The following is a 72,089-nucleotide window of genomic DNA, read 5'->3' on the forward strand; positions in this document are numbered from 1 at the left end:
TACACAGATTTTAGATGTTTACTTTGACAAATGTTGACAAGCATAAATGTAACAATTACTGAAACCAAGACATAGAATGTTCCTATCATCCAGAACCTCCTTTTCCTTTTCCAACCGGTTCCTGCCCACCCGTCCTGTTCCTGCCTTCTGATTTCTAGCGCCATAGCTCATTCCTCTTTTGTTGCTGAGTAGTATTCTCTTATGTGGATACCACAACTTATTTGATCTTTTGTTGGTAGACATTTGGATTGTTTTCTGTGGAAATTGTGAATAAAGCTTCTATAAATGTTCTTGCAGAGGTCTTTTTGTGAACTTATGTTTGTATCTCTCTCAGGTAAATACTTATAATTGAAATTGCTGGATTGTAGAGTAAATGTATAAGAAACTGCCAAATTGTTTTTCAAGTGGTACCATTTTAGACTTCCCTACCATTGTGTCTTTTCCTACACTCGGTATTGTTAGTTGTTTTTTTTTTTTTAATCTCAGGGATTCCAGTGGATATTATTGAAAAGTCTCAAGTGGGGGAATGACTTGGGCTTAAAAAAAACTCACTCTGACTACAATATAGAGAGGGGTGAGTGGATGTGATCAGACTGCCGGGTGGTGATGGCAATAGTCCAGGTGAGAGATGATGGTCCAGGTGGATTGGTTATGGTGCTGATGGTGGAGGTGGATTTGAGAGAGATTTAGAAGGTAAAATTAATGGGAATTGGTTGCTAGTTGGGGACATTAGTAAAGGCTCAACTTGTTCTATTTTGTTTGTTTGATTTTGGGGAATGGAGACCACTTGGCTAGGTTTTGGATATATATTTGTGGTGTCTTAATCTTCAGCAAAGGGAACTGCTTAAATATCCTATATTACATATGTACCTTGGAATAGCATGCAGTTAGTTAGGTGTTGTAGGAGAATACTTCCTAATATGGAAAGGTATCCAACTATATTGTTTAAAAAGTATGTTACAAAGCTATGTATGATATAAATATGACCACATTTTTAAATTTAAAGAACAGTATTGGGGAAAAAAAGCTATTTGGGAAGATGCAAAATATTAACTGTGATCTCTAGGTTGAGTTTTCAGAATAGTTTTGAATTTGGGATATGGTTGTTTTTTGTTTTGTTTTTCTACAAAGAACATAATCCTAATTGTGTAACATGGGAAAAAGTTATTTAGAAAACATTTCAAAACAATTTTGAGGATGAAACAAGAACAGAGTCCCATAGCGATGGGAAAGGTGGTAATAACAACAACTTCATCACTTATCTTCGAACAATGCACCCTGTACCTTCTGGGCAGGATACCTGGCAGGGAGGGCCTCCTAGGCCTCTTTCAGATTTTGAGAGTGTGAGAATGGACAGGCTTGTGAGAGAGGCTGGCCTGAGCTCAAACTCAGGATTTAGGAACCATGGAGCTTTCTCTGATCCCTGCCCCCAATGAGAATAAACTCAAACCTCCTTTGGGTTCCAGTAGTATTGATTGGTTCTCTCTGTTCTCTCTCCCTCTAGGGAAGTAGCTTGTGCAAGTAATCCATAACCTCCGTGTTGCAATCCAACCCCAGTCCTCACCCCACTTGACACATCAGGAACATCTGTCATAGCTGGTCTCTCCATCCTTCTGGAAATAGCCTCCTGGTTAGTCCTACTTCATTTGCCACTCTTTTTCAGTCTCCTCTGATGGTTCTTCATCTCTCCTACCTCAGGGCACGGTCCTAGAGATTTTTTAAAATTTCACTTATACTTATTCCCTTAGTGACCTCATCCAGTCTCAGCTTTAAATACCCTTTTACACATTGATGACTCTTTAATTTCTGTTTCCAGCCTGGATCTCCTTCCACCTAACTGCAGGCTTGCATACCCAAATCAACATTCCCATTTGGATTTACAAAAGGCATCTCAAAGTTAATATGCCCCAAATAGAATGCCTGTTTTCCCCTACTTCCACTCCCCAATTTTTCCTTATCAGTGTTTTTCTTCTCTGTAAATGGCAACTTCAACACTTGCTTGTGCTCAGGTGAAAAACCTTGGAGCCACTACTGGCTTCTTTGTCACTACACACAGAAAACCTACTGGCTGTACTATAAAAATATATCGAGATTATGACCTCCTTATATCCTGGACTAAGCCACTCTATCACTTCACCTGGATTACTGCAATAGCCTACTACTTGGTCTTGCTCCCTTATGATCTATTTTCCACTTCGGAGCTTGGGTCAGGATGGCCCTCTGAGATCATCTAGTTAATCCAATCACTCGCAGGGCTGGGGCCAGAGCCCGTGTCCCTCCTCCCAGTGTCTAGTCATCTTTCCAGAGTGGCTGCTATAAACACTCCAAGAACGTAATTTTGGAGGCTAACAGCCCTGAGTATTTTCAGATTCAATTTCAACAAAGTGTTACCATTTTAAAAAGCCTGCCAAAAAGATAATGGGAATGAAAAAGTACTCTGTAAACTGTAAAGTGCTATCCAAAGGTTAGCTATCTGAGGTTCACTGCCAAGGCCAACAAACCCAGGCCTGGGTGTAGAGCCAGCTCTCAAATTAGAGGAGCTAAGGAAAGGCTGGTCATGCAAGAGGCCCCTTCTGAATAGGACACTAGTGTTATTTGCTCAGATCAAAAGGACTCAGTGGCTCATTTGTGGCACTCTCCCCCCACCCCCTATTTTAAGTACAATATACTTATGCCGAGTAAAACCGGCACTTACCTTGTGTGAGAACTTACTTTTTTTTCTTTTTTTTCCAGAGGCCACACACTGAGCTCGTCACCTGTACCACTGGGCAACAAACTGTCCAAGGTTTCCAACCAACTGGAAACATGAGTGTTTTTCTTCCACATTTGTTTACATTTGTCCCAGCTACATTAGAATTTAGATTGTGCACATATTCTGGCTCTCAAAAGCACATTCTTTTGCTCTCACACTACTTCTTTGTCATTGAACAACTGAATAAGCATTGTTTCCCTGGCTTGGCTTGTGAAAAGGGACCTCGATGAAGAGTAAACTTCACATTTTCTGGGCTTCCTTATCCTAGCGCCTGGCACTAGAAGGGCAGCCCAGTGTTTGGTGACCTCCTGCGTTAGGTTAACGATCTGGGTCTGGGCCCAGGCTGGATAATGAGCCCATGAATAATGGGGTGCTGATTGTCAAAACCTTATCATGGTGAAGCTGAGAGGTAGAGATCGCTTTGTCCTGGGCTCCCTGGCCTTCTCACCAAGCATCTTAATCTGTCCCAGCTAATGCGTTTGTGTGGCAGACATTCATTCCTCACAAGCTCCCATTCAAGTGGCTGTGCACCAATTCAGTCTCAGATGTTTTTACACTTAAGGGCTTGTAAAATGGTCAGAGAGAGATAGTAGATAAACTTACAGAAAGCCTTCTGTTATAGGCTTTACAAAAAGGCTCTACCTACTTCTCTACTGAAATAAGAATCCTGAAAAGCCCACGGTGCAGAAAAAGGATGAAATAACACTAACAGGCCTAATACTGCATAGGACTCGGCAAACTTTATTTTCTCCCACTTTCCCCAAGTGAACCCATGAGGAGACAAATTTGCAAGATTTTCACGGCTTCGTGCGTGGTTGGAAAAAACAAAACAGGCAAGATCTTCCTTAGTTTTGCTGCTGCTGTTCTCAGGGAGTATTTGTAAGTTAAAAAACAACAACAACTTTATTTTTAGAGAGAGGAAAGAGATGGAGAAACATCAGGGTGGTGGGCTGCTCGTGTGTCCCCTACTGGGAACCTGGCCTGCAACCCAGGCATGTGCCGGACTGGGAATTGCACTGGAGACCTTCTGTTTCACAGTCAGACGCTCAATCCACGGAGCCACACCAGCCAGGGTCTATTTATAAAATTTTAAGTACTTAAATTCCTACTGCTTTACAAAATATCCATCCATATAAGAGGCTGAGATAGAATTGTTCTGGAACTACAAGTCCTACCCTAGTTAATAATCTTTTCACATAACCCAGAGCCCAACATGAGCTATGCTTCAAAAAATACTCAGTGTTGGTGAGTAGGTGGGTTCCAAGAAATGGGGTGGTCTCAGCTCACCACTGGCTGGGAAGAGAACCTCTCTACTCCCACTCCTTTGGATCAAATTCTCAGCCAGAGGGGAGAAGAGCTGTGAGCCCAAAGAGCAGCTGTGCTCTCTATCCTAAGTTAACGGTTCCCTTAACTACTTAACTCCACACTCCTTGGTTAAGGCTCAACAGTTGAGAGACAGTGAGAGAAACAGAGAAAAAGAGAGAAAGCCAGGTGCCTTCTGCTTGCTTTAAAATCAAACTACTGAGGGCAAGAAAGAGGCGTGTCTGGTAAACTTGGTAAACTGAAAGCAAACTTCTTTATTGTACACAGTACAGAATATAACGCAGCTTGGCAGGATGCACACGGCCCTGCGCAGGGTGAAGTATTTCAGACCAACCGGCAGGTGAAAGCCTTTCTGCACTGTTGACTTTCCACACTCTGGAAAAGAAGCGAAACAAAACAAACACACAAAAATAAAACCATCCAGGGGGTGCGTGAGTCCGATGGGAATGCAGCGGTGATGCCTCCATCCTACGTCCCGTGACAGCACAGGCCAAGTAGTTTCAGCAGGGAGGGGGAGCTCAGGCTATGCGGGTTATTTTCATTCTTGGTAATGTAGCGTAAATCCATTTAAAAAAAAAACCCAAACTCAAAAACCCAAACCAGGGTAAGTAAAGAAAGGAAAAACAAATCCTATACAGCATTTACAACAAATAAGTCTCTAGCCAGCTGGGGATAAAATATGCATCTATGTATAGACTATACGTAGGTTAGAAAGCTATAAATATGGTTTGAAAAAAAGTCCTTTGATTCGAGTACAATGCTAATTAAGGCCCAAGCTACAGGTTCAACACCTTTGTGGGCTAATTAGCTTCCAACAGAGGAAAACTTTTGTTTCCATAGCTATAAAATACTCCCCATATGCAGGGAACCTCTTCCCAAATGTGCTGCTGGTCAGAAGGGGCACCATTTGGAACTATGGAATGCTCCATCGACAGAAAAGCAATTCAAAGCACATGCCGTGCCCTCGCCAAGCCAGCAATGTCCTTCACGCGTGGAGAGCAGCACAGCCATTCCTCATGTGCTGGGTGTCGCAGGGAGCACGGGATGCTGTCGACAGAGCAGGCAGCAAGGGACTACCACGTTACAAGGAACTTTTCCTCTACTTTGAGCTTGACTTTCACATAGCTTTAGCTGGGTTGTTTAAAACTTCTTCAATATAATACAGCAATTAGATAAGCTTTTTCTGTTGTTTTGTGTTTTTTTTTTTTTAAGGTGGCAGGAAACTAAAATGCTAGCATTGTTTTACCTGTCAGTGTCACATGTTAAGTCTCAAACCCTATTGAATCATATGCAGGGTTTCAAGTCCAAGAATTAAAGGAAAAGGAAAAGAAAACAAACTGATGAAATGCAAATTGTCATCAGTCATAACCAGGGAAGAATCCCCAGGGTTCCCACTGGGTGACCAGGTTTCAAATGGACATGACATGTATTATGTACATTTCTTTCCAGGGAGGGAGTATTAAGGACCATGGGGAACTATACACATAGAATCTGAGCGGTGTGTCTAGGCTGCCCCACACACCTCAAAAATGTACAACTCAGGTGCAAATGTTCGGTCAGGCTGTCTGGTGCAGAAAGCACAAAGCAGGCAATAGGTGGGCTTGTACACAGCTAAGGGGAAGCGCCACCAAGCCCCTTTCAAGCTGCAGCGTCTTCATAAATCAGCACTACCCTGTCTAAGGGACGCAGTGCAGTTACCAAAAGGTTTATTTTTTTCACTTTAAATACCAAAACTACAAAAATCAGTTTATAAACTGTTTTTCCAAAACAACCACCAAAGCAAAACAGTCCCCCGAATCAAAGCAAAACAAAATACTGTCAAATGTGTTAATCAGCCTCCTCCTAAAATTAAAGCCATCCACACACAGCCATGTGACTGGGAGGGAAAAGGGGCTTGTTCTACTTGGCGACACATGGCCAGAAGGTTCCCAAGAGTAGCAATGGTTTCTTATTTGAGAACCATGGAGTGGGGAACAGCTGTTCTGACCCTCCCCCTTCTTTCTAGACCAAGGGGAAGCATTTCAGATTGAGCTGGACAAGCTCTCTGAATTTTAAGATACATTTTTAACCCTTCATGGTTTGAGCCTTCCCAACTTGGCCTACCTACTGTCCTATGGGTTGGTGATTTCTTTTTCAACAAATTGTGCAAATCAGAGCCCTTCTATGTCAAGGCATTTTGCAGTCCATGATCAATGCAGATTGTCGCACACTCGGTCCCGGTTTGTGGGTACTAACCCGAACAAGGTATTGCTTTGCACAAATAGTCCATGGGAAGGAGGCTCCACTGCAGTCTCTCCCCAGAAACCTTGCCAGGATCAGAGCTGAGGCACCAGCCATTTGGTGGTTTTTCTGCCCCTCCCCGTTCCCACTGCCCAGCCAAGGTATCTGTCTTTAAGGGTGCCAATCCAGAGACAGCTTGAGTTCTCCAGATAATACTCAAAGGGCAAGCTTTAAAAACAGCCAAAAACACAAACAAAACCACTGCCCTCATTTGCCTGAATGGGAACTGCTAGCTCTAGGGTTTGGCCACTCAGCCACTCGGAAACTTAGTAAGCAAAGCCTTCAGCATAGGGCAGGCTGCTGCAGCGATCCGTGTCCAGGAGGTAAGCAGGACTGTCTTCAAAGTGGGTCAGTGGCAGGGTGTCCTCCTCGTTGAGGTGGCACTCGGACTCTGCTTTCAGGAACGGACGCTGGTTGTCAGGGAAGGCCATGGAGAAAAGGGCATCCGGGTCACAGACGAATTTGTAGACGTATCGCTCCCCGGCCACCTGAGAGAGAAAACACATCTGCTAAGGCCCAGCTGGTGGGGCATGGTGGGGACTAAGGGAAGAACGATGAGGTATTTGTAAGTCACCAAGCTCTCAGGAAGCCAGAGACTGAAGGAGGCTCACCAGTAACTGATTATCCAAATCGTTCAGATTTATTTTGGTAAATCTTGGGGACCTGCTACCTGCCAAGTGTTGTATGGACAGCACAGGTCAGCAGTTGAGATATTTGAATTTCAAATTCATACTAGGCAGGCACTTTTAGAAAATTCTCACTGTCTTACAGTCACAGCTTAAGAAAAAATGGGTATGCTTTGGCTGGTGCACGGTGCCATGAGGACTGAAAGGTTCAACACTGAAGCCGGGCCATGATTTCAGTCACCTCCAGAGTTCACAGTATCCACAGGAAGCTTTGTTATTTTGAAGGGCTAGGAATTTGATAAGAGAGCCTATGTGTAAATTTTAAGTATGTTCCAAAGCCGAAGAGAATTGCTTCTTGGCTTGACCTACAGTTTTAAATTACTCATTCCATGGTTCTGTTACACAGAGGGACTGAGAGCTACCTTATATGGATTTTATGTATGATAATATTATTAGCACCAAAAGGCCTCATGATGTACTGCTGAGCAACTGAGGTCGCTGGGAACAACCTATGTTCTTTGCTCGCTGTTTCGCATCAGCACAAGAGGACACATATCACTGAAAACCAAGGCTGATCGTCACCTTCACTCAGGTAATGCAGAGGGGCAAGGGAAAGGGGCTAAAATTACCAATAAACACTTGAGGCTCAAAAATTCAAAATGTTGAGTTTATCCTGCCCTTCAGTCATTCTGTTGGTATTCTAAAATCTTTTTGATTGTAGAAATATGGCTTTGCTTCCAAATTGTGGGTTTAAGAAGTCCGTTGTTACAGTGGCAGGTTGTGGAGGTAATGGTATAATTATGCTAATAGGTGTTACAGCTTATTTTGTGGGGATGCTCTATGTCCAGTCACCAGAAATTGGGGGTCTGCACCAGTATTCCTTAGAACCCAAACACTACAAACCAGCGCTGTTGTGTGGAACACTGGATGATAAGCATTTTCACCAAGCAAGTTATAAGGGTGGCAGACACATACACTCAACCGTCCTTACATAGTTTTTCTAAGCCACAGCTTTACACTAAATCTCTGGTTCCCCACCTCAAGAGTCAGTTCACAGATAGAAGAGCTAAGCAGGACGGCACAGTGGAAACAGTACTAGATCAGGAGCCAGAAGTGGACGGCTTCCAGTCTTAGATCAGTCATTAATAAGTCTTCAACCTCTGTAAACCTGATTTTTACCTTTCAAAGACAGACAGTGTGGGACTACAGCTTTTCTAAGTGCCTCCCCACACTGGCATGCTGCCATTCACCTTCTACTTAGTTCTCATTTACTCACAGGTCATATATATATAACAACACTCCCTTACATTGGATTGCACATTATTTTTTTTCTGGACCATTCTCACATATATTACATTGCAAGATTAGAGCAGGGATTATTATCTACATTTGTATCGGAAACAGAGACTTCAGGAGGTGAAGTGACTTTCCTCAAAGCACACAATAAATGGGAGTACTAGGATTTGAACCCACCCAACCCTTATTCCAGTCCCTTCCTGTCTCTGCTTGTTTTCATCTCAGAAATAAAGCTCTCTTCTAGTTCCTTAGAGAACCTAGGAACCAGCCATAGGGACAGCTCATGGCTGTCAGTTCAAGTTGTTGTGTCTTGGTTACACTTCCTTAGATTAGAACTGGAGTTGAGAAAAGTAAAGGAATGATGGCTCCCCTCTCTGAATTTAGGGTTCTACCTGATAATATTAACACTAAAAGGCATGTGTGTGGGGGAAGGGGGTGTGGGTTGAGGGAAAATGGGAAGTGACTACTAATGGAAATGGGATTTCTTTTTTGGGTGAAAAAATGTTATAAAATTGATTGTGGTGATGGTTATACAACTCCATGAATACATTAAAAACCACTAAATTGTACATATAAAAAAGGGGGGATATAGGGAAGAGGGTGACCTCCCATCCTGTGGTATCTATGAACCCTGTGCCAGGCACTGAATTTAAATCCCCCAATTCTACCCAAAGGCACTTACGCTCCTGTGGATGAAGCAACAAGTAATGGAGGAATGTGCAATACAGAGAGAAGGGCAGCAACAGAGGTGAATGCAGGTGCTGACAGACGGGAGCGGAAAGGGGAACCACGTGACTCGGCCCAAGGACTCAGATTCTTGGAGTGAAAAGGTGATTCCCGAAACAGAAAACAAGTAGTAGAAGCTGGCCAGGTATTGAAGACATTAGAAATGTTCTAGTTCTTAAGTAGGATGGTGCTGTAATAGGTGTTTTTTTTTCATTGCATAGTATGCAATCACATATATGAAGGTGATACGTATTCTTTGGTAAATAAATATTCCATTAATTAAGAGAAAGATAGCTATGCTAATGAAAGCAGTCAAGTATGAGGGAGGAAATGGGAGTTAAATGGTGCTCAGACTGGAAACAGACTTAGAGACTATACAAAGCACTTAGAAGTCTCAATTTTATCCAGAAGACCATCCATGAAACGCTGTTTATTTTTCAGGGTGCTAACAGAAATATGGGGTCACATTACCACCTGTGAAAAAGGTCAGCCTGGTTTTAGTGTAGACAAGTTCTCACCAGCAAGCATCATATGCTTTCGCCAAGTGTGTCTTGGCGGCTACTACCATGCAGACTGTCTAAACGTGTAAATGCCAGAATCTGGGTAAGAAGTAAAATCAGGTGGCTAAGAACAACCAATCAAAGATTTGCCATTCCCATCTTTTGCCTATCCATAGAATTTTAAGATTGTGGTCCTTTACTTCTATTCCAATACAGATTTCGTACTGTTTTCCTCAAAATATACTTTATCTTTTATTCTACAACCTGCTACCAGGTGATTCTGTCATCATTTTACAAGCCTTGGGTTTTTAACCTGAGTTCCAGTTTCTATAGATTCTAAAAGAGAAAGATTTTCTTACTCCTCTAACACTTTTGAGAATATTAAGCCAACATATCCAGATGTGTAGAGGTAAAGACTTCAGTGAAACTCTTGTGGGAGTGGAGATCTTCCAGTCGATTCCCTACACTCCTTTAGGGATACAACAGTTGACCCCATTGTCTGGATATTTCCATAATTAGAGGTAGTGTAAGTAAAGCAAAGGAGCCTAATTTTCCAGTGGTATGCTCCATTCACAGCCTCTGGTTTTCACATACATTCAAGAGCATTAAAGTTAGTCTTATATCTCATTAGACTCTTGTCTTTGGTTTGCTTTCCCAAGACTTTTTCCTACCACAGAATCACTTATGAGGATAAACATTTTCTTTAGTCAGCCATTATAAACAATCTCATTACAGAAGCCCTTGACATTTGCTTTGAAAAGTAGTCAGAGTGGTCTAAATGTCTCTCATAACGGCTCACCTTCTGCATGATGCCCTTTTCATAGTAATAGCGTAGAGAACGGCTGAGCTTGTCGTAGTTCATGGCTGGCCGGTTCTTCTGGATGCCCCAGCGCCGAGCAACCTGGAGAGACAGGAAAGCAACGGAAACTCATTCTTTAGGCCTAGTGGTTTTCTCCCAATCCCAGGAGAGCCAGTTCTGTAACCTGACTGCTCTGGCCAATGCTCCATTTCCCTGACCTGGAAGGAAAAGCATTTAATTCCCTCAAGACTAAACATCAACAAAGGTGATGATTCAGTCACAACTGCGGAGAGGTGAGATCTAGAGGTGGAAGAATCCTAGTACTGTAAGATAACAGAGGTCTTGGCTGAAGTCCCAGAGGAAGCAGGCTCTCTACTGTTTCTCCACATATGAATTATTGACCAATGCCCATAGACCATTAACATGCTGCCATTAAGTGCTATGGTTTCTGTGGAAGTCAATAAGGAATAATTAGAACGGTCATTCCTGAAATATTAGAAACACACTAGTGAGTTGCTAATGGGCCAGCAGAGCAAAAGTTCAATTCTAATAAGATTGGAGAGGGGCTGGGAGATGTTTACTTATTTCAGCTCATGGAATATGGGGGAATCAGATCGTTTCAGCCTGCTGCCATCCAATCCTCTGCTCCCAGCAGACTTTCAGAATGGACATTAAAACATGTAGCACCATTATCCACTTAATGAAAAATTAACAGGGTTTCCCAAACAGTTCTGAAGTGCATTATACCCACCCAGTCCACCTGAGGTGCAGTGATGGGGGGAATAATTGGAGCTTTGGGCAAAGAAGCCTTATAGTCAGAAAACTTCCTAGTAGAGTTTCCCCAATTATTAGGATAGCCAAGCAATTTCTGTTCTCAAGTATCTTAACAACCTCAAATCCTACTTATGTCAAGATATGAAAAGAACAACACTGGAAATGTGAGTCTTTTTTAGAGGCCTTAAATGTATGTAAACCAGGGATCATGTTTTGAACATTTTAGGTCAGTTCTGAAAACTTTTTTTTAAAGAAATGAAGTACCTATATTGTTTTGATATTTAAAAAAACCCAAATGTTAAATATGGAATGGGAAGAAGGAAGAGTCCAAGTGGAAAGTAGATCATAAGACAGCATTTTGCTTAAAATATTTGGGCAGAATAAAAACAACATCTGCGTTCAGGATTCTAAAATGACCTTTAATAAATACCAGAAATGATCTGATAAGTAAGGAGGAATGCATCTGTGCTAATTACATTAGAATAACTGACTAGCCGTGACTCCACTCTGCCTTGCAAGAAACTGTGTGAAGAGTAACTTTGCATTTGTTTCCTTCCTGCCCCTATGGCACACACGATGTCCCTGGGTATCCTCCTTTCTCCATAATACACCCATTCAACTCTAGCTTTGAAATAGCCAAGGGGTCAAAATTAACCAAAAATTACACCTGGAAATAGTGGTATAAAGGGAAATCTGCTAAACTAACATGTTCATTAACTCTGTTCAAAAGAAACAACACTATGAAACTGTACTTAAACTACTGTCAGCCACAAGTGATGCAAGGGCCTTTAAAAAAAAGTCCAGCCTCACCATTTCACTATATTTAGTGTTAGAAAACAATTCTTGAATATTCTTCCACTTCAGCCACAACCTCTCTTTGCTGTCACTTGCTTATGCAATAGCTTACTGGAGAGGTTTTGTGTATGCACGGCTTTCAAAGCATCTGCAGTGGCCATAGTTACTGACTCATCCTCTTGGGCCAGGGCCCTATGATTCAGTAGCCCTCACTGGGGCTGCTCCTTCTACAAGTAATGCATAATGCAGCACAACTGCAGAGCAGCTGGAAATGAGGGCTGGGTGAGGGGAGCAGGCAGTGGTTTGTTACCAGCTCTTTCTGCCTTTCATCTTTCCCAATCATTACTTTGATAGCAGGCTTCTTGAGGAGGGAGGCTGAAGGAGTTAAAAAAAAATTCCACACATCTTTTCCTCTCCTTTTAAGAGAGAGCAGCCACAGCACAGGGAGCGGTTCTTTCTGCAGCTCATCCTTTTACACCTCCCCATGGCACCAGTTATCTGCCACATGTTCAACAAACAACCCTACCCCCAAAATATTCATTAATGCAGATTCACAGTGAAAATGGCTCCAGATTAAAGCCGAGTCAGTCATAATTGAGAGGGTGCTAAGCTGGATGACTATCAAAAGACATTTGATTAGGGAGCCTGCCAAAACGCAGTTCTAAAACCACAATTTCCATGCACAGTGTAATGGATATTATGGATAATTACCCAGAGTGCACTACTCAGCCACACAGCTGCCTACAATTACGTCCCAAACAGCTTCCTCCTCCACTTCACCCTTCAAGCTCCCCACAATGACGACTTCTTACAGCTTTTTTGAGGAGTTGGTATCTTCCTGACATTAACAAGACAAGGGCCTGCGAGGAGTGGAGTGGAAGAAAAACACAACAAATGCTGCATGTCCCGAGGTTCCAGTGCACAGATGGAACAGAACCATCCTGGACGAAGAGAATGCACATTCGGAGTTCATGGAGGGCACGGGGATTTCAAGGTGGGGTGGAGAGAAGTACTTCCTGAAGAAACGAAGTGGTCCAGTCAGCTGAGGGAGTCTCAAGGCCGCTGCAGGCCTGTCACGTGACTCGGACACTTGGCATTTATGAGCATTCTGGATTAATATTAGTTTCTGTATTAAGTAAGAAAGCAGGGGCCCTTTGCCATCTGTTCATCATTTTCTTTACCACTGGTAGGAGAGCAGAAGATTCAATAATAGCTTTACAAAGGGTCATAACCAGGTTTACCTGCAGCTGTACAGCCTGTGCTTAGGCCTCAGGCAATGGCAATAAAGTAATAAAAGCTCCTGTTTGTAAAATGGGATAAATCAATAAGGGTTGCCCACATGACAGATTTACTTTCAAAAAGCCTCAGTGAGCCTAGGCAACATGCTTTTCGCAAGCCTCACATAAACCAGGCCGATTGTGAGGAAAAGAAGTGTGGCCAATGGCTCTCCAGCATGGCTGCGAGCCTAAAACGTGGCTCCACTTCTACATGACAGCCACAAAGAAACACTTTGAAAAACACAGGAGTACCAAGCTCTGGCTTTGAAGGTAGACTGAAGCTTAACAGAAACTTTACAATATGGGATGTTGACACATTTCCAGTTTCATGAATGATACAAGATAAGGAACACCATATGTATATCTCCTGTTATAACTGCTTCCAATCCACATATTCTCCTCTTAACTTTCAGACCATTTTCTTCTTCCAAACCAAGTGCCAGTTTGCTACCTCCTGCTGTTAACCCTCATACCAACTTATCCCCTTAGTGTGCTAATGTGAGCCTTGGTATTAATGGAACAACATTTAAAACTGCAGTTCTTGCTCAAACATCTTCTATTTTCAATTACACATAATCCAAAGATACCTTTTGCTCTGTTGGTTTAATATCTAAAACCTAACTACATGCTACTAAAAGCAGCATATGTCAGATTTTTCTTTTTCATTTTCTTTTTCTATTTCTTTTTCATTTATAATCTCTCTTGATTCTAAATCAAATAGAAATAAAAAATCAACCCCTTCAGAATACGTCGAACTGAGAGCCTAATATAATTCACTCTGTTACTCGATATTTAGGAAAGGGATTCTATGATGTGTCTTCTCCATTGAAGAAAAGGTCCTGGTTCTGTCCATAGGCCTTTCTGTCAATGGTTCTAGGCAAATGGACAGTAACAATGTTAACAATGTTTCTTTTTCTATGAACAAAATAATGAAGGTTTGTGTTATCTCTCAATTACTGTGATGTCAACATAACACACTTAAAAAAAATCTGAGCTCATAAGATTGACCTATCTCTCATAATTTTATTTCTTTAGGTTAGAGCCATTTGAAATACATAGTGGGGTAGCTGCATCCTGTAACATATTACCACAGTGTCATACCAATGTTCTGTAGCCTCATATGTAGGTTATGGCATATGAGGGCCAACTGAAAACAAGTTTGTCACTGAAACAACACTAGGAAAAGACTTTCCAGAAGGGACACCAGACCCTATTTGGATATAAGTCTTTATGACCTCAGACTTTGCAGTTACTTTTTTTATGTATTCTGTCGTACAGTGGAGAACTCTGCCTGTCCCAAACCTGTCCTATTCACAGGAAGGGCACTGCCGAGCCCACTGACAAGGCCAGAATCTGAATGACAGGAGCACATTTAATACAGCAAAAAGCCTCAATGGAGAACTAAACAAGAACAGACCTCACCATCATCAACAAATAAAATAATCATGCGAGTCTAGCACCCCACACTCACCTCCTCAGGTTCTATCAGCTTGAACTCCATGCCTCGGCCGGTCCAGGCAATGAAGTGGGCATTGGCTGGGTCATCAAGAAGGGTGACCAGGAACTGCCACAGCTGAAGGGAGCCTCGCCTCTGGTAAGGGGGCCCCTCGCGATACATGGTGGGCTCTTGTTTGACTTTGCCTGTTTGGGACAAAGAGACATGTAATACTTTAGTCTTAAGTTTCTTGGGTGATTCAGGCAATCAGAGTTAGCGCCAATTTGATGTTAGGACTGACGAGGTGCTGACATCTCCAACCCGCCAGCTTCAAGACAAACTGGACGGGGCTGCTTACCTTCCAGTCTCTCAGGAACAACACAAGTGTCATCAAAGTACAACCGGGGATCTTTTTCATATGAAAAACCTGAAGGAGGATTTAAAAAGAAGAAAGAACATGCTGCTTAACAAACTCTCTCCGTATTCTACTAAAACTCTGGATTTATGAACTAAAATGGGATTCTACCACTTTGGGTCCTAAGCCCTCTTAACTGCAATATCTACGCCAAAATGGATTTGGGGGGACTTCAAAAGGACTTAGGCCTTGGTGCTCCCATCTAATCACCTGAGCCTCAGTCGGAGCAGCATTGATTCCTGCTATTAGAGCTAGGACTGCAGGGAAGCACCGAGTCACTACTAAGTTCCTTGACATCTTGCTTAAGTCTGCATGGACCGGTGTTGCCGTGACTAAGACCTTTATACCTAAAAAGACATCTCATCTGTCTCCGTTGGCCTAGCTGCATAGATTTCGTTGGTCTGTATATAATCTTCCCATTTTCAACCTTTCTTACAACTTGACCAAGCTGCCTACATACTTCATTTAATTATTAAAGAGCTTGGAGAAGAGAGAAGGTTGCCAAAATGAGTAAAGACTTGGGCATGTGGAGGTCTGCGATGAGCAAAAACTTTAAAAGCAGGCTAGAGTTCTTATCACCAGACACAGTGGAAGGAATCTGAAGAGACTTTCTAGCAATAAAACTTATTCACTGTACAGATAACAAATCAGAGATCAAGAAAGGGGAACTGACTGGTGCAACAACACATGTAGGTAGAAATGAGAGGAAGCTGGGGCAACAAGTGGAAGGGGTAAAGGAGGAAGGATGGTCTGACACTCAATTCACAAACCCTAAATATGCATTCTGTGCAGATCACCACGGCACCAGGCACCCTGACAAGATCAGCAGTTCAAATCAAAGCTGGTTAACAGATAGGCTTGATGGGACCACATCCTTCTCTGTGGTCTAGCCTGCTTCAGGTGTAAGCACTCTAGTGCACTCCACACTTCTCAGGGGAAAGCACCAGAAGCTCCTGTCTGGTAAATGATGCTCCCTGCACTCAGTCCTCTGGTCCATTCATCTGGCTGTGTAGTACAGGTGTATGCGTGTTGGGTATGCAGCAGGGACAGGTAAGGGAAGACACTCTGCAGTGCAGGGCTATCATTAAGTCTTGAGAAGAGATTTGCTATAACTTGAAAAATCCACAGATAAAGGCGCCAGGAAACAATCTGCTGTTCTTTCTTCATGATGAGCCCAGATTAAGTTCTTGGCAGGATCAGCACCATTTTTAAGAGGCTCGGGACTGACTGGGATAACATTGACCAAATTAAAGAAAACTGAGATTGTTTTGAGGTTTGTACTATTTGTTTTTGCTTCCTTGGCTCCAAGCACTATTTCTCTGTTTGCTTAGCTACCCAAAGGGTGTATATTTTATTGTCATTTATTATATAATTCAATAAATATTTTTGCCAGGAACAGTGCTAGAAGGAGATAGACTTTGAGAAGAATATAGTCTTTGTGCTTGCTCTCATGAAGTCTGCATCCCAACTGGTGAAGACAGACAATAAAGTAGGGGGGAAAAAAGAGACTCGGGGTCATGTCAAACATTAAAGAGCGTGGGCCATGCCCTAGTTGGGCAGGTTCGATCCCTGGTTGGGGCAACCAATCGATGTTTCTCTCCTCTCACCCTCCCTTTTTCTCTCTCTGAAGTTAGTAAACCTACCCTTGGATGAGGATTTAAAAAATGGCCTAAAAAAAAAATATGGGCCATGCAGCTAGACCTGGATTAGCTGTGTAACCTTGAGTAAGTTAATTAACTTCTCTGTGCTCCAGTTTCCTCATCTGATGCCTGGGGAAGGTAATTCCTACACTATAGAGTTGTGAGAACTTAATGAGTTAATGTTTATTCTGTTCCATGGATCTATTTATGTTTACACCAGAGTGCCAAGAATGGTTCCTGGTAGATGTGTGTAATAAATGACAGTTAAAAAAAGTCAAGATAGTTAATTGCACATTGTACTATTAAGAAATTAATTGGGTAATGTGAGACTTTTATGTTATATTCTCTCATAGATTCTAAATTTCTTGAGGATAAGGGCCATATTCTAGTATCTTAGTAGTCTCATAGCACCTAACATACAAGTGCTCAATAAATATTTAAATGAGAGAATGTATTATCTCCATTAAAAGATTTAGGAATACAATGCTAACTTTGAAGCCAGAGATTCAGTGTCTCCTACAATGAATTTATTTTCCAATTTGATACTGGAAAGCTGACTTTTATGACAAACTGTTATACTTTATAGCAATAAGAATTACATAATCCATCATGCTTCATGCTTTTTGCCTTGACTGCCAGAAAACTATAAATTTCCTGACTTTCCATATGGATTTTGACAACTCCAATGACGTTTGAATGGCCATGTTATAGTCACTGTAAGTATGCTACTTCAAAGTTCACACGTCTGTTAAAATTGCTGTGTTATTTTTAGAGCTTTTCTTCCTGTAAGGTAAAGATAATACAGTCATATAGAGAGAGGAAAAAGTGTACATCTAGATTACGTTCTAGGTTTGGTTTTCAAACTAATCAGACAAAAGCCTGCCCATGAGGATCGTTTTGATATATTTTGTGGTTTCTAGTTATTGCCACATGTGGTTCTCTAAAACATCTGGACGATGCTGTTGGTTTAAGTGAAATTTAAGTCAGTTGAATTTGAGCCAGGAGTTACATCAGTTGTGGCCACAACTATCTAATCACTCAAATAAAGGTGGCAGGAAGGAAGGACCTGTTCAAGGAGCAAAGTAGAAATGGGAGATTCAAAACAGTACGCAAAGATTCCAGGTGAACGCTAATGCAAGACGGCTATCTTGGTAATCACAGATACCAATCAGAAACACTTGTTTCTCTAACTGTTTCACTGGCATCTGTGGTCAAGCCTATACACGGAGAGGAAAACCATGTCAAGATAGAGTAAGAACGCAGGTCTCTTTGAAATGAATTTCTCTGTGTGTGGGGGCAGGGGAAATAATGGGAAAGAGTGGTGGAAAAGAACACACAAACTCGCCAAATACTGTGTGTAGTAAGCAGCCCAATGCCTTACTAAAAATATTTCCTTTAAGAGCATGCTCCTTTCTAAATGTTGTAATTATGCAAAACGTTTTCTTCCCTCTTTTCCCCCACTCCCTCTTAGTTTGCCTGCTGCAGACATGAACCGCTTCTGTAGAAACATTCAGGAACCTGGAAGAGAGCCCCACACAGCTGCACCGATCACAGCCAGCAGTCCAGGAGATAGTCCTTCCTTCCCGGGGCTGGACACTCACTCAGAATACCCCCAAGTGCTCAGGGCAACAATACCTGGCCTCCCCACTAACCAAGTCGGTGAGAAGCAGCTACTCATTGGAACCACACTTGTGAACCAATCACTTCCAAAAACCAACCAATGCTTCATAGTGCTGTTTTGTCAGTTTTTTCAACCTCCCTCTAAAAACTCTAGAGAACAGTGGTTGTCAGTTTTGGATGCACATTAGAATCGTGTGGGGGAGCTTCAGAAACTACTAACCCCTGGGTCCCACCTCAGAAAATCTGATTTAATTGCTCTGGGTGAAGCCTGGACACCAAATGTTTTAAAAGCTCCCCAGATGATCCTGATGTAGAGCCAAAGCTGAGACTCTACAGTAGTTTTGAGACCTGAGTGCATCCGATCACCTGGCTTGTCAAAACACGGACTGCTGGGAGTTTCTTATTCAGGAGGTCTGGGATGGGTCCTGAGATTTGCACTTATAACAAATTCCAGGTGAAGCTGATGCCATGGGAGAATCACTACTCTAGACTGTCATGGAAAGTTAGGGTTACTGGCATTGAAAATGATGGTGGCCCTTACAGTGCTCAGGAGCGTGCCTCAAACCCTGTGAGCAAAGTAACTGAAGATGATGATCAATTAGCTCTCATATTTATGAGCTAAGGAAGGTTTAAGTTATGATCTCAAATCTCAGCCTAGAAACTGAGCAATTTTCAGCTTCCCTGAATGCACTTTTTAAAAAAGCTACTTACCTTCATGGCTGCTGGAGAAATACCCCCCTCTCATGTAGGACGACTGGCAGTTAGGCACTTCTGAAAGAGACATATAGACACATACACTTTCATCAATAGTTTCTGCAGGTGAATCAGCACACCAGTTGAACTGCAGCTCTGCAGTAAAGCCCCAAAACCCTTTCCCGCTCCAAAGTCATGTCTTTTTTGGCCTTGTCCTGGGAAAGAGGTACCACCCTAATAAGCAACATGGAAAACACTATATAACCACCCACTATCTGAAAATAGGACTCTTGACTTCTAATCAAGAGAACTGAGAAAAAAATGAGGCCTCATTCTCACAACTTGCTCATTTTAGAAATTAGTTTAACACCAGACCTAGTGAGAGAGTTAATAGTAGAAGAAACTGGCTTTTAAAAGGCCACCTTGGCCTTCTGCCTATAATGACTCTGGGGCTTTAGGGTTCGGAGGGGGAGGAGGGTCACTTTAGATCTTCCTAATTTGCTCTTCTTTATAGCTGATGGTCACATCCAATTCTTCTGCAAGAGGTAAAGGTATTTTTAGGATAAAGAGATTAGGGGATCTGAAGCTATGAAGCTAGGACAAGTACTGGCAGGAGTGGGTTTGGCAAGTACATTTTCACCATGCTGGAACTGTTAGAATGAAACCCATGCATAAGTGATCTCTTCTGCTGGCATCATGTTATCAAGTTGAGTTGTGCCCATATAGGACAAGCCTACACACCAGGAACACCACTCAGATCAAAGAATTACAGATATGGTAACATCTGCTGAGTGTGTGGCTGTAAGGGAGTGGGGCAGAGTAAAAAACTCACCAGGACAGACTAAACGCCAATCCCAAAGGAATAATGCTGTTGGTCATGCCTGCTTCTGAGAATAATACATCAAAGCCTTCAGAAGGGATGCCAGTGGAAATTTTACAAGCTATCAATTCCTGCACTTGGTAATTTTTCTATCATAAAGCAACAGATGTCTCCCTTCTGCTTACCTCCCCAGCCTTTCCCATAACCAATTTCTGCCTGAATTTAGCAACCTATGTATTATCTCACAAAAGACTGAGAATAAATTCTATATCCTAGTCTATTTGCAAAGCTATTCAAGTACATACTGTCTCGCCCTTCCCTAGGGTCTTCAAGAAAAGCATGCCCAAGGAAGGCTGAAAACCTACCCACCACCCTTTAATTTCTTTAGAACCAACTGCAAAAAAAAATAAATAAATAAAAAAAAAAGTCTGAAAGAAGGAAAAATGAAGAAGAGGAAAGTTTCTAAATGTGCAAGCTGCAACCCAACTTGCCTTTCCCCTAACGATCTCATTTAAGAAGCCTGGCCTATAAGATATGTAGTCAGTGAATGAGTGTATTGGTGGGGGAAAGGGAACAGGAGAACCCCCAAGCACAGCTTAAACTCTTGACATGCCCAAGGTTCTAGACAGGAATCCATAACCAAATAATAGGAGCTCTAATGTGTTACTCTCCCTGTGTACACCAGCAGCTGCTGAAGGACACAGGAATTTCCTCAGATCTAAGCAATGCAATAGAGCAGCAAATCTCAAGAGGCAATCAACAGGACACCTTTTCCATGGCACACCCAGCACCCTATAGAACTATGACATACTAGGTGCTTTCTTGGAGCATCATTCATTTCAAGAATAGAAAGAATCCCATCCCACATGTGGGCTGTCTTCCTCATTCTTACATTGAAAGTTTATGAGTCTGTTGTATTCAAAAAGAAAGCCATGGAACTAGGAGCAGGACTAAAATGCAAAACTAACATTCCCTGTGGCTGTGACCCTAAGATCTTACAGGGTCTTACAAAAAGCATCACCAAGACTGGACCCTCAGCAATCTCCAGGCTTGGCCTTAGAGGTGTACTCTGCACCACTTCTGAATGCCTCCTGCATTTCCTACCACCTGCATGGCTTTTATGTTTTCTTTTGTATTCAGTTATACATAAACATGTCTGCTTTACTAGCTCCTAAGTTCTATGAGGGCAAATTTTAAAAAACTGTTCCCCAAAGTCCTGTATGTAGAAGACATTCAGTAATGCCCAGAAAGATGAATGAGAAAATGAAGAAATGGCATGGCCTCATACTAACCTGAATCAACGCAGTAATCCCGGGGCTCCTGCTTGATTCCCATTGGTGACTGAAACCCATGTGCTGGGGGGCCTGGCATGCCTGGGACCCCATGTTCATAGAGTGGGTCATGGTATTCCTGTTTGAATCCCTGAGGGGGTGGAGGAGCAGCAGGGACAATCGGTTCTGACATTTGCCGGTGGTAACTGGGGCGGTTATCTCCAGGAACTCCTGACTGAGGAGGGAAGGGGTGGCAGGGTTCAGACAGTTGTCTCTGAAATCTGCAAGAAGAAAATAAACAGTTATGTTGTTTAATTAGGAACATCACTTAATACCTACTATAATTTAGCATTAAGGATTAGATGTTCAGATTAATGAAATTATTTGCAAAGTACTTGTTAATACTTATTTTTTTTTAAATACTTATTTCTGAATATTCTATCCACTTTCCAAAATTATATCACACATTTCAAACCTCTTGAGTCAGAGACAGGCAAAAAAACAGAGCAATGACATGGTAGCCTCTTATTTTCCATGCACATTTGTTTCATACACCATCTGTCTGTGTATTGGGTCAGCATTATATATCCGAACATATAAAAGCAATTACTTGCAAATGGCCCTAACATAGAGATATATGTTTGTTCACTATTGCATTCATTCTCTCACTTGTAGATAAAAATTGTAAAGACCAAAGAGTACAAATTAACCAGTTAGAAAATGGAGTTTTAAAAAATCTCATCTATAACAATCAAAAATAAAGAGTCCCTAGGAATAATTAGTAAATGTGTATGCCATTCAGTTATAAAAACTGAAACCTGTTTTCTGAGGAATAATAGAGAAGTCTAATTTAAGAAAATATTTAGGACTTTGAAGCTGTTGATTCAATGTATTATTTTATAAAAGCAATGCCTTCCCAAACAACTTGACAAAATGACCTTAAACTTCATTTGAAAGATTAAACAATTTTTTAAAAGAAACAATAATATATTTGATACTGACAAATATTATAAAGCCACAATAATTAAAACAGGAATACAAGAAGTGAAAGATAGGCATGCCAAAAGAATTGAATGGAAAGTCAAAAACTGTCAAATATATTCTGAAATTCACTATTTGTTAAGGTAGGCATTTCAAATCAGTGGGGGGAAAGGTTGAACTGCTCTTTTACATAACACACTTAAAGAAATTTCATATGGTATAAAGACTTAATATGAAATCATGACAGTAAAGTGATATATATGAAAACATATAACCTTGGAGAAAAAACCCTTCTTATATATCACACCAACAGCAGAAATCATCAAGACAAATATAGACATACCTCATTCTATAAATTTCTATACATAAAAAAAAACACAACAGAAATGAAACTAACAGAGAAACAACAAATGGGGAAAGATGTATGTATAACAGAAAATACCAGAAACAAACCCCCAAATTAAACTAATTGGGAAAAAAGTCTCTTACAGCAATGTTAATATTATTGTTGACATAAAGGGCTTTAAAAAATCAACAAAAGGTGACATCCCAATAGAAAAAATGGTTAACGTACATAAATTGAGAAAATCACTAAAAAAGGAACACGGACAGTCAGAAATGAACAAAAAGTTCAACTTCATTAGTAATCATGAGGAAAGAGGATAAGCAGGCACTTAATAAATCTGTGTCTGGCACATAAAAAAACACTGAAGTCATAGCTATGATTAGATAAAACTACAAAGATGGTCACCAGTGCAAATGTGTAACAAGGGAACTGGCTAAGAATGTGGTAATATAGCCATTTCGTTGAATCATCAGATATGATGCCATATACAAATCTGTAAGGACCTGCAAAGGTATTTTTGATATATTAAGGCAGGCTGTGCAAGAATGCAAAACATCAAACGTTCACAAAAATAAAAAACAATATTTATGGTGTTATATAAAATCCTGGAGAGATTTCACTTAAATGGGTGGTGATGATTTTCAGTGATTTTCTTTTTTTGCTCATCAACAGTTTAATAAACATGCACTGTTCTATAATAAGACAGAATAATAAAAGCCTTTTGTTACTGTTACTTAATGAGTACCATTAACATCTTTCAGCAGTCAGAGAAATCCAGATGAGTGCCCCTGCCCCTGCCCTGTTGGGAAGGCAGTGTGGTGACGGGACAGCCTGAGGTCCTGAGGGAAGCCACGTACTGGGAAGGAGATGGAGGGCAAACTGTCTTGGTTTCAGTTTCCTCATCTGTAACATGGGATGTATTATCCATACAAATGCTGCTGCAATGATGAAATAAAATCACGTCTACAGAAGGTTTCTGACACAGCTGTAATCACTGACGGACTGGGGCAGACGTCAGGAGAGGGGGTGCAGGAGTTAGTCAGGGTAACCCTCAGTGTGAGGCTTCAGTTCATGAAACATGCATAAGGCACTAATCTGTGTGTATAAAGAAAAGCATTTGTAAATATATGCCCTGAGGTAGAAAATACAAGCCAAGGTTTTGGGAAAAAAAGTAAAGGATTTTAGAACTAATTTCAGTAAGATTTTAAAATCAATAACATAATCCTATAATAGTAAGGTCTTACTCTACTTTTAGCTTGAATCCTATTAATAGCTTGATTTGAATCAATCTGTGGCAACAGGTGGCCAACAGATTTCAGGATGTCGAGGTTTAAAATCTTAAACTGCAGAGATTGGGTGCAGATAAAGCACCGTTTAGATCAGGGTACAGACACTAAAAGCATCAGAATCTACCTGACCAATGTATTAAATAAGTTTTAAAAACTATGTAAGGCTGACTGGGTTCAGAGCCTCAAGCCGAGGTACTGGATGCATTACAGTGGAACCTCATTCATAGGAATGAGATTTTCTAGGTTGCTGTTATTTAAGGAAAAACTTGTATAGTCTTTGAAGAAGTGTAAAACTGAAACTCAGGGTTAGAATTGACATTTAAAATAGAGGCACCAGCAGCACGCAGAAGACCTGAATTTTTGAAGAAAATTTTGAAGCAGTGGGCCAAGAAGAAAGATGAAGATATGCTGAAGGCCTTATTTTTATCGAGTACCCAAAGCTTACACTAGCAGGAGTGACCAGTCATAAGGGCCCTGTTCTCTAGCTTTCTCCTCTGCCACCATCTTAGCACCTTCAAAGGTGACCTCCACACATCACTCCCTTTGATGGCTGGAGATGGCGCAGAGCATCAGTTCTGTAACCAGAGCCCCTGCAGCTGGCAGGCCCTATCGCTCCGCTTCCGCTCAGTGCTCATCTTCTCATCTTCCAGAATGAAACTCTAGAGCTGTCCTGGTACAGCCCCTTCAGGAAAAGGCACTTCATTATGGGCACCGGCCAGCACCCTCCTCCCCTCCTCCCAGTGTAACTTTGAGGATTCCTGAAACTTAGGGGCCTGAGAGCCACAGACAGATTCTATAATTGGGACTGTTCTGTTTTGGTTTGTTTTGAGGGAGTAGAAGTGGTGAAGAGGATCTTGAGGGTAGGTCACAAAACCAACATATCGGGAAGAAAGATTCTCTCAAAGCTTGCTGCTGATAATGGCTTTTATTTGCAGAGATTAGTAAAGCAATTCAGTTCTTCTCCTCAAAATACATTCTATGAACTTTACTCACTGACCTTCATTTGAACTCCCTTGCCCTGCCCGCAGTCCTTTTGAAGTGTCTAAGAATGTGTTGTATACACAATACAGTTATGACAAAGATGCCTGTTGTTTACTGAGGCAGACAATCATTTTTCAGTGGAAGAGCAGCCTGGTCCCTAACAAACCTCTTCCCCCTCCCTCACGCCCTCCAACCCCCACCTGGCACTCATTTCCCAACAGAACTCGGGGCCACAGTGAGCTCACAGTTGATGAGCAAAAGGAGACTTCTGACTACTGAGGGAGCCTAAATTCAATACGTTACAGATTAAGGCTTTTTCAGTGCCAGTTTATTTAAAGAACCAGTTATTTATTTATTTGTCAGATTTATATAGCGCCTTTCCTCCCAAGAGCTCACCCACGCTACCAACATTTGGTTTACGTTATGAAAACCGTTAGATGCTTTTTCTGCATTTCCTTTTCTGTTTCTGCTGCCAACACACACAGTAAACACAATGCTTGGAGGAAGAAAGGAGAAAAGGGTGGATTCCATGAAGGCTACACAGTGGCTGTGGGTGCCAGGTGAAGCAGTGACGGTTCGCAGGCCAGCTGAGAGATGATACGTGAGATCAGCTAAGACACCGACACTAAGTACTTCATGTTTCCGCTAAGGGTAAGAGAAGACAGAAAATAGAGACGCAGCATAGCTAGGTAAGAGGCTCTGGCTGTGAAGTCAGAACATCATAGGCTGAAATCCAATCTTTAGCACTTACTAGCTGTGTGACCTTGGGTGAGTTATGTAACTGCTCTGAGCCTCAGTTTCCTCCTCACTAAAATGACAACCAGGACACCTGCCCAGAAGTCTGTTGTAAAGATTATATAAGATAATTCATGAAACAGGGCCCAGCACTCTTGCTAGGTTTTTGATTACTTTCAAATATCACCATCAACTATACACCTCCCCCCCCAGCCCACAACGAGCCAAATTCAGAAGTTAAGCAAATATAAGGAAATTTCTTAAGGATTTGGAAGAGAATATTATCACACACACAAAACATGGAGCTCACTAGTTGCCTACCCAATATCTAGTTTCCTTTTTCAGAAAAAAAGATTTATGATTGTTTACATATATATATTAAATCCTCATCTGAGGACATATTTATTGATTTGAGAGAAAAAGAAAGAGGGTGGGGCTGGGTAAGTGGGTGGGGAGGAAGAAAGAGAAACATCGACATGAGGAAGAACCATCGATTGCTAGGCACCCTGACAGGGGATCAAACCCACAACCTTCCGATGTACGGGACTATACTTCAGTCAACTGAGCCACCCGGCCAGGGCTTGAGAATGCTGATTTATATTCTGGGTGGCAATGTGCTACCCAACTTCACATTAATGTTTATTTTTCCTGCCATATACCAAGAGCCAGACACCATTGCAAAACAAAACCCAAATACTGCCCCTAAAAGCACACCAAAGAGCTCTGAAACAGCTCTCAGGGCTCTGTGAGGCCTGTCAGCTCTGCTTAGACTCACAGTGGCCCAGCTAAGCGGTGATAAAACACTCAGTGACAACACTGTAAAGGCTTAGAAGCTTGTCTGATTTCTCAAGATCCAATATGGAAGAAGGAAGGTATAAAATAGTTTCAGTATAAAGTAGTGAAACTATTAGTTTTATGTGTAAACATTAATAAGTTTGATGATAAAGAAAAATGATTAGGAATAAAGAGTGCTTTTTACATTTTCAAAAATTACAATTTCCAGAACTGTGGTATCCACATCATTTTAAGACGTTTCCTTAAGTATAGTTTCCTTTATGAAATATAAAAGTGATTTTGGAAAAGCAAAATGTCATAGAAATTAACATTTAATCACTACTTTGTGCCAATATGATTTCATTTAATCTACCCAATGATACTACATGGTATCCACTGTTCTCCATTTTCAGCCGGAAGACAAAGGAACCAACACTCAGAGAAGTTAACTCCCTGCTGAGGTCATACAGATAGGAAATAGCAGAGCTGGCATTCAATCCCAGGTCTGTCTGTCCAAGTCCAGAGCCACTAGACTTGGCCATTCCTACAGTTATTTCTATAATTGTTTTTAAATACTCTCTTGATGACATCCAAATAAAAATCATATAGTCCTGGCAACTAGAAAACTCTCATATGTTTGGAAATTAAGAAATATATTTTTAAAGAATTTCAAGACTGAAAGAAATAACACAAAACAGCTGGAACTGAATTTTTAGAATACCACAAATCAGAACGTGTAGGGTACAGCTTAAGCAGGATTTGGGCAGGGAGAAATAACTGACTGTCTCAACCAGGATACTTTTGGGAATAAAAGGGGCGGCTATTAGCAATTACACCCAGACAAGACGTGAACCATAAGTGAATTGGGAAAAACGAAATGGATGGTCACCCAGCCTTAGGAGAAGTTTTATTTGGTCATATGTTTATATGCATATTATAAAGAAAAAAGCTGTAAATTAATGAGCTAATCATCCAACCAAATAAGTTAGAAAAAGAAAAATGAAATAAACTGAAAGAAAATAAAACTAAGATGTTTTAGTAAGGCAAAAATCAATGAAATAGAAAACATCTAATAGAAAGGATGAGCCAAAGTTAATTTATCGTAAAGACGAATGACATTGTCTGCCAAGACTAAGAGAGAAAAAAAGGTCTAGCTCATTATCAAACATGAAAAGGGGATCACTACAGATGCTATTGAGGATTTTTTTTGAGAAAAACATTATAAACAACTTCAGGCCAGATAATTTAAAAACTCACAAAATGGAAAAATTCCTAGAAAAAATAATTTATTAAATTCACTTGACTAAATAGAAATCTCAGAACAAGACAGTAAATGGTAAAGACACTGAATCAGTAAACATCTTCCCATAAAGATAATATGAGGCCTAAATTGTTTTAGTGATAAATTCTCCCCAAAATTCAAGGCATAACGAATGCCAATTTCACATGAACTATTCCAGAATATATAAAAAGGAGGACACCCTCTACCCATTTGAGGAGTATCATCTCAATGCTAAGACCCAACAAGGACAATGCAAGAAAAAGTATACGTTATTCTCAATTACGTGATGCAGAAGTCCTAAATACATATGGGAAAACCAAGTCCAACAATGTGCAAAAGAGAATACATAACGGGTAAGTTAGGTTTATCACAAGAATACAAGGCTGCTTCTGTATAAATCAATGAACTCTCCACAGTAAGAAATTAAAGGAGGAAATTCCTTTGATTGTCTCAACAGAGGGAGAAAAGGTATTCGGTAAAATTCAATATCCATTATATTAAAAACTCTCAGTAAACCAGGGATATAAGTAAATTTCTTTTATCTTAAATAAAAGGTAACAAAAAAACCCTACAGTAAACATGGTAAAATACTAAAAACAGGCTTTCTTAAGATTCAGAACTAAAAACACCCTCACTCCAACCATTGGAAGTACATTATTGAGTCTGTTAAAGAAGGTTCCATTAAGCATCTGTGAAACTCAGTTTCAGATCCCAAAGTGAGTTTGTGCTGCCATACCTAGTACGCGCTATTAACAAGAGTGCATGGAGAAAAGATGCATCAGACACATTCACTTCATCCCAGACCAGGATGCAAATGTGACTCACAGTCAAGTTCTTTCCTCTCTAAAAGCTACAAAATAAAAAATGAACAGCAATTTATAAGGGATGGACTTTAAGGGAGGAAGTAGAAACAAGAGAAAAACTTGAATTTATTAACTCTCTTAATCTATCTAGTATCTTTAGAGAATGATCTACTAAATCACAATTTCAGAAGACAAGCTCACCCTTTTAAGCTTCGAAGCTTTGATCGTAATCAATGAGGGAGAACATAAGTAGGTTAGGCCATTCGCCCCTTCAGAAGATGCCTGATTCTTTCTAGCTGACTCTGGAGCACCATATGCTGACTATCAATTTTGGCAGGACAGCCTATTACAATACTAATGCCCTCAGGGTATACCAAGAAGCAGAGGATTTTTCCACCTGCAACAGTATTTTTAAAAATTTTGTCTTTTCTTGAATTTTTGCTTCTCGATACCAAGTGAGCAGAAAGCAGTATATTCCAAAAATCTTAGATGATAAATTTCTTAGTGCACCCTCTTCAGTCGACTTGTGGAGACCCAAGATGTAATGAGAAAGGGTACAGTAGGAGGCAAAAACACATCTGGCCAGTACAAGGGGCATAATGTAAGAATATTTTCTGAGCTCCACCAATGAGCCCACACAAACACGCACAGCACGATGAAAAGCCTGTGAGACTGGGATGGCTGGATGGAAAGCACTCCTCTTCAAGAAGCAGCTGTGGTCTTTAAGGATAAATGGAACATGTCCCAACATGCCAAATTACATGTTTTTTTTTCCCCTTCCTTGAGAGGAAATCGTGAATATAAATCATGCTTGTAAACAAGTATTTATCTTCTAAAAATAAATTTTGAGTTGTGAAGAATTATATGCTAAGATTGTATAAAACATTAAGAATGTACTTTTGACTAGATTATATTTAAGTTGTTCAAAGTATAATCTTGGCAAACTACTATCACTTTGTCAATACACATGATGAAGACCACTGGGCTAAATGTGGTCTAAGAAAGGGGGCCTAAATCATGATTTTTAAACCTCAAAGGGTTTACCCTCCTCAACTGAAGCGGCAAGGCACACCGTGAGCAGAACAAAACAGATGTGGTGCAGCGCAGGTTTAGTTAAGCGATGAAGGAACTTAGTAGGATTCTATGCTTTGAGAGATGGCTAACACCCTGGTAGTTTAAGAGGTAAAGAAATGGATAAAGTTCAACGATTTCTCAAGGTCACTTACTCAGTAGACATAAGTGAATGTTAGCTACGCCCTCCCCCCAGTCATAACCAAAACATATGGACGGCCTAAGTTAATGTTTTGGTTTCAAAATATAGGACCCTTCTTTTGGCTACGTGACATTTTAGGAAGTCCTTTAGCTGCTCTAGGCCTGATTTTCTTAACTATAAAATGGGTTTTTTTCACTGTCTTGTTTACAGAGCTGTTAAAAGGCTGAAAAGAGACTGTATTTCCTTCTATCCCACAAAATACTATATATTTTTGTCGAGGAGGTTAGTTTTTCAAGTAATATCCCCTCTAATTTAAACAAAAAATTAGTAAAGAACAAACTACAGTTACTAACAGGAGTAATCTACCCTGCTTTCGGGCAGGCATAAAGGTTACTAAGCAAGGGATTATTAAGCTTGTTATCACACATGGCTGTAATTACTATTACTTTCACAAAATCATACCAGGGTTTTCAGTTTGTCGCATTTTCTGTGAGCTATCCAATATCTATAAGCAAACTCATGTTGCTTTTTTAAAAATGTATTGTGCACCACACAGAGATCACATTATCTCATTAGTAATAGACAAAGGCAATAAGAGTAGAATTCAGAGTACTTTTTACTTAAAAAAAAAAAAGTATGTGGGCTGGAGTAGGGATGGGGTTGAAAGAAACGGCTGGATCATGATTTCTCAAAGTGTGACAATAATATATCCAGTCCTTGTTCCAGACCCACCAAATCCATCTCTGGGGTGCAGCAAGAAATCTGCATTTTTAGTAAGTCCCGTGAGAACTCCTGTACACTCTTAACTTGTGAGGCTACAGTGCTCTAATGTATAAACCGAATCGCTCCGTGTTGTTTTTATTTATCCATTCAGGACTTCAGCCTTCTCCCCAAGTCTCTCAAGGATCTCTGTACCATCCCAGTGTGTGTGAAGTCTTTTTATGTTAGACTTGGCCATCATTGTAATGGCAGAGGGTGAGAGGAAGAATGTCCAAGATGGACAGACAAGTTTCAGGGAAGAATCACCTCCAAAAAGAAATACCTACTTTTTGGTTCCTGCCTCTTTCTCCTTGGATACCTGAGGGCAGAAACTCATAAATCTCTGGGATCAAACTTCTTCCTTTTGGGGGAAGGCTGTGTATCCTGGAGACAAACCTACTTTACTGTGGAGAGTTAGGATCCCTGTCTGCCAGGCCCGCCTCAGGGCAAATAACCTCCAGCAGAGAATTAGGGTATTTCTTCCCAGTTCAGTTAACCACTGACATAATCATCTAAGAAACAGGGATTGAGGGGGAAATACAGTCATCAGACGCATAATAGTTTCCATCAATAATGTAGTGACCACACAAAAGATGGTGATTATGCAAGATTAAAATGAAGCTAAAAAATTTCTATCATCTAGTGATGGTGTGGCCATTGTCACGTGACAGTGCAACATATTATTCACATGTTGTGGTGATGCTGGTGCCAACAAACTGTGCTGCAAGTCGGATAACAGTACAGCACATGCAATTACGTACATTGTAGAACATTTGAAAATAAACAACTGTTCCTGGTTTATGTATTTACTATACTTTTTTGCCCTTATTTTAGAGTACACTCTTTCCACTTATAAAAAAAGCCAAGTTTGTTGTGAACAGATGCCATGTTAGCACCAGCAGCAGCTTCATACATCCCATGTTTACTGTGCCTCTTGATTGCATCGTTGCTCCTGTGCTTGATTTAATTTCACGCTGTTTTATAAGTTTAGTGCAGCCTAAGTGCAGAGCATTTCTCAAGTCTACAGTATAGTGTGTAGTGTGCAGCAGTGTCCCAGGTCTTCGCCTTCACCCACCACACACTCACTGACCACCCCCCTCACAGCAACTCCCAACTCTGCAAGGGCTACTCAGGGTAAGTGCCCAGACAGATACACCATTTTTTATCTTATATACCTTATTTTTACTGCACCTTGTCGAAGTTTAGATGTTCATATACACAAATGCCATCTTGTTACCATTGCCCACAGTATTTGGTAGAATAATATGCAGTTCAGGTTTGTAGTACAGGAGCAATAAGCTACACACCACACTGCCTTGGTGCACAGCAGGCTACAGCATCTAGGTTCGTGTAAGCAAGTGCACTCGAGATGTTAGCACAATGACAAAATCGCCTAACAACAAATTTCTCAGACCGTATCTGTGGTTAAACAGTGTATGACTGTAAAAATAAAAGAGACTTAACATAAAGTAATTTTCCTTTCTACATGGTATAACCAACACAAAGTTTACTAAGTATCTGAAATGCTGAATATATGCCCCATTCCACCCCTCCCCGTCAATTAATAATCCCTGCAGAAAATCAGGAGGATGCTGTTTAAAAACACAAAATCAAAAAACTATTGGAATAAAAATGGCATCCAGGCCCGAGTTTACAAGCTGGCAGGCCTGCAGGGTAATTTTGCCCACAGAGAGGTTTTGTTTAGTCTGCAAAGTGTCACTGTTGTTTTTAATTTGAATTACTTGCCAACTTTAAAAACAGCAACCTGGAATTTTTACATGAAAATCCAAATTTCTGAATTCTCCTGAAAAAGTGCAAGGCTGTTAACAAGGTAATAATGGGCAAAAACTCAGTGGTGGCTGCATCCTTTGGATGAGCTCTCTGTCAAATAGAGGCCCACTAGTGAGCCAGCCCCCAGTAGACGCTCACCCCTTGGGTCCTATGTATCATTGGTGTTAGTGGCATGTAGCCTCTCTAGGGAATCAACACTAACCAGCCTAATTATGTGGTTCTTTATGGCAACATTCACAGCAAGGGGGTAAGGGGATTAGAACCAGATTAAGAGTGCTAATGTTTTTCTGCATTTCATCTAGAAATAAAGAAAGTGACCTCTCAGTAAATACTGGGAGGCATTTGGGTTGGACCAGGCCTGGGGAAAGTGTATGCAAACATCCTCTCTTGCCTCTTGCCCTCACACCCAACCAATGCAGAGCAAGAAAAATAGAAAGGAAATGCAATGGCCACCATCTTGCTGCTCTTGGCAACATAACTGACAGCTATGAGCCTACATTATGTTCTTATCCCAGAGAGACTTGAAATAAAAAAAGCCCCCAAACACCCTATGTAATGGAAGGCCACAAGCATCCACTAGAACACAGCAGATGACAGGCTTAGAAGAATGGGACCCAAGTTTGGTGTTGGCAGAGTAGGTTCCCTTCACACATTAGCTCGTTTGATGAATAAATGACTCTGGACCAGTCAGTCCTGGTGCTTTAATTTCCTTATTAGAAATGTAGAACTACCTGGAGTGAAACCAGGAGATTTCTCTCTCAAAAGTACACAGTTATAAATAAATAAATAAGGTCCTTAGATAATCTCCAACTGCTAAAATCTGTTAAAATCAGATCAGTAATAGTACCTCCTTATAATTCAGCAATCTTCCCTAATATGTAAGTAAAGTGTTAATATAGTATTTATGGGTGGCATGAACCAAGGTTCAATTCCAGCATCCAGTGAGGAGTCAGGAAATCTCTCCGAGTGAGGGTCAACAGACTGCATTCTGGGAAAGTCGCTCTCTCCCTAGCTGTGTAATGGGGTCACAGTACCAATCATCTCCCCATTCCTACGTGATAAGGATGTCATAATGTCTACAAACCATTTGAAGTACCTCAAGAACAGGGTGATGTATATAAATAGATCATATCCACATTACTATTAGTCTTATCTCACAAGATGCCTCCGTGGAATGAGAACTTTACAGTTACCTGGTAAATATGACTAACTGCTTCCCCTCTGCCCATGAGGAAATGGGGAGGGGCAAAGGAAGCCCAGATCAGCACCCACCTCTGTTCCGAAGGATACTGGTTTTCAGGCATCATCTTTGGCATCTGCAGGGACTGATGTGGTGGCCGGGGGACCGCAAAGGTTTGCGGCTGTGGTCCGGGGTCTGGAAGCGAATGAGGGGTGGGGGCGGGGCCCACACCTTGCACTGGGCCAGCTGCAGCAGGGTGCACGGAGGTGGGCAGAGTTGCCTGAGGTGGGGGAAATAGGGAATTCTGATGGGTGGGTGACAGGGGGGTGGTAGGAGGGGTTAATGGCTTGAACCCAGAGGGAGGCTTCCTATCATAGGCACTGTAAACAGAAAAAGAGAAGGAACCATTAAGCTGCAATGAAGCCATTAGCTTGGTCACCAAGTCCAGCAGAATGTAGCAGACCTCGTTGCCAGGAAATGACAGCATTAACATAGTTAAATTGCTGGCAGCCCTGAGGGAATATTTGTACCTCTGAAAAGTGACAAACACACTGCGTCACAGGGACTTATTTAACACTTCTAGTGATTCTTCTCAAAGATAATTTTAGCCTCTGCTTCCGGTTTGCTTCCTCCCCACTTCCAACAGAGTTCTCCACGTATGTGTGCGTAGAGGTGGATGGACGGGGGAGAATTTACGCGTTGGCAGTTTTCTAGCCCCTCTCCCAAGTATTCCAGGGTTCCCAGAAATTAGTCAGAATCTTTGTTCAAGAGAAATTTCTGCTGTAACATCGCTTGAATTAACAACTCTTCTCCTCCCCCCTTTCAGGCAGATCTATGTTTAACTTCTAGAGCAAAGAGTGATTTAAAATTAAAGCTTCATTCCTGGGGCCTGGATATTCTTAAGTAAAGGGCACAAGCATCAGGGCTTTTTCATATATTCTGATTCGAAGATTACTTCTTTGGTGCTTAAAGTTCACATTAACATATGATAGACATGAAGCAGTACATATTCCCTCCCTCGAAGCCACAGATCAAATATCCCAATACTCAAGGTTTTTTCCCGTAGGGGGGCTCAGTACCCCATCAACTCAGTCCCCCCACCCCCCAGCGTGGTTTAACAGTTTTGGCCTTCACACTCAGCACAGAGACCCCATCTGAACCAGCCTATGCCTAGAGGACTACATTGCTGGGAAACATGCAGTGTGCTGCCTTGGGTGACTTGCTGAGTAATATTTGAAATAGCTTGAAGGCTACTTTCTGGTCAGCCTTTTCCAGCTCCACTTACCAATAGTTGTAGAGGCACTTTTCTCCATAGTTAGCACCGAGGGCCTGCTCGTGGCTACAGGATGACAGCTCGGAGGAGGGGCTGTGCAGCTCCCGCTTGATCTTGGTTGGCGGTGGGGCATGAAGCACCACTGAAATGAGAAGAGGGGCGAGGGAGGAACACAGCGAGGATGGCCGATTAACAGGGAGCACAATGCTTCCTTCTGCAAACCCTGGAACGGGCTCATTGTTCTGGGAACTCGTGTCAGGCCACAAGCCAGAGAAAGTCAAACACTTAAATACAGAGCCTTCTACCTCAAACCAATGAAATGCTCTGTAAACTCAGAAACCATCCATCATCTGACACTTTCATCAGCCAAGTCTTTTCCCCAAATTTCTTTGGCATTAGTCTGCTTCCCAGAGGTTCTGAAATCCTTAAAAATCCTGCAGGTAATGGTCTCCCCCCCCAATGCAGTGTCATAAAAAAACAAGAATTGCAGGCATGAAGAATTTTGTATCCCCAAAGGAATAAACAGCCAAAAATATATTGGGAGACATTACACATTTGCTTATCAAAAGCTTGAAATTCCTCTGGCAAATACATTTAATATTATAGAGGCATATTTACAAACTGAACACATGACTTTTTAAAAGACCTTTCTCAAGCAACTCTAAGTATCAGGTCTAAGGAAGAGACACTCTACCTTAGGGGCATTTCAAAAAGTTTAAAAGCCAAAGAATACAACAAAGAACTAAGCCACAAACTAGGAAAAGCTACATATATACAGGGAATGCCCTAGAAACCTTTGTGTTCATGTCTGCCTTTCTTGGTGACCAACCAGGAAGGGCAGGTTTTTATAACCAATCTTTTCATGGATGGTGCCAATCGCTTTTCCTACATTGATGGAATAGCATGCGGAGCTGCTGCCTTATGTTTGGGAGCCAACTGCATATTCCATACGTGCTTCTGAAAGGGCACAGGAACAAGAGTTTTTCAGATCAAGGTGACTTACGTACGATGGCCAAACCAAACCAGGTTTGCCTTTTCTGCCTTACCTAGGAGCTAACTCATTTTAGAAGGGGCATTTTACCCAAAGCAGGGCAATCTGTAAAGATGCTGCACTAACAGGGCTGTTTTCTTCTGGTTCTAGATTAGAATTGCTACTTTGTCCAGCTATTTTGGGGGCGGCGGGGGAGAATGAGTTAAGCTTTTGTGCCAGTCACTGTCCAGTGTATCAAAGGTCTCATTAAATAGCAACCACAGTCAGTGCCCCGGTAACCCGCTAAAATTTTGTTTGACTCAATGTTTACTCCTAAAATATTTCCAGGAGATTGGTTAATTCTCAGTGATTAAACTGGGTAGACTTAGGGCTAAACAACCATCCCTTTTCGGTCTGGTAAGACTGAACAATCTTCGGGTCGGCAGGTTTTCCAGTAACCCCTCCAACCCTGAATTCTGGTCTCAGAAGGGAACAAATGAGATCGATGAGTCTATCACAGATGACAAGTTTATACAGCAAAGTCCTGCCAGTGCCTGACTGGAAAGGATAGGTTTTCATAATTCTTTCCTACATAATGCCAACTGCTATTCCTGAATACATGAAATTAAGTTCAGAACTGGCAGATTATATTTAGAAGTCATTAGAGCCTCTCTCATGATTTTTTGATGGTGACATCACAGCAGCCAAGTCTCAATTGTTATCAAATGTTTTCAGACATTCAGACACAGAAAATGGCTAAGCCTGTTGTTGTTAAAATGTTAGTAAACGAGAAGGGAGAGTCAGACAACTTGACACGGAAAACCGCTTCCCTGATGCAGAGGAGATTCCGGTGGTTCTCAGAGCTGCCTGCCCCTTTGTCTCTGCCTCTTTGCTTACCAATCTTCTGCCATGAAAGTTTTGGCAAAATAGTAAGTAAAGGGGATTATGTCTCAGTGTAAACAAAGGTTCCCTGTCCTCGAAAAGTCTACTTTTCTTACTTTATCTAAACAAAATAACTTATAATTACTGTTTTACTTAAGTTTAGAAAGTAAACAATTATGGTATTATTCAATTTTCTCATTTCAGGTTTTAGAAATGCCTTGACGTTTTCATAATATTAGAAAAAATACCAGTTCTGCTGATGAGACTAACACCAAAGCTGCCTGAAAAGAAAAACTTTATTATGGCTTCAGGGACAGTGATATGAGGATCGAAATTCTGATGCCTTGATTTCTTTAAATCTCCACAGTACTCTTAGCGTGTACCTCACCATTTCAGCTCTAAATTATGTAACTCCTGTGACCCCCAAACTGTCTTAGACCTGGAATCTTACGTTCTCTACATAAGGAGCAATTCAAGAAATAGCTGATGAGAGCTACATTCTGAGTGTTTGTGTCCCCCCACACCCACCCGCTGAAGTCCTAATGCCCGACTGATGGTATCAGAAGGTGAGGGAACCTGGGAAGGCAACGAGGAAATGAGGGCAGAGCCACGGGGGGACGCCAGCTAGAGTCTGAGACCTAGAAGAGAGCTCTCACTTGGCCATGTCTGCACCCTGATCTTAGACTTCCAGCCTCTACAACTATGAGAAATAAATTTGTTTTTTATAAGCCACCCCACCTAAGCCATTTTGTTATAGCAACTTTAGTCCAGTCTTGGACTAAGACAGTAGGTGACTAAATGGATTGTATTTCCAATTAATTCTTAACCACATCTAGCCTACAGGGCTAGGCACAATGTTAGTTATAAATATTTCTTCCCCAGGAAGAACCATTTAAATGAGAAAGAAGGGAATGGAGCACAGCAGGAATGAGAATTGAAAGTTTCACAGATCACTGGTAGGAAAGCCATTAGGGACCCTGTGAGAGGTGGGAAAGAAGGCTCAGCTCTCCGAAGTGCCTGCTGGGCCAGAGGGTGTGTGAAGGAGCCTGACTCGGGCATGTCTGAGTCAAAGACAGTGATGTATGTTTAAAGTGGGAATGCAGAAGCCCAAAGAATGCTCCTTGGTTTTAGTCTTCTCTCCTTCGGAAATGAGGTGTGTGATGCTGCCTTGAGAAATAAAGAAAATGGCACAGCACCTTACAGACGGTGCTATGACGTTGTGTAATTATACACTGTGCTTTCAAAAACAGAGTATTTACCTCCGCACAGGTGACTTACTATATGATGACAGAGACCTAGGACTATACCACACGGCCAGAAACCGAAATTGAGAAAGGGTCATGAACTCCTAAGAAATTCATGAAGTCTGAATTCCTAAATTTTAAAAGAAATGCTTAAAAAGTTGACATATGCATTGATGAACATTTTCTACAATTAGAAATATTGAGTTTAAGTTCAGAGTTACAGAAGAAGGGCCCATAAAGTCAGGGGTGCTGTGACAACAACTCCCGGTGAATATGAACCACCTTCCTTGTCAAGATTTCAGTCACTCATTTGCTGAGCATCTTCTATGGGCCAGGCACCCTGGAGGTGCGGGGGGTGTGATGGTAGGCCAAACAGACGTGTCCCTTCATGGCAGGTATAATTTAGCGAGGAATCTGACTTTCAGCATCTTCTCAGAGAAACAATTAGTTAGACTAGGGCCTCATAGTCCCCTTACCTTTATAGATAGAGACCCCAGGGCCCAAAGGAGTGAAAGGAATTGCTCAAGGTCTTGGTGCTGCTGCCGAGAGAAGGGAGAGGAGGCAAGGACTCCCCACTATCGTCTCAATAATCTCCCCCACTGACAGAGGTGGGGGGGATTTCCCTCACCCACCTTGTACATTAAAAAGAGAGGACATAAAACTTTTTTCAACACAACAAAAATATCACATTACATCTAGCTGAAAGAATATGCTCCAGAACAAGGGAAAAATAGATAAGAAGTAATATCTCTGGAAAACAACAAGGCTGACAGACCAAGAGGGAGGCAGCCAGACAGACCCCTCAGCACTTACTTTGTGCCAAGTTGCTCTTGCATATATTTATTTCACTTGATCTTCCCAGCACAGTGAGAAAGCTACTTCCACGGTCTCCATTTTATAGACGGGAGAACCAAAGCTTAACAAGGTAAGAAATCTGGCCTGGCTGCTGTTAACTAACTGGTCAGGACTCCTGCCTAAACAGTTCTTAGTCATTCTGTCATGCTGCCTCCCAGAGGGAATGTGAGAAAAAAGACTATATTAAAAAGGAATTAGCCCTGGCGGGTGTGGCTCAGTGAACTGAGTGCAGGCCTGGAAGCAAAGAGTTGCTGGTTTAATTCCCAGTCAGGGCACATGCCTGGGTTGCAGGCCAGGTCCCCATTGCAGGGCGTGTGAGAGGCAACCACTCGTTCATGTTTCCCTCCTTCTCTTTCTCTCCCTAAACGTTAACCTATGGTGTTTAAAGTCAGATGGAGGTTATTCCTGAGTCTGGGGTAGTGCCCATTCAAAAAAACACAAGGAGTCTTCTTGTATTCTGGGTCTTCATTTAAATGTTTACACAGTTTGCAAAAATTTATCAAGCTGCACACTTATGATGGCTATATGTTATTTCAATTAAGTTTCTTTTCTTTTTAAAAGGAGCCCTGTCCTGGTCAAATAGTATCACTGAGTTAATAGTTACCAGGATTTCTAAAATTTTAGCAAATCTTTCTTCCTTGATGGTATAGAAGCAGTCTTCCAAAGAAACAACCCAATTGTTTTGAAATAAAAGAAAAATAGACAAACTGGCCCAGTCAAGAGAAAGAATGATTCCCTTTGTTGACAAAATCTATTTCCTGCCACAAATGCAGGCCTGCGGAATCTGTCCAAGGAAGCCACCCTATGCCACTGCCGGCAGTGACCGTCACTGTTACAGCACCAAGGATCAAAACGAGGGAAAACACATGGAATGTTATGATGAACTATTTAAATCAAAAGAAAAATTTTTGAAAGACAAACATCACCTTGTCTAATAAACCTTTCCTTTGGTATTTCATAATCATCAATGTTGCAATTTGTCACGGACTTCATTATGAATACGTGCAACACTTACGTAGTTTCTGAGTGTTAAAGGAACAGCCAATCAGTTATACTGCCGTTTGAGGGGGGAAGACTAAGTCCAGCCTCATTTCCCCCACTTCACACCCAGGCTTTGCTGCCTTCCACAGGTTGTCGTCTTCAGATTTTGTTTGGGGGTTTTCCTCCTCCCTTCTTCAGTTTCACTACCTTCATCTGGTGCGGACTCATCTTTCCCGTATCAGCTGTGCAGGCCTGGCCTCAGGGAGGACCTTATTTGGTCACTCTCGAGGGCCCTGATCTTCTTCTTACTTTACATGGAAAGTTGTGCCTCATGCGGAAGTTGATCAGAATGGCATGTCCATGAGGCTATGGCTCAGGCGGCCAGCCTACGTCTCCAGACCCTCTCACAGATTTTGCGAACAAACATGATGTGCAATGTATGTCGTTGTGGTCAGAGACTTCTCAGGATTCCAGAGCCGTAATCTTAACGAGAAGGTCTATCCCTAAGCTTACCACTCTCTTGCCACCAGCTTTAGCTCACTGTTTCTCTTACACCATTACCATCCATACTCATTTCCCTCCATACTAAGAAATATGTACTGTTTAGTTTAACAATGTGGGGGTGGCCCTGGCTGGCGTAGCTAAGTGGACTGAGTGTGGGCCTGCAAACCAAAGTGTCGCTGATTCGATTCCCACTCAGCACTGGGTTGCAGGCCAGGTCCCCAGTGTGGGGCACACAAGAGGCAACCACACACCAATGTTTCTCTCCCTCTTTCGCCCTCTTTCCCCCTCTCTCTAAAAATAAATAAAATCTTAAAAAAATAAAAAAAGAATGTGGGAGTGGAGGAGCCAGAGACATTTGCCCACCTTGTTCTTTGGTATGGCAGAGGGAAAGACTATCAAGCCGAGGGGAATGTGAATATACAAATAACACTGGCAACAGAACTGAAGACAATACCTGGAAGGTAGGTGTGGCTTCTTTTCTGATTTACCCCTAACTTGTCAGAGTATCCCATTGCCCAAGATTAGAGGGGCTTACATCACCAGATGGGTTCTTCAATTTGAAGAGCACAGCAAAGCCCAAGGCCTACTTCCCAACACACTGCTGTCTTTCCTTAGTAGCTCTGGCCCCTTTGCGGACACATTTTGAGACAAAGCTCAAATAGCTAGGTAGATAGAATGAAGTTTTATTTTTTAAGTTGTAGCATATTGTCAGAAGAGGTCAGAAATATGTCTTTATTCTAGGGCTGAGAAGATTAGAAATTTATTTCAAGCATAAAATATATTCCTAATAGTTCAATATTCTTTGTAAATTGCTACAGCAGCACCAGTGAATGACAAGGATAAGATCCCCTGTTCAGGGAAACACGGAGGTTCACAGGAGATAAAGTAAGTGGTTCTGGAGCTTAAAAAAAGAACATCTGGAGAAGGAGATGCCTTTGGATTTCCAAACCAAACAAGAGACATGCTCAAACCCGTTTGAATGGTTAACACTGATTCCGCCTGGCAACAGTTTCCAAAAATAAAAATTTGAAGTGCTGTCAAATTTAGTTAGGGGGTACAAGTTCTAAAACAACTGGAGGAAGTATAGGGGAATATACCATTTTCTTTAATATCTAATACAGTTAAGATATGTAAGAGTAGATTTAAAAACTGAATATAGTGAGCCCTGACTGGTGTGGCTCAGTGGGTTGGATGTCATCCCACAAACTGAAAGGTCACAAGTGTGATTCCTAGTCAGGGCACAAGCCTCGGTTACGGGCCAGGTCCCAATTGGGGATGTGCAAGAAGCAACAGATTAGATCCATGTTTCTCTCATGTGGATGTTTCTCTCCCTCCCTTTCCCCTCTCTCTAAAAGTAAATAAATAAAATATTTAAAAGAACCTTTCACTTAAACGGAATATAGTGAAAAATCAACCATAAATAATAAAACCAGCTGTTTAGTAAGATGTGCTAAACATTTTTTAAACGAGTCCCTCAAAAGCCTTCCCCTCAAATACACGCAAACTGTCTTTGACCTGAGTACCACCATCTGACTCACTCTGTGCTCTCAGTAGTGATTTAAGGTCAACACAGTAACGTGGATCTGAGACGTGAGAGAACCGACAGCAGATGTCCAGACCCAAGACCAGCGTTCCTGTAGGTTGTCTGCATTTCTATACATCCTTTAAAAATGTACCCTAGAAAGTCAACAACTACAAAACAACTGACCAGGCCTCTTTAAAAAAACTCAAAAAAAAAAAAAAAACCCAACCCCCCAAAAAACCCAACCCTCAATGTTATAAGAAAAAAGTGTTAGTCAGATTATTATAGATTTAAGAAGATGAAAGAAGCATTAACAACAAATGCAATGTGTGGTTCTTAATTGAATCCTAAATCAAAAACAGTATCAGTATCAGCTATAAAACACATTTGGGGACAGCTGGGGAATTCTGAATAGTAGTGAATAAAAGCTAATTTTCTTAGGCTATGCAGAAGAATGTCCGTAATCTTTGGAGAGGCACTCTAAAGCATTTGGAGGTGAAATGTCAGAATGTCTGAACTTGCTTTCAAAATGGTCTAGAAAGAAAAACAAGTCTATACAAAGAGAATGCAACAAATGTAGCAATATGTTTTAAAAATAAATTTGTGAAGCAGATATAATATTCCCATCTCCAAGATACTTCCAAACCATGAGTTTACACATGAGGAAAGTCACCTCTGGCCTATTACCACACTGAAAGGATGGTGTCCTGTTCATCCTGTATCTTTACTGTGTTTGGGTAATGTAGCTCCAGGAATCTAAAATCACTCAAGGACAAATGTTGGTTATACTCTAACATTCAAGCCAGTGGTTCTCAATTTTGCTGTGGGCGGGTATGGGGTGGGGGGGAGGGGAGTTCTGGTCCACTTAGAAAGGAGAAGGGAACACCCTTGAGGGGGCAAAATGAAAGTGGCTGCTCCTATCACCATGACTACTGCCCACTGCCACCTGTACCACTGCCTGTGTGAAATGACAGCCATCATATAAAATCAACAAAACTAAAATCTCTCAGTAATCCCATGTAGATATTAATATACACACAATAGAAACTAAAAAATACATCCAACTCAGGACCACAAAGCATTCTTGGAAAGAAAACGGAGAATGTCCACTCTTGTGACTATGCACAACAGGTTCAGAACATTACCAGAACAGCTAGCAGAGTCCTCAAGAGGTTATAATGCAGCCATCACCAACCTGTGAAGGTTGGCAAAATTAAAAAGAATTAAAGTTCTGCTCCTTAAGGTTCTCCTTCATGCTCTTTCCTCCAAAGCAGCTGGTCTGGCTCCTTCTGCGCATAAAGGCTGAGCAGGCCCAGGGCCAAAAGCTTGAAAGGGGTGTGGTCTGGACTTCTGGTGCTCTGTGCCTTAGGTAAAAATGCACAAGAGTTGCTAGGGGCTCCAACTGGCCCAACCTAGCTTATCAACCTAGGAGATCAGAAAGGCATGTGGAGCTGAAGACCTAAATTGTGTTAAAGAAATCATGTTGGATTCGAGAATATTCTGGAAATCAAGGATGGCAGCAGGACTCTGGTGTGGAGTCAAGGCTTGCCATGCACCTCATGGGAAATGTGATAAACATCTGGTACAGCCACCACTTGGGCGAAAACACCACATACAGGGGCTGAGATTTCAGGGCAGGCTTATTCTGGAATCTCAAACTGCAAGGGTAGCTGAATTTGTACTGGGCAAAGTCTTGCAAGAAGAAAGCAAGGCTTCTTCTGCTCTGGAATGGAATTTGCTATCAATAAGTATAGGAAATGATCTCTTCAGGACTGAAACAGCAGCAGTATTCAGAATTTTAGAACAGTGATTAATCGTGGTGATGGACTGGGGGTGGGGATGGGGCATGGGGTGGAGGGGGTGATGGTACTGATTATTCCAGGTTATTTCCTATTTGTCCTGTTTCTCAGCAAGGACTAAAAGACTGAGTATCATCCTGGTGGTATATTTCAGGGCCCTAGGGTTTAGGATCAACCATGCGGTAGCAGAATTCATTAATTAACAACTGTGGAAGTCCTTCCTATATGGTCAATATCATTTGTAGAATAAATAACAAAAGAGCCAAATTAGCAACAGATAAAGCTAGTTCCTGGAACATCTGGCTCCAGGGATCAGGTTTCTCCTATGCAGTGGGAAAAATCTACAGTCAGCAAAAGAGAGGCTTTAGGAGTTGGTGTGTAGACAAAAACAAAAACAAAAAAAAAAACAGTGCTATTTTTCATAATTTAGAGATAGAAACTTTGGGTAATATAATCAGCTTTAAAAAAAAGACTCTGAACTTAGGACATAAACTAAGGGAAAGACAGATCCAACGGAGAGGGTTCAGGTTACACTGGTATAGGAACAGGACCAACCCAAGCACGAGATTCAGTCTTGATGACCCTGCATAAAAATGGCTGGGGAATCCCAGACTGAAATAATAACCATGACACTAGAGCTAGGCCTTGGTATAGTATGGTAAGAGGTGAGGGGAAAAGACATCTTCCTTGCCCGTAAGAGTAGATGAACTTATACCAAGTATTTGGAAACTCAAGAGGTGGAACCTGACTGGGACGAGCCCAGGAACAGTGTGGTGGTGAGCTTCTGTTAAAAAATGATAGGCACTTGAAGGGAAGCGTGGAGACTGTGTCTCCAGAGTGCCCTCTCTCAATGCACAAGGTGGATGGTAGAAAAACAAGGTCAGCAGGGTCAGCAGAAGATTATTTCAGTATTCTGAAAATGAAAACACAGGAGCGCTGAATGTAAGTGTTGGAAATTAAAGGGAGGAAAAGGAGCTTAGGAAAAAACTGGCCTGATCTTAAATATACAGAGGACAAAAGTAGGGAAATTATCAGTCATCATTACCTAATAAGACAAATCATAAGTAAGGATACAAAATAATAACAATAATAAAGCAATTAGTACAAATAAGTACTATTAATAAATAAATAATAATACAAGATCGAACTCTGTGTTTTGAGTACTCACAACTCCGAACCTACTTTTGCCCAGCCCTGTATAAAGAGCCTTAGTAGAGAGCGGTAGAGGAAACATCTCTAAGAGGCTGCCTGTAAAGGCAGTGGAATTTCTCCAAGGATACAGGAATCCGAGTTACCGATAGAGTTTCTCCCACCTGGGTTTTAAATTAGACAACTTCTCCATTTCCATGGAGAAGTTAAAACCTTGAGGCTGTGCTCTGTAAGCCTCTCTTCCATTTTCCGTTTATCTTGGATAACCTTAAATCTCTGCTGCTGACTGAGGCAACACGGGTCTGGGCGGAGTCACGGATAATGTGTCAGGCTTGTAGATTTTGTCTTTCTCTGGGGAAATGCTGCCTGTCCATAGGACGACAAGTTGCTGCAGTGTCCACATTGGCTTTGGAGAGTGAAGTGCTTGTAAATTTTGTTTCCATAGGGCTCGGTGTTACAGTATTTTATGCCCTTACTGTTCTCTGGAATGGGGAATATATATGACAAGACAGTCAACAATGGAGAAATCCAGTTCTAAAGATACCAAAGCACATCAGCGGTTCCAGCTTAAGGGGCCCCCAGGTTGCAGCTTCCATTAGGTCCCAAAAAGCCCTTTGGCTAGAGATGAAAATATGGTTTTACACTTATAAAGGGACTTTGATTACTCTGTGAGAATGGGGCATTGATTTGACAGGAGGGTTATACTTTACAAGGCTTTATGGGGGGCATTCTTTACACTGCTGGGATTGTATTATTTGAACTATAATGTTTATATTATCTACTGGCTTCATATAATGGGGAGAAAAGGAATGCATGGAGGCTTGCTTCTGCTAGTCCCGGCCAAATGATTACAGTACCCCACAAAAAAATTCCCTTATTTCCTCTCTCCTCCTTCCTTTGCCTCTGTCAACAATGGCAACAGCTGGCCAGCAGAACCAGCACATGGTATCTCAGAATCAAATCAGCACCTGAAATACTACTGGTCAGAAGATAAAAAGCTAAATTTCCCCATGAAAGTCAATTTGGGAGGTCACTGTATAATGAACAACTGCCACCCAAAAGGGGGGACAGTACCACTCAGGCTGACCACTTGAAATGTGTGGGGAGGGTGCCCTTCCCCCCTTCCTGGGGGGCTCAAGGCCCCCTACCTGTTCACTCTCCCTCCTGAGAGGAAAAAAATGTGACCCAACTCAAGGATGACACCCAGGTCCTAAAGGACAGTGAGGAGACAGCTTTGGACAGGAAGAGCAAAACTGGTCCTCAAGGCTATTTACCTTCAGTTGCAAGGAGCTGGAAGTTGCTCCCGGCCCCCCCAAACCTAAAAGGGCCATGGGAAGGGCTCAGGATACAAATGGGTCTACGCACAGGGAGGCAGACTGCCCTGCTGTAGGAGCAGCAGGGTCCTTCAGGCTGACCTGTGGTCCCAGGGTAAGTCTACCAGGGTAAAGAATTTAGCTGGTCATGTCCTTGGTCATTAACTGGGAGGGCCAGTTGCTAAATGGCATTTGGGATACTGGTCTTGTCCTCTCTTCACCTCTATCACAGACTAACAATGATGATACAGGTGATTTTTAAAAGTTTCTATTCCAAGTCTGGCTAAAATAGAAGGAAAGAGATTCTTCATATTAATACTCCTCTCCTCCTCCCAAAAGAAGTGGTCATGTAGGTCATAGGCAGCCACCTATGTACTAAATCAGGGGTAACTGGGTAAAAATGAGTGTCTATCACAGAATAGCTGCATCTTATTCTTGGTACAAAACTGCAAATCTTTCAAATGGTCATTTCCAAACAAAAATCTGTTATCAATTAAGGAAGATAATTTAATACCAATGGTAGTAGAGAGGGTTAGGATTTTTTTTTACCCAGATAAACTGGTTTCAGATTCACTTCCTTCAAGTACACATTCTCTATACTTCAGAACTGTTTTTGCAACAGCTTGGATTTGTGCAGTTCTTCAAAGGACTCATTTTATCCTAACAATTCAGGATTGCTACTTTAGAATTCTGAAAATGGAAACCCCGAGGCCTTGAATGTAAGAGTTAGAAATTAAAGGGAGGAAAAGGAGCTTAGAAAAGAACTGGCCCAACTTTGTGGAGGTAGGGCTTGAGTGTGAATAGATACAGAGCTGTTTCATTAAAGTATTTTGTACAGAATGAATACTAATTGCATTAAGAGTGTCACACCCCAAAACTTGCAGGCTACGGAGAAACTAAAGCATTTGACAGCCAAGTGAAAGGTTTGTCTGAGTGTACAGGGGTGACCATGAGGAGAGTCAAGGTAAAAATAAGTGGTTCCTCTGTCTTTGAATGCACCTCCCCCTTTCCACTGCCACATGGTGGATCTTTTTAGACCGCCAGCTTGGAGACCTTGCTTTCACCTGGGGCATTTGTTACCTTTCAAGTTTAAGACACTGGTAAGATGAAAAGGTGACTGACTGGCCTGGTTATGCCAAAAGGAGGATATGAGTATTATCCGTACCAACTACTTTCCTGGGTCAGCTATTCAAAGAATTTTAACACCCAATCTTTACCAATATGATAGAAACTATGTTTAATTTTCACAGGTCAGAAAGAGGTCTAAAGAACGCTCCATCCTCAAATTCTGTTACAGATGACAGGACGGATTCCTCCACTATGGGCTTTACACCAACCACAGATTCTACCACAGCGGGGTGCTCCCTGGAAACGTACCATCAGGAGGAGCGGAACAGGGCACTTTTCCTGAATGGGAAAAAAAACACAAACCTAAACCTTCTCTAACATCCCTTCTTGTAATTTACTCCCAATTTATAGAATTCTCATTTAAACTGGCATTAAAGGAAGTGTTAACAATATCTGAAATAGGATTGAAGCACTGTGGGAAAACTTATCTTCAAATTTAAAATTCATCTTTAAAATCTGACAGGAGAAGATTCGAGCTGGAGAAATGGGCATTTCCCCGAGAAGCACTCCTCTCACCTCCAGTGTCCTCCTGAAAGCAGACACTCGGCGAGCGTGTCAAGGGCGCCCGAGACGCAGTTTGTTCCCTAGCACACGCTCCGACTGGGAAACATAGCATTAGCTGCACCAAGTCTAAATGCAGCCCGGGCAGACTTGGCTGGTGTGTGTGCTTGAAAGAGGAATCAGAAGACGAGAAATAGCCCTGAATAGTTGTTTGCTACTCATCTCTGAGGTCATCCCAAGGACTCTCGGAACTCAGGTCTCAAGACACTCTACAGAGTTACTTCCCTATCAGCTAGAGGCTGGCATTGGGCTGTTGAAAGGTGGGGTGGGAAGGGAACATAATAGAGGATGTGATAGGGTGCAAAATAACATTCACCACGTACTGGCTGGCGCAGAGCACGGTGCCATGGCTGAGACAGACAGAAAGAAACATAAGGCAGGGGTTTTGGAGACACTCAGAGCCAAAGAGAAAGTGTTTCCTGTCTCAACAGAATGGAAATTGGGAAGCAGGGACTAAGTTTAATATTTGTCAAAATACAGAATACCACACATTAAAACCTATGCTGCCTTCTCCTTATTCCTCAAGAAATGAGATTCCATGGCTGGTGGGGAAGGAAAGGAATCAAAAGGGAGATGAGGAGGGGTGGAAACGTTCTGACTCAAGGTCTCCCTTAGCACAGTGAACTTATCACCACTAAATTATTCTCTATCCAAGTTCGGATTAGGAAATTTAGGGTAGGCATTCCAGGATCTGGTCTTTACTGAGGGTGGCCACATAGAAAAGACATCCCCCCTCTTCAATTCTACCTTTTCTCTGGGAGAAGTATAAAAGACCCTCATTAAGTGCCCTTTCAGGCAATTACAAAGCATTTCCAGGCACTTGGCTGAAAAGTGTTTATGTAAGCTGAAGTCCCTCTCAGCCCCTCTGGAGAAGCACAAATATCAGCATCCTCTTACACAGCTGATATCTAGGGTTACCTCCGGAGAGGTTTCAGACTCTCTCACAAAAGGGCAATCTGCCCAGGCCTGTTCTTTTTTTAATAGGGAAGGGCCAATTTATAGCATGGGAAATATTTCAGAAAAAAAAAACTCCTTACAGCAAAACACAAATGCAAACAGCCTCATTTTGGTTGTGAGGATAAGGAGTAGGGACTAAGAGCTCTTTAAAAAACTCTGAGGCAACGGCACTGGATTGGGATTAACTTTTGTTTTGCTTTTTACCCAACTGTCCTTCTTATGCTTATCATACAGCCCCGGTCTGGCCCACACAGTCCTTGGTTTAGGGCTGTCTGTGAGGTCTTAGTCAAGATGCTGGAGGGTATTCAGGGTGGGTGCTACTGAGACAAGTGTACCCCTAGAACCGGGCCTCATTCTGGGGTGAGGCTACTCTGGTTTGGGGGTTGCGCAGAGGCTGTTCTTTCTGGTACTTGCTGGGATGCTCCTTTGAAGAAGCAAGGCATTTGAAGGGTACCCCTGGAAGGGTCGCAGCCATAGTGAGGCTCCCCCAGAGCTGAGTACCCGTCTGGGAAGTGTCACTTTATGGCACACACTTGGTCACAATGGGAAATTAAATAGAAGAGGGGATGCCAAGGAGGAGAGAAATTACAGCTCGGTCACTGCTGTGCTGAAGTGGAAGCCTCAACAAGAAATATCTGCACTGGCGCAGCAAGCACGCGTTCTTCAGGCCTGGAATCAAGACTGGGGCTTGCAACAGAAGAGCAGGCAGGAATCTTCCATGGGAAGCTGAAGCCACAGCCCCATGGGAAGCAGGAGATAAAAGGGTAATATCCTCAGATCAAGTCTCAACACCTCTCTCCCCAGGGAAGCTAAACCACCCTCTCCTATTGTCACTGCCTTTAGACAGCCACAGCCTAAAATGGGGGACCAAGAAAGGAGGGCGGATAGGTCAGGAACAGCTCTTCCCTGTAAACCCAGGCCATCAGCCTGGCATTTGGAGGGTTAAAGTCAACACTTAAAAGAAAACTCAAACCCCATTAAGTCCAGGCCAGGAGAACAGGGAGCAGCAGGAAAGCCAAAGGAAACTAATTTTGGAGGTTCTCCAAGCTGCCAATCACAAGCACATTTCTAACAGTCCCAGTGTTGTTTGAGTTGGTTGTTTTTCCACAGGCTACACAATGGGGTCTGGTTATTCATTGAAAAAGTCTGCAAGGGAGCCCCGCCCTCCATTCACAACTAATTTGGAATGCTCCATTCAGCAAGAGGGGGGGACTCTGAAGCTCAGCCCGCTCAGGCAATCGGAGCAGAGCCCAGCTGTCGCTGCAGGGACGCTTGCTCGCCCAGTGAGCTGTGTTTATGTAAGAAATTCAGACACTGCAGGCTCCTGCCTGCTCTACACCCTCCCTAAGATTCAGATGGCCAAGACTCGGGCTGAAATCTGCAAGGGTGTGCAAGTCTGCTGGAAGTGAGGTCGCAAGTACCCTCTGGCAAAAGGGGAAAGGTAGAAGAAAACTATCTTGTACAGCCTGGTTCAGAATCTGACTGTAGCCACCAGCTGAGAGAAACAGACTTCAGTGGTATTTCTCCTGCCCCAGGGACGAGCTGGTTTGCATTAGACAACAGCTTTCTCTGGAAGTTGGCCTTTCCAGATTCCTTGGCTTTTGCATTCATTGCCAAATGCTACAACGGGAGCCACCTGGCTTCCTCCCCAAGGGAGAGGGTCTCTGGAGACACTACTAGATTCTCTGGCTGCAGGAGGTGGGGGTAAAGTACCTCTTAGGAACAGATTCACAGTTCCTTTTCCTAGATCTACGTCTAGCCTGAAAGGCTTCTAATTCCTCCTGAATGCCCATGAGACATCAAAAGGGAAGATACAGGGTGAAAGCTACTCCAAGAACAATGTAAATAAAGTACAAGGCTAAAAACTGGTTTGGTTTCTTGGAGATTTTTTTTTCAACCTTCAATAATCACTCTAAGGGAGATCTGATAAAGCTGGTCTAACAACCAGACTTTATTTCAAGGAAAAGCATACCAACTTTATGAAAATTAAATCCAGGAAATAAATTTTAGTTGTTTCCTGTTTTTGTAAAATATTTGGCTATTTTCAAATATCTAATGTTTACCTTTTCTCACTGCTGCTGCCACCCCAACCCCCACCCCCAGTGGACTCCAGGTGGTGACTGGGGAAACATTTCTCTGAAGTCTGACCACAGAATCAGATTCGAGGTCTTGGCTGTTCTGCAGATGGGCCTCAAACTCCTGGCCTTTTAAAAGCTAGCTCTTATCTTGCTCCCTTGCATCTCACACCCTCTGCCTTAACTTTCCCCTCCATGCTTCCTCCTCCTACACAGGGGAGCCTCCTTTATTTGCTGTGCAGGATCCTTTTACGTGGGGGCTCTTCTCCCTGAGAAGAGTTGCGAGTCCATTATCTAGCTGCCAAGCCCAAAGGTGTACTTACATTCCAGTTACACACACACACAGGCCTACTATTCTGCCCCTCCTTTAAACTGAGCCTCTGAGAAGGATGGGACAATGATAGAAACTGACGACCAAAGCCTCTGTTAAATGAGCTTGATGAGTTCACAAAATGAATTTTTAAAAAAGCAACCTAATCCGGTATTGGCATCAGCATGCCTGGCACCTGTCCAAGAGCTGGGAGCTGCAACATGACAAGACTGCACTCTCTGGATTCCAAGTGGAGAAGCACTGTGTGCCAGGGCACAGATGGGGCCCAGGCTGCCTCAAGGGCAACCATGTGCCCAATGGGGACAGTCGGCCTCTGAGCCTGGATGTACTTCACCATCACTAGAACTTGAGAAACATGTGGAGGGAACTGTCTCTTGGTAGAGAATCATACACTCCATCTAACCCCACCACGTGATACCACTAGATGATAGAAATTGCAGATAGCACAAATTCTCAGCTTTATCAAGCTACCTGTCTTAATCTTGTAAAAGTGAAGAAAGATGAAGGGGATAAACAGTAATCTCATGATTGATGCCAGGATTTTGTTACCTCTGGAATCTACCTGGGTGATCTACCAGACAATCCAAGTCTTTCTCACCAAACTCAAAGGGCTGGGAAAGGTTACTAGGTTTTATTAGAGGACTACAGGCAGAAAGACATCTAAGAAGCAAAGAAAAATTCATTGCTTTTAATATGCCTATCTGAATTAAAGTTAGAGGAAAACATTTTGTATAAGCATATGGCTTTTTTAGATAAATGGGATCTCTAGGTCTTGGTTTCTTAAGTCGTGAGTCTAAGGATCTTGGAGGCTATCAAAACAGGAAGGATTTCAAATCGTTTAGCACCCTCTCAGTGGTCAGGCGGTGGGCGAGCTAACAGAGCCTTTGAAAGCAGCACTGTAAACCTGTGAAACAGCCTCTCCCCACCCGTTTCCCTCCTGCTTTTCTTCAGCTCTCTTCTCCCCTCCCCACCTTCCCAACTACCAGCTCTAGAAGAGGACAAACTGATTGCTTTGACTCTGTCAACATTCTCATTTTTAAAGTGCCTATCGTTTTCTTTTTTACCTTCTGTAACTAAAAAGACTTTAGGATGATCCTTTCAAATTGAAATGGCCCAAGACCACACAGCAAGTAAACCTCCAGTTTTACACCACCACCTGAGTCCAAAATGATGTGTCCTCTCCAAAAGGAAGGCATCATCTCTACAGTATCAACCTCATTCATAGTAAAAAAGAAAAAAAATCCGGCTGAATAATCTCATGCTGAAACAGGATTAAGATCAATGTGTTTTAGGCTCAAAGGCTGTCTTGACAGTTAATCCTATTTCCCCAGCCATCTATTGCAATGTATTTATGAAAAGTCAATTTCATCAGCTAATTAGACAGTCCTTAGAAAATTACTTGTACTTCCTCCAGTCCACTCATTCTTTTTGAAACATGTAGCTAAAAGGAACACTTCAAGGGGAAAATAAAGTCACTGGATTTTAAAACAATTCTCTAGACTATATTTGGTGTGGAGGCCATGGTTTTAAAATAAGATTTTCTCATGCCTTCTCCCCAGCATAAAATATTATATTTATCTGAGATGTTGGTAAACATTCACAATATCACAACTGAAATAATGATTTTTTAAAAATTGAAGCCTGCATTAAAAAAAAAACTCTTTATATATGCTAAAATCCAGTAATAGCCCAAGCACTCAGTCTGGAAAAATTAATGTAACCCCCACCCTACCCCAAATCTAAGAATTTTGAGTTCCAATCTTACCCATGGTTTTGGTTTGTAGTTAATTCTGTGAAAATGTGTACACATCTATCTGCTGACACATTCCCTGGTTTGGTAGTTCTATGTGTTAATTAATGCACATATTTAGCTACACACACATTTACATAGATATGCACACATTCATTTATAATACACTGGATATATAACACACGGTTTTATCTGCACACACACTAATATGTCTTCTAGGAAACATGTCAGCTTTATGATTTTCTATTTTATTAACTTCTTTCTCTCTTCCAAGCCTACATGGAACACACTCAAAGTACCAAGATATTCAGTAAGTTTCTCAGTGTCACAGAGTGAAGAGAACTGAGGTTTTCAACTGGGCAGCTGGAGTCTCCCTAAAGCTCTCCCGGGGGCTGTCTCAAGGCACCTGAAATAATGAGTGAGAGCCCGGAGGGTCCCTTAACATGCCAGTAACCCCTGGCCCCGTAGCTTTGTGACAGCTTCTCATTTCACCTAACCCCTTCTATTTGCCCCTATCACACTAGTCAGTCTCTCCAGCACTGGACCTTGTATTATCCCCTCTGTGAAATGAAGGGATTGGACAAGACATCTCTGCAAGGGAGCTCCAGCTCTAACCTGGGATCTTCAAGGTTACTTCTCAGGACCAAGGGACAATTGAGGAGGAGGGGAGAGCAATGGCAGAATCCCTGTAGGCTATAGCTTACACTTTTTTATTCTCTTGAATTTGACCTTTAAGAGTTTCCAGATGGGGATACTTTATCAATGCTTGTAGTATTTGTGAGGTAGGGTGAAATCTATGTAACTAGAAGTAAGCTTGGCATTTATATGACTTACAAGAACAATGGTTTCATTTATGCAAATCACACTGGATGGATGTCTATGAGTAGGAACCTAAATATGGAACACTGACAAGTTATAATCTCTTTAGAAGTTGACCTTGTAAGTGCTTACTGAAAAAGGTATGCCATAATCTTCAAAACTGACATGCTAAAATAAAAACAATTACCCACATTACTTAATATTTCTCTCTCTCTCATACAGGAAAGGTAGACTATTACAAGTGGCAGGCATAGAGTATTTGTTTCAAATGCTTCTGCTACTGTAGGGAAAAGATTCTCTTTACCAGGTAAGTGCCAGTTTGTTTTATAGTTCATGGATTGATCGATTCAAACCAATTTATAAGGTTTCATTAAATCTGAATGAGTGTCTCTCCCTCCCCGGAATAATCATAGACTCTTCCAGAAGGTAACAGGAGCAGAAGCTGATCCTCAACCCTAGGCTGAGAGATATACAGAGAAGACTGGGCCTAGTCCTGGGCTCTGCCAGCATTCATGCGTCTATACGGTCAGTTTCAACAACAATCAGACCAGTTACACAGAACAGCAAGGATGCGAGGATGAAGCATACACCATCCCATATTTGTATAATCTTTCTTAACCTCCAAGGCAAGGGGATCTATTTCAATTTATTCTTCTTGAAGCTCCATCTCCAGAAATAACAGCCAGAGAGGGGGAACGAATTATTAAAATACTTTTTTGAGGCAACTCAACCATCTGTTTTATCCTTAAAAGACAGAAAAGCTCAACCTCAAGAAGTTAAAGCAAACAGCAAACAAAGTAAAAAACAGAGCACACTTGGTAAGCATAAACATCTCCCAAAGCTCCTCCATTTTAGGTATGGCAATTTAATTAAAGAATTTAACACATTCTATTCACTGAGCAGAAATTACTTCTAAGGAGCTAAAACATTTATTGATTTCTTTCCTTTAGCTTATTCCTACAGATAAATATCTCTCCAAATATAAATCCTGGGTGCTGGCATCTTTCTCTAAAGAACATATCTCTGCTTCAGCACACAAAATCAATTTGAAGGCAGTCATCTCACCTCCCCTTTCATTCTTTTGGGTTTCAGAGAAACAAGTGCTGGCCAGTGTGGCTCTCAGTTGGAGTGTATTCTCCCACACACCAAAAGGACGCTGGTTTGATTCCTGGTCAGGGGGGCACATACCTAGGTTGCCAGCCTGGGAGTGTATGGGAGGCAACCAATCAATGCTTCTCACATGGATGTTTCTTTCTGTCTAAAAACCAATGGACATATCTATCCATATCCTCGGGTGAGGATAAATAACAAAGTGTCATAAAAGCATTTCAATGAACCTCTGCCAAGAAAGCCACCTCCCAAACAGATTGCAGTTTATGCTGCTCTAAGCAAGAACTGGAAAGGCTGTGTCGAACTGTCAACACAGAACAGAGTGGGATTACAAAACCCTGCCTTTTATCTTACACATACACGCACGCACACACACACACTGCGGGTTATCTTTATTTAGTTTTTCAGTGGCAAGCTTCTCAATCACTTAAAAGCAATCAAAGGGCAAAAATTACCATCATTTACTTTCCCGAGAAAACATACCCAGCCAGCCTTGACAAAGTTAAGGTGACCATACATCTGTGGGTTATAGTTTATTCCCTTTTAAACTTTTGTAGCATTGCATACAAAAGTTTAAGTTCAAAAGGTCTTGAATACGAGACCTATCAGAGAATGTCTAGCTGGTGCTACCTCTGGTCTTTCATGATTTAGAACACCCAGCTTTCACTGAGACCCAAAGACACCTTCTCTCCCAGGGCATTTTTTTCTCTCTCTCTGACGGTCTCTGTCTGTCTGTCTCTCTTGATAAAACAAAGCTGGGAAAAATTCGTTGGTACAAAATGAGAAATTGAATCCTTGCCTGGCTCAGGTGCTTGCTATTATAAACTATGACTAAGAGACATGAATTTCTCTATGATGCAACTCTCAAGAGAGGCAGCATTTTCTCCAGGCCTCTCTTAAACCTGCTCATTCGCCAGTGACTAATGCTCTCTAGAGCTGCCCTGTACTGCTCAAATTTCATCAGCCAGCTTTGTCCTTGATAGCTCTGCCTGGACCATAAAAGCTCCCAAAACCTGTTGAGAGCAGCTCTGAAAGATCAGTGCAAAGCTAACCACACCCCTGCCAGCTTGGAGAGCAAGCTGTCTTTTGAGCTTGCCATTGCATTTGTTACCTCAAGGACATGAGCATTTAATGACCATTTCTTGAAAGTTTTTACTTTTCTTTGAACGATAAAGTCCTGACAACTACATGAAAAACAGGAGTAAATCAGGTCACCCTGTAACCACCCTTTTTCAACTCAGAAGTAGGAACAAAACTGACAATGTTAGGTGAAGCCTCAATTAACTGAGTCTTCTATTAACGATTTTCTGCACCTTTCAAAGAAAAAAGAAGTCAGGCTCATGATTTGCATCAAGGACTTAATTTGTAAAGCAAACAGAAGACACTGAAAGATAAAGTCTGATTAATAGATGTTTGGTCCAATATCTTACTATATACAATGTGAATTAATTTACAATTTTGAGCTTGAAGCCTTACAATATTCTCAGGGGAAAAAATTTAGGGTTAAATCATGTTCACTAAATCTTACCTGCAGCAGAATAAAAAGCACTTTAGAAATAATTACAATAAGCAATGAAACAAAAGTTTTGGGGGTTAACTTTTAATTGTTAAAAGACACAAAATATATTCCATTATCCAAATATGCTGACTACAGCTGATAAGAGCAATCTAGACATGTATAATCCAAGACCAAACAATTTCAGAAGAAATGATCTACCACCAGAAAGATACTTACAGTTATCAGACTGAAAATCTGGGACAAACTGTTCATCATCAGGAACTTGTGCTGGAAAAGAGATTTTTATTTTAAACCTCTCAGTTGTATTAAAAAGCAAAGTAAAATGTTTTATATGGAAAATAGGACAGCTAAGAAACTTGCCTTCAGCTAACCAAGCCTCTTGAAGTTGACTGAGATCCTGAAACAACTCTGGAATTGAAAACAGAAGACACCAGAATGAGAATTCCTCTGCTAGGGAGAAGAGTCTACATACCGCTTTCACTAGGAGCCATTTGAGGAAACCACAACACAGGGGAAAGCTTCACTACCTTCAGAATCGTGAGCCAGATCTGTGTCCAAAAACTTCCTCTTTCTGTCAATCACAGGCCGCCCTCTACATTCCTCAGATCTAGATTTCTGAAAAAGGCAAACATACAGTGAAGACTCAAATGTAATAAAGGGGTCTTGAAAGGGGGTGGTAGCACTACACCAACAAGGAGAAGATTCAAATTTGGACAGAGAGGACAAAACAAACCAAAAGCCACATAAACTTACCCCTGGGACCATAAAAGGGACTTGCTGGTCATAAAACCCATCCATGGTGCTTCCAACGTCTCTAATACCACTTCGAAAGGTTTCAGCATTGAGTAATTTCTGGGGGGTAAAGGGTCCTCCTGTAATATGAATTTGGGAACTTTTAACTGAGGGGAGTGAGAGAAATGAAATAATTTTATACTGTTCTTTCTTTAGTGCCTGTGCAAATCACCGCCTTTCTTTGAGGTACTTAAAGTCCACTCAAGGTGTTAGGCTTTACAGACTAACACTAGGTTTAAGGGCATCAAAGATTCATAGTGCTGCTCCATGTCAAATCCATTTACTTACTCATCCTTTTCTCTCTCTCATTCTCTCCTTAGAGTATAGGTTTGCTATCGTCTGTCCCCTATTTTTTTTAAAGAAAGGGACCTTATTTTCATTATAAAAGGGTATTTTCAAGTTCCCTTCAATAGAAAATACTCCAGGGTATTTGTAGTGGCAGGGTTTTGGGGTGCTTTTTTTACATAATTTAATTTTGACAGTACAGTGACAGGAAGTGGAAAACTGGGTTTAAGCATTACAAATTATTGGCAATTAAGAATCTGACATACATAGTGTTTCTAAAAGTATTTTGTAGGTCAGTGGTAAAACACTATATATAGTTCCATGAATGTATTGATCAGAGGTATACTTATCTTCACACACTCTTTTTAAAAACCTAAACCTGTCCAAATAGGCGTAGTGTCTGTAATGTCACAAATAATCTCCATGGCAACTTAGAGATATCTAAGACCATCTCCAATTTCTAAAAGAATAAAATAGTTATAAAAAGTAACAAAGAAGACTAAATTCCATTGCACACATTTTAAATGCAACACTACCATAGATATTTTTTAAAAAGCATTAAAAGCAAAAGATCCATGGAAAGAAAATTCCATTTTTTTCCTTATAGTGATGTCAATATTTCCCAAACATGCCAAAAAAATTAAACTTGTTCCAGTACTGTCAAGTCTTAGGTCTAGGAAGAGAGTTTGGGGGTCAAAATGGAGAGAATTTTTTCTAATTTGGGAGGAATAAAATAACAATTTTAGGTAGGTACCATCTTCCAGAACACTCGGTTTTATTCTCCAAATTTAAAAAACTCAGTTAAGTGAACAAAAATGGGGAAAACAATTTCATTCACTCCAACTTTAAGCGATGTAAAATGCTTAAGGATAATTCTTTTGCTTAACTTGTATATAAATTTTATAATAGGGAACTTTTTCTCAGTGGACAATTCCACCCGATTTGTTTTTCACACTGTGTAGACCATATCAAGTTTTGGTGAACAGGATGCAAGGAAACGCTTCACGGCCAGCCTCTTCTCTCAGCACTTCGGCCCAAGTAATCAGATATTTTCAAAGTCAAAGAGGGAGAGAAGCAAAACTGCACACAGTTCGTAACTTCCTAGAAAAACACTCCCACTAGCCTGCTTGCTTGCCTTCCTCAGAATAAAACCTCTTTCTCAAGTGTCACCAACCCGTTGTACAACAAAATCTGAGAATCACCAGCACTGAGTTGAGGGTAATGAAAACGAGTCTTCTGTGTCCTTCAGAAACATGTCCCATTAAATCGTGGCCTTAAAAATTCTGTAAGTGTCTCTTGGGGGAAGGGGCAACGAGTATGAGATCGGAGGCAGAGAAATTTTCAGTCTCACAATGAAATACGTTGCAAAATACTTCACCATGAAGAGCAAAACTGTTTTTTTAAAAATTTAAACGAAAGAAGCTGCCATAAGCGAATCCAAAAGAGGCACTGAGGATCTTTAAAGCAGCCCTCAGAGTTGAAGGGCTAGAAAAATCATGTTCAAAGCACTTATATACATATTTTTAAGCCTGAAGGGAAGGCTCCAGCTCATCCAGGAGTTAAATCACTTCCTTTGCACCCCCCTCCCTTCCTGGTGCCCCCAGGAAAACTTTAACACAGCGCAGCGGCGCGATCGAGGCCCCTCCCCCGCAGCGCACAGCGGGCCTGTTTTATGAATGGAAGAGCAAGCAGCGGCCGCCACATCAGGTAAAGGCTGTAACTGGATCCCTCGCGCGGGGCCCCATTCACAAACAAGACACACTTCCACCCAATTCCCAGCCTTCCCCATTCATGAAAACTCCTTCTGATGCATCCCCGCCCCCACTCCCAAAGCAAGCTCAGCCTCCGACGCAGGCCCCTCACCCCAGCATTTTAGGAAGCTCAATGCTTCATTCACAAAAAAAGGGGGAAAAAAGCCGCAGGGATCAACGAGCCAAAGAAAGAAACCCGCTTCATTCATAAACTCGCCCACATTCATAAAAACGAGCTGTGGCACCGGACGCTACCAACCGCCTCCAATTCCTCCCCCTCCCCAAAAAACACCTCCAAACATCTCTCCTTGGCACCCACCCTCAACTAGGAGTTCAGTGCCCCCCAGAGGTCCCCTCTCCTCCGAAAATGCAGTTAGATCCCTAATCCAGCGCGACGCTCCAGCATCTCTCCATCCCCCCTCTGCACCGGTTTTTTTTTTTCTCAACTATTCCCAGGCGATGCTCCCCGATTTCTCGAGAACCGCCGCGCAACCCGACGCTCTCAGTCCGCTGGGGGCTTGGGTGTCTACTTTCCACAACCTGAAACTTGCAAGGCCTGCATAAGTTCCGGGCCGACCTCCAACCCCGCAGGCTGCACATGCCTAATGTCACTTAACCTCTCCCGGTGCTCTGGGGGCATCACCTCTCAAATATTCCCCCCTACGCTGCTTTTGGGCCCCCTCCTCCCCACTGCAAGCTCCGCCGAGCGTCTCTTCTCGCGAGCCTGCAAGTCACCTCGGGGATCTAAGATCTCCAGAGACTGGAAAGCCCCGCAACTCTGCGTCCCCCATCCTCGCCCAGGAGCCCCCTTACTTCGAGCTTCGGAGAGCCTCCCCCGCGACCTGCGGAAACCCACTCTCCATGCGCTCCCGAACCTTTAGCCACCCCCGCCCGACAGCTCCCAGGAACCGAACCCAACAGGGACACCAGAGGAGGGGGTGGTCAGCCTCGGGGGCGGGGGTCAGCCCAAATTAAAAGTGCACCCGGATTTGAAGATTCTGAATCAGACCTTAAACTCTCGGGCCCTTCAGACCCGTTTCTGGACACCCCCTCCGATGCCCCGACGCCCCTTCGACGCCCCCTCACCTGAGGCGGCGGCTCTCCCCTGCTTGCAGCGGCCCCGGGCGCAGGCGCGCTCACGCACGCGCGCACCGGGCCTGGGCGCCTAGGCGCCTAAGCTAAAGGCAGGGCCGAACCGCTCTGGGGACGCTGAACCTCTCCGCGCACAATCCGCTGGACTCTGCGCCGCAGCTGCCAACCAGGCTGGAGCGCTGGCCGGGCCCCGGCGGTCCGCTGCTCTGCCTGCTGTCATTGGCCCACAGCCTTAGCCCAGCTGAGTTCCCATTGGTCCAAGGCTGCTACTGCAGTTGTCCATCACCTCTTGTTTACCCTGTCTGATGGCAAATCCAGCCAAGCCGCCCCATCAACTCCGACTCACATTGGTCAACAGCGCGTCCCTCCCCACTCCTCAGGGGTCTGTTTTACATAATCTATGCACTGGGGGCTATGGGCCAATCAGCACAGGCTGTTTATATAATGAATGTTAGGACGTTTTTCATTCATAAAAAACGCGACCTGAGGGGGGAAGCTTAGCTGAGTCAGTGAAGCACTTAAAGGGGCCGAGGCCCGGAGGAACTGCGGTTGCTTGTCTTCTCGCAGCTCTCCCAACTTTTCACCGAAGCACGGCTCTTCCCTCTTACACATTCACCTATTTTTCCCACTAGCAACGCCATCGTTGGGATTCGGCCGCTGGGCGACAGAAGTTCACAGCTGCAGCACCAAGCAAAGTTATCATTTTAGAATTCAGGCTAGAGGAATTCATAATTCCACCCAGAGAGAAACTCGCTGACCGACCTGGGCTTTTGGCCCACAGAAACACAGAAAACGGAAACAGAGCCCTCTAATCTTAGTTACCTTTAAGAGAGGCCTTAATTTCCTTTAACCAGGTTTCCAGCGGGGAAGAATAAGCAGTATCTCTCTTTAAAATCTGAGCTTTCAAACAGATCTTAGTTACTATTTTATTCCAGCAAGGCCTAAGGCCGAAACAAATCCCGTTTTCTCCCCATGTTTAATAGCGGTTTATAACCTCGCCAGAGTGTGTTTCGGATCCAAGATGAGAGAGGGTCGGCGCTCGGCGAAATCCTCTCTGGGGACGGCACCAACCAGTCAACCGACCTAGAAACATAAATTCCTCCGAAAAGGGCTTGCAGAGTTAGGCCACCTGCCTCCCTCGCGGGACTGCTTGTTTTCCATTTAAGTGTTGAATACAAGATGGTGCATTTGCGAATTAGATCCCATGCAGCTGGGAACGACGAGAGGCTGCTCTGCTTGCCAAACGATCGGGCACTAACTGCAATTGCTGAGATTCTTAACAGGGTGTTCCAGGAAACAAATAAATAAGCAATCCTCTCCCATCTTCCCCAACTCCCGTACCCCCTCCTGTGAAAACCGCGGGGAAGCGTTCTGCTCTCCCGTAGGATGCTGGAGCTTGTGAGGGAGTTTTGTTCTACCGGCGTGCCCTGCCATTCACCCCGTATGCTAGCGGTGGGGAGGAAAGATGCCGAATGTTAGTGGAGAGCCCCTAGCAAAGGGGTCCCCAGGGTAGCGAACTCTGGGGATGCTCCCCAACCCCATCCTAAAGAATACAGTGTGGATTTTTAGTGAAAAAAAATTTTAAGTCAAAATTTGCCCACCTTTTTTCTGCTTCCACTCTTTTGTATTTCAAACAGAGTGAGCAGGCACTTGGTTTGTGATTATAGCCCAAGAAAGATGGGAATTTACCTAAGGAAGGAACCTGGAGTACCCTGAGTCCTGGGCCCATCACTGACTAGGCATGAGCTATTTATTGACTTTACAAGAGACTGGGGTGGGCATGAGTTGATGGGTGGGAAAGTGCTCAGCACTTTTAATAAGCAGTTCCGAGATACCTAATTTCCTACTAGAGCATTTTTCTACTGCCCCCCCCCAACCCCCAAGTAAAAATTTCCCTTAATGCTTCTCTTCATTCCTCAGCACCATTTCTGTTTGTTGTCTGGAGGGGTTACCCTAGTCCAGTTGTACTCTCAGGGTGTTGCTGGCATCCTGAATGCTCTGTCTGTTCAACTAGACTCAGGGGCCAGGTTAGCTTCCTCATCTTGTCTGCTCCCCATCCTGTCCCATCTCTTAATCTTATCTGCTCTCTGATCTATTTTCTCCAAAAGAGCTTTGGTAGTCCTCTTCACTTAAATCTGCCCCAGGCTCCAGCCCTTTGGAAAGCCTGCAGCCCAGGGGGCCACGTATCTTACCATGGAAGTCATAGCACATCTATAGCGCTGTATAACTCTATGCGCAAGGATACAATGTAGGGCTTTCTCCATGGGGTTGAAGTTGATGCCTGGAGTGTGACTCTTGTGAACTTTGCCTCAAGCCAAGTTTCCCCATCCCTTCTTGGGAAGAGAAGGTGAGTATTTCTGGATTAAGTAGCAATAATTAGTGACTGCGATGGGAGCATAGGAGGAGTTGGGGGATGGGTTTTTATGAGAAGGTTGTTGAAAACATCAGCTCATATGCAGGATTTACATCAGAATAGAGCTCTTGCCAATTAATTACTTCGTCATTCAGTAAACATTTTTTTGTACCAAATACTCAGCCAGACCCTGTCCTAGGCCAAAAACGTTACAGAGATGAATATGATACAGCCTGTGTCTTGGAGGAACCCACGATCTATTGCACAATTTCAGCAGCTGCAGTTTACTGAGCACTTAATATATGGCCTGTTCATGTCATACATAATTCTCTACAGGTTATCTTATTTAATCCTCATAATAACAGCACTGAAGTGGTCTCTACAATTATTGTCTGCATTTTATAGATAAGAAATTGAGGCACAGAAAGGTTAACTTGACAATGGTCACATAGCTTGCAGCTTGTGGAACCTGAAAAAGCCCTAAGGCAGGAGATCTAGCATATGCCTCTGTTGCTCAGAAAACCACCAGAAAATATCATTTGAACCTCATTTGCCCCAACAGAGGACAAAACTGATTGAAGTCACAGGGAGGCAGACTTCTCAGCATAGTGCTAGGAAGGATTCTGGAATGTTTGAAGTGCTTCAATGAATGAATGTAATGAGTCTCCTGTCACAGGAGGCATTTACGCAGAAAGATTTAGAGAGAGTTCACAGGGTGGGATAAGTGAACTCAGAGGATTGCTCCAGCTCTAAGAGTATGTGATTCAGAGAATTTGGAGCTTCTATTAGACAGGGAGTTCAAGTCCAGGCCCAGGCACCTCGGCTCTGCGATGAAATGTGTGGGTATAACTCATGATGACTTGTCTTGTCAGACTGACTTCTGAGCCCAGAGCTGCTTCCTTATTGTTAAGTGTTTACAGTGTCTTATCTTTCTGCCTTTCTTCTTTCCTCCCTTTTTCCTTCTTAGTGACGTACCCCATTCCCCATCTTCTTGTTCCCTTTACCTTCATAAGAAGTGTCAGCATTTAGAAGTTCTTTGTGCTTTACATTGAGTCTTTCCTCCTAAGAACATTGCTTAACATTGGAGACTTTGTTCAGCACATCTTCTGATGTATCATTCCCTCTCCTCCAGGAGAGAAACAGGACTGGAAAAGATAACAAAAAGAGAGACCTGCCCTAGGGAGCATTCATCTAGAGTCAATCTAGCCTTTGTCCTCTGGCAGTAGCAAAACTCACTTAATCACGGCAGAATAACTAGCCCCTTGTTCTTCAATTTGCAGTGTATGTACAGAGAAACAACATAGAAGGAGAGAAAAACAAGTCTTTTACCCCAAGTCTGAAAGCTTCCATTTCCCTTTAGAGGACCACGTTTAAAAATTTCCCCTAAAATCCGAAAAGCAAGGTAAAATGTAAAGCAGGCAACCCTGCCTTGAACTGCTGATCACCAAAGTGGCAGCGGGAAATGAGGCAGCATCGCGACCTTGGTCCTCGAATTAGGAAATACCTGTGTTCCTGTGTTAGCGATGCTGTCTGCGGTGACTGTAGCCCTGTCTGGAGGCTGGGGTGGGGGCTACATGGCCCCGAGGATCCTTCCCCATGCTTATATCTTAAGGAGGAAAGGACTTGAAGACAGTGTCAAAAGGTACTTAAATGTTTTTCCTGTCTTTGAGGGATAAAGGATTCTATCTGGCTGGCATACCTCACTTTCTAAAATTCAGAAATAAATATCCTAAAAACTGAGGAGAGAAAAGAAAATCTTTTAGATTCAATGTATCTTTAAACAAACAGGGGCCATCTCATCATCTTCAGGGGTCCTTATAGCCAGGGAATAATAATAACTGACAGTTACTCAAAAGCTTAATATAAGCCAGACACTTTTCTAAACACTTCCTATGTATTAGCACATTTAGTCCTAACAATAGCCCTCTGAGGGAGCTATGATTATTATCACCTCTACTTTTCCCAGATGAGAAAAAAAATGTAGGTACAGGAAGGCTACATAAATTGCTCCAGGCCCCATAACTAGCACACAGTAAGAAGAGGCATGTACCCAAGGGGCCCTCTCCAGAGCCTGGCCAGTAACCACTCTGCTGGGCTGCCTCAGCCCCAGGGAACAGCCAACACTGAAAGAGCACTTCATTATGCCAGGCCCCTGGGAGCCTTGCTTATATTAACCCACCTGATCCCCCTAACACCCTGTGATGTAGATGCCATCATTATCCCTATTTTATAGGTGAGGAAACTGAGGCACAGAGAGCTTAGGTCATTTGCCCAAGATTACATAGCTAGAGTTGGAGTTGGGAGCCCAGTGTAGACCTTGAACAGAGTTCTTGCTCTGAAACACTTCACTATGTGTTTCCTGCAATCTCCCACCCTACCGGTTTCCTTTGTCTTGCCTGTGGGGCTCTGGCTGCTCACCTGCCTCTGCCATGAGAGTCACAGTGCTTCGCTGGGAATGTGCTCCAGCAGCTCCAGCCAGATTTCTGAATTATTATCCAGGGAAGCTAGAAGTTGTCTTCATTAAAATCACTTTAGAAAGAGAAAAGAAATCACTTTTACTGAGCATCCCCTATGTGCCAGGCTCTGCTAGACACTTGACATACATCGTCTTATTTAATCCTCCCAGTCCTTCTCAGAGGTAGTAATAATACCCAAGTTGCAGATGTTTAAACTGGGGGGTCAAAGTGAGGTTAAAAAACACATGAGTTTTCAGTTAGGAAGGAGCAAGCCAGATCTCTGACCAAATGCATGTTCTTGACCCTCTGACCCACTGGCCCAGGGAGGCCTATCCTTCTCCCCCAGCTCCTTTCCTGAGCTTGAGGACGCCCTCTCTCCTGCCTCTTTCTCTTTACTTTCCATTCTTAGACTCCAAAAAAAAATCCACTATCAAGAAAAGCTGGTGGTACAGGTTACATTTAGGTTGTTCATAGTTGAGGCATTTCTTCCTTAAGCCCCAAACCTTAACAAAATAATAGGGTGAAAATCTAGAAAATTCCATGGCTTCCCATTGCCTTCAGAATATAGTTCATCTCTGTGGCAGGATCCTCACCCTGGTAACCCTGCAGTCTCTCCCCAGCCTCCTGCGCCCTTCAGTCTGGCCATGCAGGTCAGAGTCACCTGTTCTTCAAGCCAGTCAGATGCCAGCATCCTGCTCTACCTCTGAGGCCCATGAAGGACTGACTGCCTCTCCCCACATGTAGAAAGAAGCTTTAGGCTACTGGGCTTTTGAGGCATCCTGTGTCTGATCTTTAGAGTTTTCCTGCTTCTTTTCCACGTCAAGTTGGCGATCAGAATTTCTCAATATATTAAGAACATGTTTCTCCAGCAGCCCCTTACATCTGCTGTAATTTTCTACCTCTGACCTACTATGGGGTTGGAAACCGGCAAACCAAGTGAGTTTGAAGTGGGCATAGAGGAAGACTCCATGGGTCTTGAGAGCTAAAGGGCCCCCTCCAATGAGGAAGTAAATGAACTTGAATGTGAAGACTTGGCAAAATCTATTTTGACCATTCAGAGTCCTCTTTTTGCTTCCTTTTATGCCCTTCATGGAGAGTTTCAAATGGACAGAGCTGAATGCTTGCTGTGACATGCTCAGACTTTAGCCCCCGAAGTCCGAGCAGCAGGCCAACTCAGAACTCGCCCAACTTGAGCTGTGAAAGGCCTCATGTTGCCATCGCCAGACAGCTCCACTGGAGGAGCAGACTGAGGGGCTGGAGTGGGAGGCGGGGGCTGGAATGCAGACTTTTTCATGGGCCCGCTTCACTGAAGCATGGCAGCTAAAGAGCGGTGGTAAAGAGGACAGTTCTTCCAGCTCCTTGACTTAGCTTGTAAACACCCACCCTGCTTCAGCTCCGTCAGGCCTGTGGAGGAAACCGTATTGATCTTGAGTTAGACGAAGAGGAGCTAAGTCACAGCCAGCTGGTAATAGAGTCCCCAGGTGAAATGCTCCAGCAGTGGGTTCCATCACATGGCTTTAGGCTTCAAATAGGGCATCTACCTGCCCTTCCGGCCTGAGGCAGTCTTCCCTTCTATCGCCCCTTGAAGCCAAGCAGTGTCTACAAGGACATGGATGGCCTCTTCTGCCCTGCCTACACCATGATTCTTACTGACTATTTGTCTGCGGGCCCTTTCCTCTGGGGCATAACTCAGCTTCTATTTAAACCAGAGCCTACCTGAAAAGTTTCCTCATCCCTGCTCCTCACGCTTCTCTGAATTCTCTCCCATTAAGAAGCCAAACTACATGGCTAAAAATGCAAACTATGCCCTGGCTGGTGTAGCTCAGTGGATTGAGTGCAGGCCTGCGAACCAAAGGGTCGCTGGTTTGATTCCCAGTCGGGGCACATGCTTGGGTTGTAGGCCCAATCCCCATTTGGGGGCACACGAGAGGCAACCACACATTGATGTTTCTCTCTCTCTCATTCTCCTTGCCTTCCCCTCTCCCTAAAAATAAATTAAATCTTTAAAAAATAAATAAAAATGCAAACTATGAGAACACCATCCCATCCCTGGAAAGCACAGCAGAGGCATTCTCAGGTCCTCTGTCTGTTTCTCTCTGCACTTAGGCTCTGCCTCAGGGCAGGGCCCAGGGGCTCCCCACTTTTAGGGACCACAGTTTAGCTCGCATCCCCCACCACCGTCCCAGGGCTGGATATCTAGGCGGCTAGAAGGTCAGCACCTGACTCTTAAAAGGGATTCTCTGTTTAATAAGGGAATGCTCAGGCATCTCAATTGTGGCCTATTTTGAGTTTGTTTATTTTTTGTGGAAAAGTTCACAAATTATAAGTGTGGAACTTGATGAATTTTCACAAAGCAAGCACCTCTGTATGTCTATTATCCAGATTTTAAAACAATATTATCAGTTCTCTGCTCCAAAAGACCCTCTCAAGCCCTCTTCTAGCCCCTAATTCCCCCGCCCCATTCCTCACAAGGGTAGCCCCATCTTGGTTTCTAACATCACAGATCATTTTTGCTTGCTTTTGTACATTATACACATGGAATCATAGAGTCTACCCTTTTGTCCCTGGCTTCTTTTCTTCAACATTATGTTTGGAAGAATCATCTATATGTAGTGTGTAGCTGTGTTTCATTCATCCTCTTTGCTGTATAACATCCCATGGTATGAATGTTACAACTGACTTATCCATTTTACTGTTAGTGGACATTAGGGCAGTTTCCAGTTTCTGCTATTATTAATGACATTGCTATGAACATTCCAGTGAGACTCTAGAATGTATCTTTTGGAAAGTATCAATCTAATTTGATTGTTTTTTTTTAGATATAGTTACAGTATTCATTTTCATATCTCATTTATTTGAAAAGTGACAGAGACTCATGACAGAAATCTCAGTATCACAGAAAGGTGTAGAGTGGAAAATAAAATCCCCTACATCACTTCCTAGCCTGTACCCAATCTCCAGAAACATGCACTATTAACTATTGTGTATCATTCTAGATATTTTCTATTGCCTAGACAATCACATTTAAGTATATGCACTACAGCCTTAAAAACCCCACAGATTGGCTTTTCTTATACAATATTTCTGCCCCTTGCACCCACCCTCAACACTAGGTAGATGAGAGAGTTTGGCTGTGGAATGTGAATGTCTCTTTCCTCCTGTTAGATGAGGCAGGGCTATCACTTTTATTTGTTTATTTTATTTTATTTAAAAAAAATTTTAAATTTATTTTAGAGAGAGAGAGGAGAAAGGGGATAGAGAGAGACAGAGAAAGAAATATTGATTTGTTGTTCTACTCATTTATTCATTCATTGGTTGATTCTCATATGTGCCCTGACCGGAAATTGAACCTGCAACCTTGGTATATTGGGACAACGCTCTAACCAACTGAGCTACCTGGCCAGGGAGGGCTATCACTTTTAATAGGTCATTATCAAGGTAAGACACATAGGAGTTTACACAGCAGTACATTCCATTTCCAATTCCATAAACATGTGTTGACTGGCTGGTGTACTCAGTGTAAGGCTTATCCCAGGAGAGCTCCCAGTCTGGTGGGAGGTGGGTGAAAGGCACAGGAACAAATAGCAATTATAGTGTTTACAGGTGCCGTAATAGAGGCCTGTAAATGGGTTCTGGGAGTACAAATGAAGGAGCAGTGAGTACTTCCTGGTAGGGTCAAGGAAGGCACTTGAGAGGGGACCAGCCCTGGAATGATTAGTTACTAGAACTTCGATGGGCACAGCAAGCAGGGAAGGGCCTCCTAGGCAGAGGGAACAGCATTCATGAACACACGGAGGTGTGGCAGCAACTGGCATGTCCAGGGACTGGCAATTGCTCCTGTGTGGCTCAACTCTGGAATATTAGGGCCAGGAGGAGACAAGACTAAGAGGGATGTGGATGACAGGCCTGGGGTCTTATTCAGTCAATAGAGGGGTGATCGTTCACATTTTGGAATCATAAGATACATCTCATAGGTGTTTAAAAACTACCAACCAAAAGACACAGAAAGGCTTCCAACATAATATGCCTGTGACGCCCTTGATTACAGCATACATCACATTGTTCATATGTCTGTGTTTGCCCACAGGACGAATTCCTCTAACAGGCTCCCTCTTGAATGCTTGTCTCAATTACCCATCCCCAAACAGCAGCCGGCACTTACCTGGTGGTCACCAAAGGATGAATGAATATGTGAATGAGCAAGTGATTTCTATTGCAGAGTAAAACATGCTACTTGAGAAAGGGGGGAGCTGGGTTACCTTGTCTTTGTGGATATATATGTGCAGCCTCTGCCTGCCCATGTGGTAGGAGAGGAATCAGGAGCTAGTTACCCAGCCTCTGCAGTTGGTCGGGGTTCACACCAAGGGAAAGGTTCACTTCCTCAGCAGCAATACCTGGGCCCTGGGATACTGAGCTTCATTTCAGCCAGATTTGGAATGGTGTGGAGCCTGGTGGGACCCTACAGCCTCATCTCAGCTCCCTGCACCTCAAAGGTGTTCGTACTGCACCAAAATGCCCAAATCTCCCATTTCCTTTCTGAAATGCAGGCCTGTGCAGCAGGTGGGGCTCAGCCTCCTCACCGACTCATTCTACCTATACCCTCTCCTACAGGTGTCCCCCTTATCCTTTGGGATGGTGATCTTGAACAAGTTGAAAAAACCACTTTGTATTTCTCCTTTTGCCTGCCTGGAGCTCCTAAATGTGGTCAGCTTGCTTGGACAGACCTCAGTGTCCCTGGAGGGTTTCCTTTAGGCAGCCAAGAAAGATCAACATTTTGGCTCGATGACTGAGAAATTTTCTTCACCAGATAGCATCCTGGTTAGGAGAATTTCACATGCCGTTTGACTTGAACCACCTTTGAAATCTTTCATCACTTTTTTTGCTGCTTTCTCCAAAACTTAATTGCTTTGTATATTTATCTGGGTTTCATCTGAACCTTCCCACTTAGTAATGTTCATCTTGAACCTGGAAACTGACCTCAGGGCCTGTTTGGACAGTGCCATCTCAGCCACGGCGGAATGCAAAAGCTAAATAAGGCCTTCCTTTTCTTCCTCCTCCTTATGTGTTAAAACTGATTTCAATGACATGGTGTAATTTTTCATTACAGGATCTGTGTTTTACCCTTTCCAACCCACACATTGCTGGCTGGAATGTAGGTAGCATTCATTTACACCTTTGTGCATCCCTTGCAAATGTAAACGGTAATGACATAATCCATATGGTGATATGGTAATAGCTATACAGACGTATGTCTGGAAGAAGCTCTTTATTTATTCAAAGATCTTTAGTGGGTTAGACGACACCCTCTTCCTTTCCAGATTCACTGCCTTCTCTCACAGTTACTGAGTTATACCTGTGCTCCCTCGCGTGAACATGGAGTGAAAACCCCATTTCATGTCTCAGCTACATCACTCCCCTGTGATGGCTGGTCCTGGTCATTCACTTCTTTGCTCATCAGTCTCCTCTCTGAAAAGTGGGTGCAACAACTCCTGCCTCACAGAGTTGTTTGACAATTCAAACAACTGTGTATGTGAGTTCCTAGTGGGCGTGGGCAGTGGAACTGGGTTTCCATCTTGGCTCTGCCACTTGTTAAGTGGGTGAATTTGAGCAAATTTGATCTCTCTGAGCCTGTTTCATCATTTGTAAAATAGGTATGTTAAGGTTTCAGAGGAGAAATAATAGAATGTTTAAAAAATCATCTAGCAGAGTGTCTGGAAGAAAGTAGAAACATAATACACTTTGCTCCGTCCCCTTTTCTCTGTGTGAATTGAGGCACTTGCTGCTAACATTTCATGACCACTAATGACCTTTCCAATATCCCCTGGGATAAATGAAAGAGTTCCCAACATCTTGCTTCTCAATGTGATATTTCCCTCTTATAGATTTCATTTAGTGTTTTTTTTCTCTTAACTAATTTTCTCTAAAGTCTAGTATTTCTCTCTTCTTCATTGGTTTCTGAAGGAACTAAAGGAGTCCTGTTGGATCTCGGGACAGAGGACAGAAAGCCGTATGTACTGTTTGAGGGGGAGAGTGCCAGGTATTCTTTGTCGGAGAACAGGTGCAGATAATATGATGCGGAGATCATATGCAGATAAAGGCACAAAAAATGTGTGCGAGTGTGTATGTTGGGGGAAGAGGGGTGTACTGTGTCTGAAGAATGGTTTGCAAAGTCGCCCCAGTGTCCTGGCTCACAGAAGCCATCATTTTCTTTTTTTTTTTAAAGATTTTATTTATTTATGTACTTTTAGAGAAAGGGAGAGAAACATTGATACGAGAGAAAAACACTGATCAATCGGTTGCCTCTCATATGCTGTCTAACCGGAGACTGACCAGGAATCGAACCGGTGACCTTTTGCTTTACAGGATGACACCCAGCCAACTGAGCCACACAGGTCAGAGCAGCAACCATAACTTTCTTAGTAGACCACCAAGAAGTTTTTAAAAAGACTATCAAAAGCATGTGGTACATAATTCTATCACGTAAACCAAGAACAATTTATTAGTAGGAAATGATAATTTGTTTTATGTGTGCATATAAAACTGCAACCATGAGCACATGTCTGTGAAATAAACAAGCTGTTGAAGGCATGTGACAGGCTGCTGCTGAGGCTTTTCCACGATTTTTCACCAGGGACTCGTTTTTATCCTTTGCCATCCATGGGCTCTCACCAGAGATAGGCAAAGCTGCTGATGCCAAAGTTTAACGAAAGTTCATGGGAGAAAAGTTAACCTTGAGAAAATTGCATCTTTGAGCAGAATTTGGACAAGACACCAGTATTCCCTTTCAGCGCAGGTTCAATTCCTTCCAACTCACGGGACTGAGGAGTGTCACCGAAGTGCAGCTTACAGGACGGGGAGGGCCGGGCTGGTGCTGGGGTGGAGGGTGGGGAGGATGGGATGTGGGGGTTGGTGTAGGGCAGAGGAAGGTAAGTTTGGAAGAGTAAACTGTGTATGGAAATTTGAGGAATCTGGGATCTAATTTGTTGAGCAAGAGGAAGCAAGGTAAGTACTGGAGTAGGGGAGTGAAGGGTGGAAAGGGGTAATTTGGGGAAGACAAATTTCATGAATGTGGAAGGTGGCTTGCAGTACATCAGAGTACAGAGATGAGAGAAAAGCAGTGTAGATTCTGGATGAAGAGATGGGGGTATCAAAAGAAGCATGTGTTAGCCTCCTCCTTGTTCTGGCCCTGAACACTCCGAAGTGCAAATAAACATGATGGGGCCCATGGAAAGAATGGGGACGGCTGTCTAGGGGCTACTGGCACTCTGAGTGCCTCAAAATGATTGGAATCAACCCAGCAAGTCCTGCTTTTTACCCCTGAGAGCTTGTATAGAGCAGGGAGAACCGAGTTCTAAACGCCTTCAGGGAGTAAGTGACTAAACTCACACCTGGCTGGGGAGGAAGCTCGTGTTAACTCCTCCCCCTGCCTCCTTTCCACCCCC

At 42.7% G+C, this 72,089-nt stretch overlaps 1 protein-coding gene across 1 annotated transcript; it reads right to left on the reverse strand.

Moving 5' to 3' along the window:
- Positions 1-4,300: 4,300 nt before the first annotated feature.
- ETV5 (ETS variant transcription factor 5) lies at positions 4,301-60,015 on the reverse strand. Its single transcript, XM_045851715.1, has 13 exons — positions 59,833-60,015; positions 56,672-56,790; positions 56,446-56,533; positions 56,279-56,326; positions 56,135-56,185; positions 34,462-34,591; positions 33,269-33,556; positions 21,064-21,323; positions 18,970-19,029; positions 14,942-15,010; positions 14,620-14,789; positions 10,303-10,404; positions 4,301-6,843 (listed from the first exon to the last, which is right to left on the reverse strand). The coding sequence occupies exons 2-13, from the start codon at positions 56,714-56,716 to the stop codon at positions 6,622-6,624; spliced, it is 1,533 nt and encodes a 510-aa protein (XP_045707671.1). The 5' UTR covers positions 56,717-56,790; positions 59,833-60,015; the 3' UTR covers positions 4,301-6,621.
- Between the last annotated feature and the right edge of the window lie 12,074 nt (positions 60,016-72,089).

Source organism: Phyllostomus hastatus, unplaced genomic scaffold (assembly GCF_019186645.2).
Source record: "Phyllostomus hastatus isolate PE091 unplaced genomic scaffold, TTU_PhHast_1.1 phas_contig_86, whole genome shotgun sequence".
NCBI classification, from domain to species: domain Eukaryota; kingdom Metazoa; phylum Chordata; class Mammalia; order Chiroptera; family Phyllostomidae; genus Phyllostomus; species Phyllostomus hastatus.

Coding starts and splice junctions, on each gene's coding strand:
- ETV5 (XM_045851715.1), bottom strand. CDS start 56,716: ATGGATGGGTTTTATGACCAGCAAGTCCCTTTTATGGTCCCAGGG. Junction 56,186..56,278: donor AGAGGCTTGGTTAGCTGAAG/GCAAGTTTCTTA, acceptor TCTCTTTTCCAG/CACAAGTTCCTGATGATGAA. Junction 6,844..10,302: donor AAAAGGGCATCATGCAGAAG/GTGAGCCGTTAT, acceptor TTTCTCTCTCAG/GTGGCCGGGGAGCGATACGT.